At 36.7% G+C, this 72,089-nt stretch overlaps 2 protein-coding genes and 1 long non-coding RNA gene across 4 annotated transcripts; all 3 read right to left on the bottom strand.

Moving 5' to 3' along the window:
* Positions 1–15,944: 15,944 nt before the first annotated feature.
* LOC125471043 (uncharacterized protein At2g39920-like) lies at positions 15,945–16,435 on the bottom strand. Its single transcript, XM_048570911.1, has 2 exons — positions 16,235–16,435; positions 15,945–16,152 (listed from the first exon to the last, which is right to left on the bottom strand). Exons 1-2 carry the CDS (start codon positions 16,336–16,338, stop codon positions 15,960–15,962), a joined length of 297 nt encoding a protein of 98 aa, XP_048426868.1. The 5' UTR covers positions 16,339–16,435; the 3' UTR covers positions 15,945–15,959.
* A 14,034-nt stretch (positions 16,436–30,469) lies between these two features.
* On the bottom strand, positions 30,470–33,279 carry LOC125471039 (probable trehalose-phosphate phosphatase J). Of its 2 annotated transcripts, none has more exons than XM_048570898.1 (10): positions 33,080–33,279; positions 32,666–32,946; positions 32,424–32,528; positions 32,230–32,301; positions 32,009–32,101; positions 31,710–31,868; positions 31,537–31,614; positions 31,309–31,378; positions 30,935–31,098; positions 30,470–30,786 (listed from the first exon to the last, which is right to left on the bottom strand). In XM_048570898.1, exons 2-10 carry the CDS (start codon positions 32,942–32,944, stop codon positions 30,718–30,720), a joined length of 1,089 nt encoding a protein of 362 aa, XP_048426855.1. In that variant the 5' UTR covers positions 32,945–32,946; positions 33,080–33,279; the 3' UTR covers positions 30,470–30,717. The 2 variants fall into 2 exon arrangements, with proteins under 2 accessions (XP_048426855.1, XP_048426848.1); XM_048570891.1 differs by having other exon boundaries at positions 32,424–32,564; positions 33,080–33,277.
* Positions 33,280–37,176: 3,897 nt separating this feature from the next.
* Positions 37,177–38,123, bottom strand: LOC125471075. The gene is made up of 3 exons (XR_007253353.1): positions 37,971–38,123; positions 37,766–37,877; positions 37,177–37,237 (listed from the first exon to the last, which is right to left on the bottom strand). It is a non-coding gene; the product is annotated as an uncharacterized LOC125471075 (long non-coding RNA).
* Positions 38,124–72,089: the final 33,966 nt, after the last annotated feature.

Below are 72,089 nucleotides of genomic sequence, written 5' to 3'. Positions count from 1 at the left end.
CACTGCTGAGACTCAATTCTAAGCTAAGGTTCGATGGGTTAGCCATTTTTCAAAGGTGTTAAAAGAGATGGGTGGATGGAGTTAAAACTTAAAAGGCTGGAGATTATTTTCAGGAATGAGCAACCTTCAAAGTGTGCATGTTAGAGGTGATCAATACCTCTATAAAAAAAGGAAGAGGCGCTTGCTCAGAAATCGAACGGCCGCTTATTCAAAAGTGAAGAGACATCGCTCTGCAAATCTCAAAAGCTGGATTTTCCGGCGTAAGTTGGCGACGCTTTCTCTGCTTTTCAGAAAACGCGTGCAGCTTTGTCAAAAGAGGCGCTCATTCAGAAATCGAAGAGGCGTCGTTCAGAAATCAAAGAGGCGTATTCAAAGATCGAAGAGTCGTCACTATTTCAAAAAAACCGGATTTGCGGGATCAAAACGTTTGTCGACAAGGGTAAAAGAACAATACCACCACTTGCTATTGGGAAATCCCTATATATGTCGACCTTCATCTTTTATGGCAAGGCAGACCTGCAAACAAAAAAAAAAAAAAAAAAAAAATGCCCAACTCTTCCTCACCTCCGAGAGTACACTCCCAGCAAAACATCTCAAAATGCTCAGTTTTCTTCCTCTCCGGGAATGCCCTTGCAAACAAATGACACCAAGGCAAAAGTATCTCATATCATCAAGGGCGAAAGCAAAGGTATCTCATATCATGCTTTTCCCCTATCTTTTCCTTTGCCCTTGTTCTCACCTGCCAAGGCAAGGACAGAGAAAGCAATATGTCGGAACTTCCACTCAAACTTGCGCTGCCACTAAGAAGTGATGGTCCATTCAAATGCAAGGTTTGCATTCAACTCCTGCATCAGGAACAAATACTACAAGAGAAGATGCTAAACCTGCATAAGGAAATACTACTTCTGCAAAGGGGAGCAAGTAAGGCAAGTGAAAATGATACATTGAAGCATGTGGAGACAAGCTACAACTGCATATGCTGAGCTATCCTCTAACCCTCTTCAATACGAATTGGAGAGATTGAACAAAGAAACAGAAACAAAGGAATAAGCTCAGACCTTCGGGGGAGACCAAAAGAATCCTGCTGCCCAGTTTAAGAGTAGCACAAAGGAAAATCAACGATTGGAGGAAACCAGAAAATCTTCCAGTCGAACTTAAGATCAAGCCTCAATGGCCCTTGAAGAAATTTCCAGCCCAATTCAAGATCAAGCCTCGACGGCCTTTGGGTTGACATCAACATTAAGGGACTTCAAAACGCATCTTCTACACGTGACAAGCACATGTCTACGACGCGCCTTGAAGTGGGGGCATTTGTAGACATCGAAATTTCGGTGAAACAAATGTTCACCAACGCATTAAAGTTTTGACGTGTCAAGGCATACATGGCATACGCCACGTGTTGTACAAATTGTACACATGGCGTGTGACTCAACAAAATAGGAAGAAATACCCTTGAAGGATTAAACAAGTTTTTCTTCTCATTTTGGGCAATGACAAGGCAAGTACATTTCAATCCATTGAGGATCAAAACAAGTTTTTCTTCTCATGTTGGGCAATGACAAGGCAAGCACACTTCAATCCATTACGGATCAAAGTTTTTCTCATTTGGGCAATGACAAAGCATACACATTTCAAGTTTAAAATGGTGTTAAGTGGGAAATTAGGCCATAAGTTACACCACTTCAAGTTTAAAATGGTATTAAGTGGGAATTTAGGCCATAAGTTACACCACTTTAAGTTTAAAATGGTATTAAGTGGGAAAATTAGGCAATGGTGCTTGGAAAGGAAAAAAATATTTTGTGGTGGTGATTCATTCTCAAAGCCTATAAATAGGCTTCTCCATCAAGGTATCAAGCATCAAGGAATTCACAAATACATTTCTCTACTCCAAAATTAGAAGAGAATTCCCCAAATCCTTGAAGCTTTGAAACTCCAAAGCTTCCAACCATCCAAATTCCCAAGAATTCCGAAGGATCAAGAAAGCTCTCTTCGTTCTTCGTTAAATCCTTTTTCAAGATCAAGCCCCGACGGCCCTTGAAGAAAGTGTTCATCCGTTCATCCTAAGCTCAAGCCCCAACGGCCCTTTGGATCAACAACCTCAACAAATCCACACATCCAATCGTTCTTCAAGATTAAGCCCAAAAGCCCTTGAAGATCCACTAATCCATCAACTGTTCATCCTTAGATCAAGCCCCGACGACCCTTTGGATCAACAACTCATCCACAAACCCATACACCCATTCTTCAAGATCAAGCCCGACGGCCCTTGAAGAAAGTGTTCATCCGTTCATCCTAAGATCAAGCCCCAACGGCCCTTTGGATCAACAACCTCAACAAATCCACACATACAACTGTTCATCCAAGATCAAGCCCCGACGGCCCTTGGATCAACAAACAAATCCACACATCTATTTTTCAAGATCAAGCCCAAAATCCCCCCTTGAAGAAAACCAACTGTTCATTCAAGATCAAGCCTCAACGGCCCTTGAAGAAAACCAACCGTTCTTCAAGATCAAGCCCAAAAGCCCTTGAAGATCCGCTCATCCATCAACATTCAAGATCAAGCCCTGAAGGCCCTTGAAGAAACTTCCATCAACCTTCAAGATCAAAGCCACGAAGGCCCTTGAAGAAACTTACAACTGTTCATCCAAGATCAAGCCTCGACGGCCCTTGGATCAACAAATCTACATCTTACGAAGATAGAATCAAAGGACCAAATTTGAGAGAGATCGTAACCCCAAAATCATCAAACACAAAATATTATTTTGTACACGTTATTCTTGTTTCTTGTTTCAAGGAACTTTCGTCTTCACAATAACATCTATAGCCTTTTTGTTGAGGACTAAAGCCAAGGAACACACACTGCACCGCACAAGAATCAAGCTTGCTTCTTTGATTTTTGTGAAGATGAACATATGCCACATAAACCAAGAACTCGGGGTTTGAGATGAAGAGTGGAAGGAAGCGAAACATGATCAGCAAGCACGCCCAAAGGGGTTCACACATGATGACATTCAGTTCATGATATAAATAGCATATGTGATTGCATCAACCCAACATGTCTTAGGTGCACAACTACCAATAAAAGGAGCACGGGTAATCTCAAGGATGTGCCGATTTTTTTTCATTCAACAACTCCATTTTATTGTGGGGTTTGAGGACAAGTAGTTTCATGAAGAATGCCATTTTTCGTAAAAAATTAAGAAAGATTATGATTAAGATACTCACCACCGTTATCTAACTAAAGCACTTTAACAGGCAATGAATACTAAGTATAGACCACGTGATAAAACTTTTTGAAGATGCCACCCACATCACTTTTATTTTTCATGAGGTACAACCAAGTCATTCTAGTTCAGTCATCAACAAATGTTACAAACCAACGCATACCATGCTGAGTAGTAACTGAAGATGACCCCCAAACATCAAAATGAATTAACTCAAACGAAATTGTTCTTTTATTCAAACTTAGAGAATAAGAAACTCGATGACTTTTAGCTAATGTGAAAACGTCACATTTTAACAAGGACTCGGGAATATTTCCATTGTCACAACCTTGAACTTGATGAACACGACCCTGTGCAACATCATTAACATAATACAATCCTCTTCTCTGAGTACCACGCCTAATGATTTCCTAAGTCAGAATATCTTGAAGAAAACAGAAAGATGGAAATATTTGCACAACAGAATTTAATTGCTTGGTAACTTGTCCCGCAGATAATAAGTGGCTAGAGAGTGCGGGAACAAGCAAGCAGCTGTGTAAGGAGAGAGTATGAGCTAGTGCTATCGAACCTGCTCCTATAACCTGGGCCACACCGCCATTAGGAGTGACAGTACTATCTCGAGGTGGGGGCATTGTAGAGTTAAAAAGGGACTGATCATAAGTCATATGATCAGTGGCTCCAAAGTCAATAATTCAACCTGTGTCAAGATCAACTAATGCAATTATGGCTATCCATGTGTTACTTGGATCATTGGATTGCTCATGAGAATAATTGAATTTTATAAGCACAGCTCTTGGCCCAAACCGTCTGGGTCCAAAAACTGCACACGACTGCAGTCTGATGGTGGGCTCGGCAAGCCCATGATGTTCTCTCTGCTAGTGCCAGCGCTGATGTCAGCGCCTCCTGATGGCTACCCCACGTGAATTTGGGCCTTTAGATCAGTAAGCCCAAGCTGCTAAGGAGATCCGAAGAGAAGGCCTTGGGTTGAGTCGGCAAACACCAAAGTTTGATCCTACGAGAAGTTCTGCCATTAGTGCAGCAAGAACAAACAAAAAGAAAATAAAAATTTCTTACTAGTTTGGTTTTAGGGTTTAGGGTGAGTCTCTTGTTTCGAGACCATGCTTTGTTTAGAGGAAGAACCAGGTCGAAACTCGCTCTAATGCCAATATAAAATTAATTTTAGGGTTTCAATATTGATCTCTATTCTTCTCTCATAGGAGGCATACGTGTGTGTGTGTGTGTGTATACTCAATCCTTGTACTACAACGAATACTAAAGAAATGAAAAAATGAGAGTTATACCCAAACTAAGAAACAAAATTACATTGCTATTCCAATATCGTTGACTCACGTCAATAGAATGTTGATATATAAATAGATTTGTGTTGTAGGCATAGTTTATTGAACAATTTGGAGGCCAAAGAGAGAGGGGTGCGGCAATAGTAGAGAGAAAGAAATAGTTGTGTAATTGTGATGTGTGTTCTATTCCACCTCATTATGCCTTTATTTATAGTAGTAGGATATGTAAAATCCTTACCCTTTTAGAATTACAACTCTTAATAGGTAATTAAATCCTAATAGGAATATAAAGAGATATTCCTAGATCTACTAGGATTTACACAATCACATTCCTAATCTAATAGGATTGCAACACTCCCCCTTGAGTGTGTAAATACTTAAGTAAATGGCGCATCAGGTCTTCAGGGATGAAGTACAGTTGGCGAAGTCGTCGGCACAATGTGCGAATGCGAGTCTCAATTCAACGGAAGAATGCATAAAAACGTAAAACTCACAAAACCTCGCTATGGTAAAACCGAAGGTGGGAGAAAAACCCATAGACTAAAGAGAAAAGTGAGAAGTTGCATTAAGTCAAAACTATACATCTTTTGGACACAAGTAGAAGAACTCACAAGGGTATGATCAGCCCATGATGGGTGTTTCATCAAAACCGAGTTAGGTAGCAAAGACCCAGTGGGAAAAATGCTCCTAATCATAGGAAAAAATAGTACATTCAGATCAATTGAGTATACTTCTGGATACTCTCCTTGAGTTTGACAAAACTTCCAAATTAGAACTACAAGCATTGCATATGAATAGTTAGGCATACCAATTCATCGGACAAGCTTCTAGAAGGTTAGCTTCGGCAGTGGCGTCGTGTAGAGGTTGGCAAGGTTGTATGGGATGGGTTTGCAGGACTTTAATCTCCTGATGCTTTTTGATGTAGATGTAGACGCAATATGTCTTGGCATTAACTTCGTTGATATATTATGTCTTGGTCAGGTGGATACATGTGACATAGTCTTCATGGGTCGTCATTGGGACTCAACGATGGATGAAAACAACAAGTACTTCGAATATGCTCAACAAAAAACCTCATAACCATACCTCACTTGTGGTGTAGTGAAGTGAGGTGAATATTGGAACGATTCGAAGGTTCGGAACTAAGGTCATATCATGGACTTCTAAGATATTGTGATATCCCTAACGGTAAAAACATAACCATTTGGGGATTTTACCATGTACGGGTTTGATAAGTAATTAGCGTCAACATAACAAATAAGGCAAATATCATTCCGAGGATCAGGGAGGTTAGATCCGCTTGAGTTGCGATGGGATTTGCCCAAATTTGTAGTGCCTTCAGGTACATCTTTAATACTAATTCAGTGGTTGCGTGTAGGTGCGGTGTTGCATCTTTACCAATAAATTAACAACAAAGAAGATATCTTGTCTAATACAATGAGCTAAGTACAACAAATCGCAAAGTTGAACTTAGATATGGAATTTCGGATTCCATAACCTCTTCAAGGGTCTCATTGCATATAACGTATGAACGATCATAGGTATACTTTAAGATAACACATTCGGGGTGTAGTTTGACTGGTAGACCAAGGTATCGTCAGAACAACGCTTGAACTTCAGGTCAAGGCATAAATGAGTTTTCCTAAGATCCTTCATCTCAATTTCTACCTTCAGGTGCAAGGCAATTTTTTCAAGCTTTTCCGGAGTCTTAGTGAGATTCGTGTCAACGACATAAACTACAACTCTAGCAATTCGGAATAAGACTTCATAGTTTAACATGCAAGGTCATTCATTCATATCTCTTACTGATCAAATAATCACTTAGATAGGTATACCACATCCGTCGGATTGTTTCAATCCGTAAGTCAACGCCTCAAACAAGTTAAGAGAGTGTTCCGTGGTTTTGGAACTATTTGAACCAGTCCATGTAATTCTTCAGGAACTTACATGTAAACCTCCATATTACTATCCCCAAGGAAAAACACTAACCATATTTCATAATGCTGCTATCAATCACAGGACGTTTAAGAGAAACTTTGCATCGTAAGGCATGCATCATATCACACTATTTCATTCATCTCATAATGTTTCCTTTCCCACTTGTAACACAATAGGGTTACCTTGGGCAGTGCAGGAACAATAGGTCCAAAACACACTTTGGTAAGAAATTTGACCTAGATTGTAATTTCGGTTATCCAATCAGTCCTATGAACCGAGTGATCTATCGTGCTCTAAGCCAAGACAGATTGATTGGTTATCCGCTAGTGTATTGGACTGTTCAACAGAGGTGTCCAAACCATCCAACAGAGGCGGCATACCCTTCGGGGATGTTGACTCGACATCCGTTAAGTACGTCTATCTTTGTAGGAATGTTTGCAGCTGGTATATGATCTCGTCACTTTAGTTAGATCTCAGGAATGCGTTTGGAGCAACATTCAAAAAGCTAGAATTCATCACACTTGCTTATCACACTTGTGTGGTATGGAGATCGAGATGAGACATAGTGGGCAACATCCACGCAAATTTGAGTCGTTCTACAGGAACGTTGACGTTCTTATCTCCCTTAATGACAGGAAGACTATCTCATTAAACTGACAACCTGCAAATGAGCGGTAAAGAGATCGCATATAAGGGCTCTAAGAACGCTAGTGTGAATGGTAATCATAATCGACAAAGATTCACATCCTTCTTTATAGGACCTCTATTGGTACGTTGTGGCGGCGTAACTTAGCACATGGAATTCATACCTAAATGCGTAAATACGAAAAGCATGAGGTTCGTACCCAGTAACCAACTGTAACGTCAAATAGGTTGGGTGGCCATGGGACTCAAGGTGGACCAACATAGCTGCGTACAAGATTGCATAGCCCTTGGCATAAACTGAAAACTTGGTAAGTTTACCAAAATCCGGGCGATCATTTAAATTGCGCTTTATAATCACTAGGCGAGGCTATTTGGGGTAAACATGATAATTTAATGTTCAATTATAAACCCAAAATACATGCAATACTTTATTGAAAACTGTTGATACAAACTCTCCAGCATTATCTTATTTCCCAGACTTTGGATAAGTAGGGTGGTGAACCCTTAATCAGCCAGGGGTTTAGCAGCAATGTGTATGGACAAACATGTGACCAGTTTGTCGATTCATCAACCAAAACCATAAGTATTTATATGGTCTGTAATTTGGTTGAATTAGTCTATATATATTCCCTTGAATCCACTATGAAAATGGGGGTCGTTTCGTATCTTTGCTAGGAATGATTTAGAAAATCAATTTCCCACAATGAGCAAGCTTGGCAAAGTGTGCTTATAAACACATAATCCTTACTTCGGGTAAGCAAATGCGTTGGAGCATCATTGTTCAACCTAAGTATCCCAAATGGTCGTTCCAAAGCAAGTAAATTGCTCAAAACACCCGGCTCTAGGCCAGCCACATGTGGCGTGTTCTTAATTGGGAGATATCCTATTGGCCCCAAATCAAAGGTTCAGGCTCATTTTTGGAGGTGGTGCAAAGATATTCAACTCTATTGTCCATTAGTGGTTTCATTTATGATCATTGTTCTCTCAAATATCCTTAAGATTTAACGACGTTCTTCTAGAATGAGGAGAATATAAGGTCTTTGACATGGTAATGTGGTACCATACATACAACGAGGACTGTGCCAATCCTCTTAATCAGGCTGGCTATACCTGAAGTCGTTGCTAGAGATGTGATTTAGGTATAAAGTTAGTGTGCGTAGTATCCCATTCATCCAAACAACTAACTTTCCTACATTTGTACCTAGCACGTGGTTAATTAAATTCGGTCATAGGTATACAAGAAACATGATTCAATTAACTTGTATTCGAGGACAATATCAATAAAATTATCCATAACAAAAAACAAACACCAAACTTGAATCCAAGAACATGGGAAAATGTTCACAAAGTAAACCAAAGTTACTAAGGGGATTCGACCAACAAGGCCATTTATGTCAAAATTCTGCTCTTTCAACGGTGTTTGGTGGAGCAAAATTAGTCTCACATATTGACTACGAGAATGGTACTCCTCAACAACATTGGTAGGGGCACGAACAAGTGCATAAACAATGATCTATTCTATCGAGATAGAAGTAGATTCTGCAGGGTTGAGGTTTGGAAATATTATCCCTTTATTCTTGAATTTTTAGGTCTTAGATGCCAAGGATCACGCTTCGGGCATGATGCCACACCTTGGCAGGCCCTGATTTTAGCAAATGTTGTAAAAACAAACTCAAAATTGGATGGTGAGAGAAACAGACCCCGAATTGGGTTCGGTAGGCTCCAGCTGAAGCTGGAGGGGTCTGTTTGGCAAGTCTTTGCCAAAGCAGAGTGGTACCGTTCAGTGCATCTCTGTCTAAGCAGAGCATGCCTTTTGGTGCATCCCTGCTGAAGCAGGGCAACACCATTTAGTAGGCTTTGACTGAACTGGGTTGAGCTATTCGGTAGACTCCAGTCGAATTAGGTCCATACCGTTCACTAGACTCCAGCTGAAGCCGGGTCTATACCTTTCTCTCACGTTTGTGGTAGTAATCAGATCCGAGAATTCGATAAACTTCTGCTTTATACACTGCTGCTTTAGGAGTAAGTTAGAAATATGGACGTAATCATAGTGTGCTTCAGGCAATTTCTTTCATGATTAGACAGTCTGTAGGAGCGAGCCAAAAAGCCATGGAATCCTCGTTCAGGAGGTATTTCTGTTTGTAATGCTTCGAGCATAAGTCTTCAAATGAAGATCATGGCGGAGGCTTATTTTGCTCTTCCTTGCCATTGTTGGTTTCAATGGTTTCTCAGCTTCTTGATAGTCAAGTGGAGATTCACGTCTTGTACCCCATATAAAGTGGTTTTTATTAGAAACATCCAAATAAGGAAAATAGAACTTGTGATGGCTTGACAATCCATTGAATTTGAGGGAACAAGATTGTGATTTATGCTATGTGAATGAAACATCCCTATGCATCAAAGTTAGAACATTCGAGTTCTAAGATATGGTTTTCATAAAAAAGGTCGGGTTTTCATAGGTGTATTGTTTTATGGAAACTTCGGGTTTCAAAGGCACTCAATTTGAAACTACAGGTTCAATTTAGTTTATGAATGTTTAGTTCATAAAAGAGAGGTTCCTGCAAGAATACAAAATGCAATATACAACTAAGTGTAGTGGATTTGGGTTATTCAGGAACTCAAGTGTGAGTACTTTGGGACTACGAAAGAGAGTCAATTGTCCAAAGAAAAGAAATAATTTATGGAATCGTTAATACCAAAAAGTGTGCTTTAGGCCAATAATTTTAGATTAATTGTTAAATTAGTGGACTGCTGGTCACTTTAATTAATTCAATAGATTGAGACCATTCGAGGTAGATCGTACAAGAAAAAAAAAAATTGGGCTCGAGTTGACTACAATAGGCAGCCCAAAGGTAACAGCAAGTCACAAGCCGAGAAGGGAAAGCCCAGCCATGAAGGCTGGTGTGTTGGGCTGGGTCACACACGCAGGGCAAGCCCAAAGGTTTGCGATAGGGTGCGCAAAAATTGTCACATCCCAACCCGGGCCCCACCACATCTTGGGCTCGACTCCACCGTAGCACGATATTGTCTGCTTTGAGCCCCGACCACGCCCTCATGATTTTGTTTCTGGGAACTCACACAAGAACTTCCCAGTGGATCATTGTCACATCCTAGGCTTGACTCCACCGTGGCACGATATTGTCTGCTTTTGGCCCCTACCACACCCTCAAGATTTTGTTTCTGGGAACTCACACGAGAATTTCCCAGTGGGTCACCCATTATGGGAATGCTCTCGTCCAAACTCGTTTAACTTTAGAGTTCCAATAAACTCCGAAGCCAGTGAGCTCCCAAAATGTCTCGTGCTAGGTAGGAGATGGGAATATACATATAAGGCTCACATGATCCTCACCCCTGGGCGATGTAGGATCTTACAATCCAACCCCTTAGGGGCTCGACATTCTCGTCGGCACACTTCCAGCCAGGGATTTGCTCTGATACCAAATTGTCACATCCCGGCCCAAGCCCTAACCACATCCCGGGCTCAACTCCACTATAGCATGATATTGTTCGCTTTGGGCCCCTACCACATCCTCGCAGTTTTGTTTTTGGGAACTCACACGAGAACTTCCTAGTGGGTCACCCATCATAGGAATGCTTTCGCTCGAACTTGCTTAACTTCAGAGTTTCAATGAACTCCGAAGCCAGTGAGCTCCCAAAAGACCTCCTGCTAGGTAGGAGATGAGAATACACATAGAAGGCTTACAAGATCCTCACCCCTAGATGATGTGGGATTTTACAGAAACCTCAGCCAGGGCTGGGTTTCGGGACTTGGGCCTGGGGAGGTAAGCTCGACCATTTGGGCTGGTTATTTGATTGCGGGCCGTGGCATATATAAACCCAACAAGCCAAAGAGGTTGTTGTAGATGGGTTGGGGCTTCAGGCCCATGTTTGGGGTAAACCCATCATGCTTCTGGCATGCTAATTTGGGCTCGAGTGTACCAAGGCTTGCAGGCCCGTGTGATAGATGACCCAAGTCAAAGCTTGGTTGGGTCCTATAAGTGCAGCAAGCCAAGAGGGCTGCACAGGTGCTCCAGGTCATCGGGGCGACGCTATCCTACGGTGGTGCCGCAATGTTTCCTTTTTTTTTTTCTTTTTTATTTTTCGAAATTCTAGGGTTTAAAACCCTAATTGCTTCTAAATTAATTTCAATTCTTTGACTCACAATTCCACATAGCATATATGCGTAATGCATGAACAATTATATATATTGACAAAATATATGAACATATATAATATATATATCGGAAGGTAAATATGAATGTAGGGGGTTCATGCATGATGGGGAATGTTTTCATGCTTCATGGTCATTTCAAATATCTTTCTTTATTTTAAGCGTACTTGATTGGCAGAAAACAACAAAAGCCTTTGAATTTGTAGAAGATCATTCTCTGAAAGCCGGAATTTCATCTCCAATGCTTTGTATCACATTCAACACAGAAAAAATAAATTGAATCAATAGCATGCAGATAATTCAATAAAATAATAAATTAATCATAAAAAGAATGATTAAAACGTAGTTCTCCCCTAATTGAAGATCAAACTCTCTTTAGCACAGCGTCAAGAGCGTGCTAATAACGTATTGTAGGCATAATTTACTAAACAATTATGAAGGCCTGAGAGAGGGGTGCATCAATAGTAGAGAGAAAGAGAGAGATGTGTAATTGTGAGGTGTGTTCTATTTAACCCTATTGTACCTTTATTTATAATAGTAGGATAGGTAAATTTTTTACCCTTTTAGAATTACAATTCTTAATAGGTAATCAACTCCTAATAGGAATATAATGAGATATTCCTAGATCTACTAGGATTTACACAATCACATTCCTAATCTAATAGGACTGCAACAATTTGGATATATTATCTAAATTGTGAAGTTCATCCATAAATCTTTTACTTCAAAATTAAAAAAAAAAATATCGATGATATATATATACTGGGTTGGTGCATCACATATAGAGTAAATAAGCTTCTCCAAAAAATTGTAACCCCTTGGGAAGCGGATGAAAATCTTTCTCTATCTACTTTACGGATGAATAAATGAATAATGTATTATTTTATAAAAGTTGTTAAAGAATTAGGTACAAACTTTGAGGTATTGATTGAAAGGTGCTCGAAGAAAAACACAATATCAACTTACTAATCTCATAGTCACCATATTGGCAGACATGTGGGTGTGATAGTCTGGCTTTGGCAGAATAATACCATTTTATTTTAAGGAAAACTAATGGAAAAACCCTAGAAAATTTTCATTTAACCATAAGGACAAATAATTTCAAAAACGACAAGGTTACCCTTAAAAACCTTCTAACAGAAAAGGGCAAAAGTATCCTAATCTCCAACATCCATCAGAAGTCACATGCTCTTCATCAAAGCAAATACCCAAAAAAAAAAAAAAAAAAGGGGATAAATTTATGGGCTCCAGGAGACAAGCCATGCAACAAGTTGACATGCAAAAGGAGACAAGCAAGTTCACATGCATTCATCAAAACAAGACAAAATTAGTTAGACCACGTTTCAAAAACAGTGCCGACAATTTCAGCAACAGTAGAAGCAAAGTGACAAAAGACAAGTACCAAGGATACAGCTACACCATTCATTTGTAAAGAATTTTAATACCATAGTATTCTCATTCAATGTATATAAGAAGAGTTCCATTCATTGTAACCATACACCAGATACTCACACCATACACACACCATACTTCAATCCTCATACACTCAAGCATCTGAAACCTTCCTAATAGCCTTTGTAAACACTTCTCTTTGTAAACATTCTATATATCAATAAAAGTTCAAGTGTATAGATTTAAGCAATCTCCAAATCTTAAGTAAGTTTTCTTTTCTTTCTTTAGTGTGTTTGTTTAAATAGACTTCTAGTCCAAAATAAGGAAACACTATTGTAGTTATATTATTAACCTACTAAACTGACGATCATACTTTGTTCGAGCACTCTATTATATTTGAATATTTGTCATACAAATAATTGGACATTAACCAAGGTACCTCTAAGTTCTTTGTACCTCTGAGTTCAACCGTTAAGGCTTTATACATGCATTGTGAATGGTCGTCATGCCAAAACATGTCGAGTTCCATGTGCAAGGTTTTATATCTAGTTGTTATAATGGCCATCCGACTATTTAACCGGGCTTGCTTATCGAATTTGGTATCAAAGCCAAGTTTAGTATTTTAATAGTATAATAATAATAGTAAAGTACCTTGAGGACGGAAGTCATTAACACAACTGATATCACACTTGTTTAATTTTGTATGAATAATGCATATTATTGTCCTTGTAGACCTTGTCAACCACAACCACTAGGTATTTATTGTCCTAGACATCCAACTATAACTAGCATGAAGAGAAAATTAGCATATATATTCAAAAGAATTAGCATGACTTTGAAGAAGCAGAAGTTTTATCTTGGTTATCTTGAACATCCTTCATTTATTTGTAAATATAATAACACATAAGTGCAGCATAGAGTTTTAGAAGCAAAAAGAGCAACATATCAAACTTTAGAGATCCTGAGAGAAGAAAGAGAGATTCTAAGAAACCAGTTAGCCGTAACTTTAGATAAAGGTACACTGTAGTTTATGATAGATTACCTTAATTTGAAAATTTGTGAACCACAAAAAAGAAAAATAACCTAAGACCAAAATAGTTTAGTTTGTTATTTTCCATTGAGAAAGTATAACCATATTTTGCATAGTGCAGAAAATCCACAAGCCAAAAGTATTGTAGATCTTATTATTAGTCAAGCAGAAAATATAAAATTAGAAAATAATAAGCATAGTTATTTGTTAAACCAGTTGTTAGAGCATTTTCAGAAAAATTCCATAAAAACAATTAGACAAAATTTAGATTATATTCATCTTTGTTAGAAGATAATAATAAAAATATTCAAAGGTTTCCTAGCAAAAGAGAGATAAAAATAGAAATAATTGAGCAGTTAAAATTAAAAGTTCAAAAAATTCAATTAGTGCAAAAAGATTTGAGTGAACAAGTAGATAAGTTGCATAAGAAAATAGATAGATTATTAGTTTAATGACTGATTCTAGAACTAGCAGAAAATATATCCAAACTTTGAAAGAAATTAGTAAGTTAGATTAAAAACCAGTAGGTTTAACAAATTTTTCAACACAGGTAGCTAGTAGTAATATTCCCATTAGGCAAAATAATTTAATTATTCAATTAGTTTTAAGTTTGGCTGAAAAATTAAATCAAGTTGAAGAACAAATAGCATAAATAAACCAAGTTTTACATAACGCATCTTGATCACTTCTACCATCTTTGCCAAAAAAATTAGAAAATTTAAATTTAAGTGCAAATAATAATATTAGAAGACCTAAGATAAATCCTTTTGATAACAACAAATGGAACTCTTGGGAGAAAAGGAAAAGAAGTAGTAAGAGCTGAAGATATTTATCTAAATGAAGAAGAAGCACAAGAATTTATTAGAAGAGGATTTGAGAAAACACAAAAAAATAAATATAATTTGTACCGATTAGGTTTATTTGAAAATAGAAGTAGAATTGTAAGTAGTGTGAGTCAACATGAAATTAGCTATATTGATAAAGAAGTTACACTTAATTTACTTAGTAAGGAAGCAATTATGCATTTGAGAAAATTACATTTTAGTCAGATTTATATAGGAACAATATTAATTAGAATAGCAGGATTAACCAGAGTATAAGTAGGCACAAAAACTTTAGTATACATATATGATAATAGATGGGATAATCACCAACAAGCAGTAATAGCAACAGCTGAAGTAGACTTAAGTTCAAATTTAGCAATCATAGGATGTATTTCAAATTATGTTATGAGTAAGCATAAGAACAAAAAAAAATATAATATGAAAGGAGAGTATAAAATTTTTTGTATTAGTTTAATGTATATTGGAAAAGTGTTTGATAAATATAATCATAAGTTTAATTTAGAATTTCAAAATTTATTTCAAACATTTGGTAGTAAGCATATAAATATGATAGAAGAAAAACCGGTAGATAATAGCTTTTTAGAATAAACTCAGTGGACATTACTTAATTTACAAGTAGCAAAAAATAGACAATTAGATAGAATACAAATATATGAAACTAGTACAGGTAAAACAACAATTAGGTTTAGTAATTACAAGCAACTACAAAATATAGAAGAGCATGAGAGTGAGTTTGAAAATGAGAATATTCATATGGTTTTTGATAATTTAGATATTAAGTTAGTTGAGCAAAATTTTGATCATATTGTTAATAAGCTTATAGAAGATATTGATCATTTAGATGAAGAACAATACTTAGAAAAATATAAGACATATGATATAGGACTACATAAAATTTCAAATTAAGAGATGAAAAAATTAATTTTAGAAATAGGAGTAGAACATATTTTAGGATCAAAAGAATATAATAATTTATTAGAATTGAAAGTAGAATGTAATCCAGCAGAAGAAAGTAATATATCGAGAGTAGAAAATCTAGGATACACAGGTAAAATTGATCAAAATTTTTTTATACCAAAAATGAACAATACGAAGAACAAGCTAGAGTAGATTACATAGAAAAAAGTATGATGAAACCACCTAGAAAAAATAGTATTCCATATTTGAGAGGATTGAAACAAATTAATATAGCAGAAAATATATTAAATTTAGATAATGTAGATTAGGGCTGGGCACGGGCCGGGCCGGGCCCAAATTTGGAAGAATCGGACCTACCCGTTTTAAAATGTAACGGGCCTGGCCGGGCCGGGTGTAGGGATTTTAAGTTTGGGAACCGGACCTAACCCGGCCCGTATCAAACGGGCCGGTTCGGGACGGGTCCACGGGTCCAATAACTTTTTTTTTTTTTTGGACCTAGTCTTCGTTCGTGGTCTCTCTTGCAGATATAAGATCCTCTGTGGAAGAATTTCGCTCTGCCTCCGGTTTTCTTGAGAGCAGAATCAAAGGCCAACCACCAACATGAAGTTCCATATATAATCTCAGAATAAACATCTGCTTCAGATGCTTTGCCTCTTCCACAAAATCACTACCACCATACCGATCATATCTGTGCACAAGGAAATGGATAGCTCGAAAGACGGAACTATGTAAGAACAAATGCTTCAAGGACTAAAAGGAGATTAAATTACCGGTGCAGTCTACGATTTGAAGAAAGAATGTCATCTATGTCGATCAAGACCACGTCCAGACCATCGTGTGTTGGGGAAATGCCACTGAAATAATCCTGAATCATCGACACGGTAGAATTCAAGTCTCTTGCGTATTGACCTTCTTTAATGTACTGAAGGGCAACAACCCTGCACAATGAAGGGAAGCGATCTGCTTCAACAACGTTGAGTTCGTTCGTTCGTGGTCTTCTTCGTAACGGATTGCGACCTAGTCTTCGTCAACAAGAGAGACCACAAATGCTGAAGACCATTACCGTGGTGTCCTTGACTTGCAGCAGCATGCAAGGGATCAAACCCGGACCGGTTCTTCTTTGTAACGGTCTCCCGATTCGAATATTTCAACAGCTCCTTAACCACATCAAGGTGCCCTTTATCCGCCGCCGTGAACAAAGCCGTCTCTCCCAGCTCATTGACCTCATTCACTAATTAGGTTTTTTTTTAGCCAAAATAGTCCTTGAAATTTGCAACTCATCACTTTGGTCTTTAAGATTTGAAATCAATAAGAGTGGTCCTTGAGTTTGTCCATCATCAATCATTTTGGTCATTCCTTGAATAATTATGTTAATTAAAGACCAAATGACAAAAATACTCTCAATTTAATAAATAATGAGCCAAAATGATTTGACAAAAATTGAGGGTATTTTTGTCATTTCATCCTTATTTAATGGAGATTTTTCAACGAATGACCAAAATGAATGATGGTGGACAAACTCAGGGTTCTATTATTTCAAATCTCAAGGATCAAAGTGAGAAGTTATGCAAATCTCAATGACCATTTTGGCTAAAAAGTCGTCCTAATTATCTTAAGAATGTGATTATATAAATCCTAAGAAATCCTTATGAGATTCAACCATATCTTATACTTTAGATATTATCCTATTAGAGTTGTAATTCTGTTGGGGTTAAGAAATTAACCTTTCTAACTACTATAAATGAAGGCACGAGTAAGAAAACATAATTCAAAATTCACCCTATTTTCTCTATGCTTGCCACATCCTCTCTCTCAATCTCTCTACAATTCTTCAGTCAAATAGGCCAATGACATGTCACGTTATCAGGACGCTTTTTACATAGCACTAAAGAGAGTTTGCTCATCTTTCACAGGAGTATTACGTTCTAATCATTGAGTTATTTCTTTTATTTCGTTGAATTGATCTACATGCTATTCATTCAATTTAACCTTTTTTTTTTTGTTGAACGTGATACAACGCATGAGAGATGAAATTTCGGCTTTTTTAGAAAGATCTTTTACAAATTCAAAGGCTCAATTTCATTTCTGCCAATCAAGTTCTCCTCCATGTTTGATATTTTCAAGAACCACGATACATGAAAACATTCTTCATGATGCATAAACTCCGTACATATATATATTGTATATGTTCATATATTTGTTAATAATATAATTTTGTGCATAAAGCAATTATAAATTTGTTATGTTGAATTTGTGAGTCAAATAATCGGAAGAAAATATAAGCAATTAGGTTTTACCAAACCCTGGAAATTTCGAAAAAAAAGAAGGATAAACAGCGTCTAAGCTGCGCCTCGAAGCCTCGTTAGTCGCGCTGAATCGCACTAGATGTCATGCCGCTAAGTCGCACTGAGCATATGCCTGGGACAACGTCGTTTCGACGTTCAACAAAGGTAAACAGCCCTCGCATATAAAGCGCGAAGCTGTTCTGAGCTGTCTGTTGCTGGCCCTACAATGCCTTCAATCCATACCAGAACAGCCAGCAACATGCTAAGCTGTCTCCCGCGCCCTGGCCCATTTCCAGCAAGCTTGATGCTTGTTGGGTGCTCAGCCTGTTTTTAGCATGCATGAGGCTCACTGGGTTTTTACTAACCTCAGCTCGCTGCTTTACATCTACTGGGCTGCTGTACAGCCCGTGTTCCCGAGCCCAAGGCCTACAACTTTGCTGTAAGGCCGTGCCCCATTTTGTAGCCAACCATCACGTGTTTCGTTTCGTTGCGTTCTTTTTTTTTTTTTTTTTTTTTATTTTTTTTTACCTAATGCCATATTTTGGTATCCCCGGCTACTTAACTATACCCAAATATTTTTGGATGTTCTTCGTTAGAGCAATAGTAGGCCATATTTTCGTTATCGCTTGGTCTGAAGCCAACCAAAGCTAATATGACCCTGAACGTTATTATTATGCTTTCACGATCGATCCAGAATGGTCTCGATCTATTGAATTAATTTAAGTAACTAGCAATCCATTAATTAGACAAAAATCCAAAATAATTGGCCTGAAGCCCACTTTTGGACATTAACGATTCAATATTTTATTTCTTTTCTTTGAACCGCTGACATCCTTTTGTTTTTCCGAATTGACTCACACTTGAGTTCCTGAAGCAACCTAAATTCACTACAGTTTAGTTGTATATATTGTATTTCGTATTCTTACAGGTACCTCCATTTTATGAACTGGAAATTCATACTAAACTCGAATTTGTAGTTTGCCTTTGAAACCAGATGTTTTCATAAAACAATACACCCATGGAAACCCGAATTTTTTCATGTAAACCATGTCTTAGAACCTGAACATTCTAACTTTGATGCTTATAGATGCTTTATTTCCCATAGCACCAATCACAATCTTGGTCCCCCATTCAATGGATTGACGAACTATCACGAGTTCGATTCCCATAATTTGAAAGTTCCTAATATAAACGACTTTATATGGGTACAAGATGTGAATCTCCACTTGACTATCAAGAAGCTGAGAAACCATTGAAACCAATAATGGCATGGAATACCTGAATAAGCCACCACCATGATCTTCATTTGAAAACGTATGTCGAAGCATTACAAATGGAAGTACCTCCTTAACGAGTATTCCAGAACTCTTTGGCTCGCTCATATAGACCATTTAATCATGAAAGATGATTGCATGCGGCAAACCATGATTGAAACCCTTTTACGTCCATGAATTGGTATGATTCAGAAGTTTATAAAATCTGATCAAATTTTTATTCGAGAATATTTTTCTCGTCCTTCTATGTCTCTAACTTGCTCTTATAGCAGTAGTGTAGAAAGTAGAAGTTTACCAAATTCTATGATCTGATTACTACCACAAATGTGAGAGAGAGGTACCCCAATGATATGGCTGGAAGATACTGAACAGTATAGACCCAGCACGGTTAAAGTTTACCAAATGGCCCAACCTAGTTGCGATTAAAGCCTACCGAACGACAAGCCCTACTTCAACAAAGATTTACCGAACAAACTCACATGGTAATTAAAACCTTTCGAACCCAAGTTTGTCTTTCTTTCTCACCCACTTTATAGTCTGTTTTGACAATATATGGTAGAATCATGGTCTGCCAAGGGGTGGCATCACAGCCAGAAGCGTGATCCTTAGCACATAAGACCTAAAACTTTAAGAATAAAATACAGTATTCCTAAACCTCAACCCTACATAATCTACTTCCGTCTTGATGGAATTGATCATTGGTTATGCACCCGTTTGTGCCTTACCAATGTTGTTGAGAAATACCATTCTCGTAGTCAATTTGTGAGACTAATTTTGCTCCACCTAACACATTTGGATGACCAAAATTTGGACATGGATGGCCTTGTTGGGCGAATCCCCTTAGTAACTTTTGGTTTACTTGTTAACAGTTTTCTATGTTCTTGGATTCAAGTTTGGTGTTTGTTTTAATTCCGGATTATGTTATTGATATTTTATTGAATATGAGTTAATTGAATCACGTATTGTAAGTGTGACTGAATTCAGTGAAACACGTGATTATGTCAGAATAAGGGAAAGTTAGTTGTATGGATGCATGTTCTACTATGCACACTAACATTATATGTAAATCACCTTCCCAACAACGATTCCAAGTCTATCCAACCTGATTACAAGCATTGGCACACTCCTCATTGTATGAACAATACTGAATTACCATTCAAGAAAACTTATATTCTCCCTATTCTGGAAAAACGTCATTGAGTCTTAAGGACATTTGAGAAAACAATGATTATGAATGAAACCATTGAAGGATATAGAGTGGAATATCTTTGCACCACCTCTAACATATGAAGCCTGAAGCTGTTATGAGGTTAATAGGTTGTATCCCAATTGGGACACGAAACGACCCTTTTTCACAGTGGATTCAAGGGAATAATTGTGGATTGGTCACATGTTTATCCACACACATTGGTGCAAAACCTCATGGCCGATTTTCAGGGCTTACCACCCTAATTATCCTATAAAGTCTGGAAAACTGGATAATGCCGAAGAGTTTATATCAACGATGCTTCGATAAGTGTTGCATGTGTTTTGGGTTTATGATTGAACATTGAATTCCCAATGTTCACCTTAAAAACAATCTCATAAAGGGATCATAAAGCGCAATTAAATTGATCGTCTGAACCTTGGTGAATCCACCAAGCTTTTGGTTCCTGCATAGGGCAATGCAATCTTGTACGTAGCTATGTTGTTGCACCTTGAGGCCCAACACCACCCAATCATTTTTGGCATTACAATTGGTTACTAGGTATGAACTTTTCGTTTCATACTTACATTTTTTTGGTGTGCAATTTCTATGCCAAGTTGTGACCTCGCAACGTACCAATATAGGTCCTCATAGAGGTTAAGAATCTTTGTCTATTACAATTCTCCTTTGCACTAGCCCTTTAGAGCAAGCGATATCTTTACTGCTTATTTTGCGAATTTTCACTTCAATGAGACAATCTTCCCACCGCTAGGGGAAGATATGAACGTCAACGTTCTTGAAGAAAGGCGCAAATTTTCGTGGACATTACCCACTATGTCTCATATTGATCCCTATACTACACGATTATGATAACCGAGTATGATACATTCTAGCTTTCAAAATGTTACTCTAGACGTATTCCTCTAATCTAGCTAAAGTGATAATATCATATACTAGTTGCAAACATGCTTGTAAGGATAGACGTACTTAACGAACGTTGAGTTAACATCCGCAAAGGATGTGTCGCCTCTGTTGGACAGTTTGGCTATCCCTGTTCAATGGTTTCGCCGCCCCTGCTGAACGGTTCGGTACACCAGTGAATAGTCAATTAATATGTCTTGGCCTGCAACATGATAAATCACTCAATTGTAGGATTCACTTTCGTAGAAGAGGAACGTCAAGTCACAAATGAATCCAAACTTGATCGTTGTCTCAATTTATTTCTATCTCATGAGATTAATCATGATTACTCTTGATACTTGAAGTTCTTGGTCCAGTATACTAGTTTGGATAAGATATGAAATAGGAATGAGATTATTATTGGTGATGTTTTCACTTATATAGTACATACCGACATAAATGAAAAGCAAAGATACCACACTGCGTTCTGTTGATTAATGACAATGTAAAACTGGTTGGACAAATGAAATCACAATCTAGGTTAAATTCCTTAACAATGTGTGTTTGTACCTGTCGTTCCTACACTACCCAAGGCAAGTCGGTCGTGTTACAAGTGAGAACGGAAGTGTAATGAGATGAATGAAATAATGCAACGTAATGCACACCATATGGTGCAATGTTCTCTCAAAAGCCCTATGATTGATTGCAACATTATGAATATGGTTAGTGTATCTCCATGGGGACATAGATTTACATGTAAGTTCTCAAAGAATTACATGGATTGGTTCAAATAGTTCTGAACCACAAAACACCCTCTCAACTCGTTTAAGGGGTCTACTTTACGGATTTAAGCAATCAAACAAATTTGGTATACATGTCTAAGTGATTATTTGATCTATCAGAGATATGAATGAATGCCCTTGTGTGTGAAATTATGAAGTCATTTTCTAAATTGCTAGATTCCAGTTTACGTCGTTGACATGAATCTTACTAAGGCTCTAGAAAAGCTTAAGAAAACTGTATTGCACCTGAAAATGGAATTTGAGATAAAGGATCTTGAGAAAACTAGTTTATGCCTTAACCCGAAGTTCAAGTGTTATTCTAACGATATTTTGGTCAACCAGTCGAGTTACACCTTGAAAGTATTACATTTGATTATACCTATCTGAAATTCCATATCTAAGTTCAACTTTGCCCTTTATTATACTTAGCTTATTTCATTAGACAAGACATTTCCTTCGTTGTTGATCTATTGGTAAAGATGCAGCATTACGTCTACACGCAGTCATTGAATCAGTACTAAAGACATTTTTGCGCTACCCTAAAGGTATTATGGATTTGGGCTTATCCCAATTCATCTTAAGGGATCCAACTCCCTAATCCTTGGAATGATGTTTACCTTGTTTGTTATGCTGACGTAGGTTACTTATCAAACCTGCACAAGGCACATCCCTAATGGTTATGTCTTTACCCTTAGGGTTACTATAATATCTTGGAGGTCCACGATATGACCTTAGTTTCGAAATTTTTGAATCGTTCCAAAACTCACCACAATTCACTACATCACATGTGAGACATGGTTAAGAGCTCTTGTTGAGCATATGTAAAGTACTTCTTGTTTTCATCCATCGTTGAGTTCCAACGACGATTCATGAAGACTATGCCCCATGTATCCACCCGACCAAGATCTGATACAACAACGAAGTCAACGCCAAGACATATTTCATCTACATCACATTAGCAAAGCATCACGAAATTGAAGTCAAGCAATCTGATCCCAGACAACCTTGCCGACCTCTTCATGACATCAGTGCCGAAGTCTATTCTATAAGTTTGTCTAAGGAATTGATATGCCTAACTATACACATGCAATGCTCGTAGTTCTCATTTGGAAGTTTGGTCAAACTCAAGGGAAGTATCCAGAAGTATACTCACTTGATCTTAATGTACTCTTTTTCCCTACGTTTAGGAGCTTTTTCCGTCTAGGTCTTTGCTATCTAATAGGATTTAACGAGCCACTTATCAGGGCTGGTCACACCCTTGTGAGCTTGCTACTTGCATCGAGAAGACATATAGTTTTGAATTAATGCAACTTCTCACGTTTCTCCTTAGTCTATGGGTTCTTATCCCACCTTGGGTTTTACCATATCAATGTTTTGTAAGTTTTACCTTTTATACTTTCTTTTGTTGATTTGAGACTCGTATTCGACGACTTCATCAACTGAACTTACTTCATCGCTGACAACTTGATGTGCTATTTACTTGAGCATTTACACACTTAAGGGGAAGTGTTGCAGTCCTAATTATCTTAGGAATGTGATTGTGTAAATCTTAGGAAATCTTTATGGGATTCTACCATTTCTTATACTTTAGATACTATCCTCTTAGAGTTGTAATCCTATTGGGGTAAGGAATTAACCTTTCATACTACTATAAATAAAGGAATAATGGCGTGAGAAAACACACCTCAGAATTCACCCAATTCTCTCTCTGCTTGCCGAACCCTCTCTTAACCTCTCTATAATTCTTCAGTCAAATAGGCGTACAACAAATATGATGTATACAAAAGTCAATGGACCTCGATCAAAATTTTACAATTCATAGGGTATCATTCAAACAACATTGAAAGTTAAAGATTGAAGCTAATTTATTCTTAAATAAATTAAATGAAAATAATGAGTAAGATTAAATAGGAGTACGAGAGACTAAAAAGAACGTGTCTTTTATTATTTCTTAGTTGAAAATGGAACACACTCCTTGTCCCACATTGGGGAGCATATGTTCCCCAACTTGCTTTAACTATATTAGTTTTTTCCCTTTTATTAGTGATTAGGACTTGGCCCATTTGGAATGAGAATTGGGGCTTGGGCCTTTGGTTGTGTGATTAGGCTTGTGTTAATTATATCATAATATAATTAATATTAATTAGGGTGGACTGCTAATTTAGCCCTGAATTATCACCTTAGTGAAAATTAGGTTCCTAAACTATTTTTTTTTCAAAAAAATCAATCCTTGAATTATGAAAATCTACCAATTACATCCCCAATATTATATTCAAAGCTACTATATTCAATTTTCCATCAATTTAAGTCATGTTACTTGTATGTGATACACATTAGAGAGTAGATTGATAGTTTTTCATAAATAAATAGTGTATGGTTTTAACTTTAGAGGGAAAATTGATGGCTTTTCATAAGAAATAATGTAAGTTAACTTCGGAGGTTAAATTAGACGTTAGATTTGCGACCTATATGAAATGTTAAGGGCTTATAGACGAGAAAATGACGGCATTACACTCTAAAGTGTGTCAAGTGAATTAAGTTGACAAAAAAAAATTGGAGAAAATAGCTTTGAATATAATAGTAGGGATGAAATTAGCAATTTTAATGAATTTAGAGACTTATTTTACTGAGAAAATAATTCAGGAACCTAATTTTCACAAAGATGATAGTTCAGGGACTAAATCGGCACTTCACCCTATTAATTAATTAAGAAAAGGGCCTTGGGCTTGGGGCTTAGAAGTTAAAATTAATCAAACTCAATGAATTTTAATTTCGGATTAAGTTTTTAATTAATATATTAATTAAAAATATTTTGATTAAGAGACACAACTTTTGGAAAGAGTTGTGTATTTTTCAATACAATCAACAGGTATTTGGAAGGGTATGAAACAACTTATATATTTGCATTCTTAGTTTTCAACATAATGGTCTTTGTTCTCTTTTTCTTCCGTACAAAAATTTCAAAGAGTAAACGCACAAAACAATTTGCCAAAATTCTATAATCCGGTGCGGATTGTAGAATTAGATAATTGTACTCTGGTTGAACAAACATCGTAGAACCACAAACACAAGAGTGGGACGAAAATACTATTCGAATGACAGCGTCGCTAGCCTCTATCTGTCAATCAAGTTAGTTTCACTTTACTTTCTGTATGTAATTGGTTTATTGTTTCATTCTGTATTGCAAGTATATTTCATAAATAAAGAATCAATTATTTCAAATTCAATTATTATTTTAGTTTATGAATTGTTCTCCAAGGGTCTTAATTTTCTTTTCCATGACCAATAATTGAAGGCTTGACAAAGAGTTCATATTTTTAATCAATCAAGTGGACTTCATCTTTCCACGTACGAAAGAGACGGAACCGAGGTTGTTAAAGGCCCTTGGAACCATGTTAGTGTCCCTATTCCAAAATCCATGTTTCTTTTCTTCACATCAAACCCTACTTTTAAGTGGATTCCAACTCCTCATCCAACCATATATACAATAGATTCCCTTACAAAATGTGAGTGGTGGGTTTCACTTTCACATGCATAACCGAAAAGTTTTACTTCTTCAGTCAACCTGCAAGTAAAAAGACAAAAAAATTAAAAAAATAACAGTAGGTCGCCCTGAAAAATGAGACAGGTTCCATCCATTCATCTGTATATGCATGGTGGGGTTTCTTCAAATCCAAGTATCCAATAGGTAGACTTGTTCTTCTGTTTGTTAGCAATGGCCATGCTTCCAACTCTGGCCATATATATAGGGTCTAATCACACCATGAGCTGATCGGCTTTCATTGTGTGTGTGTGTGTGGTGGAAGGAGGAGGAGGAGGAGGAGGAGGGTGTTTGTTATTAGGATCGTGTATGTACCTCCTTCAAGGAGTTTTGATTTGAATATGATTGTTGTTTCAAGAACATTGGTACAGCTTTTGGCATGTGTAAAATATCCAGTCAATTCATATGATTAGTGCCTCAAACTTTCATCTTAATAATTCACCTGTATTTGCCAACTCATCATGTTTAATTTGTACTTTATAAAAAAAAGGATTTAATTTGTTTCGTTTATTTATATAAATTGTAGAGCTAAGAGCATCTTAAGTATAATTATCAATTTATCAGATATCTTCTCTCTTGTCTGGGAAAAGTTGCGTGTAGATAGGCCTATTTTTGGTATGCGAAAATGAAAGTATGGAATGACACAATCCTAGCAATTATTAATGGCATTGAAAATCATTACTACTTCACAACAATTATTTGATTTGCTGGCATATTTATCTCTACAAACTACTATAAAATCAACTACCTGCATTATACTTTATACGGTAAAATTTCTATAAATGAAAAATGTTGGTGTTGTGACATGGGAATTTTTTTTTTCTTCACCTTCTTGTATAATATTAGGATGTCCCCTTAGAAAGGGTTGACCGAGAAGGCGACCCCTTTTGTTTGGAATGAAGATGGATGAGCAGGCACTTGAGCCTGGAACTGATGAAATTCGGGGGGAATTCAAGTTCGTGGTAGGCGTAGGGGCTGGGCGAAGCGGTAACAAAGAATTGGATTTCCCATGAATTTTAAAAATTAATTAAAAGCCAAATACGTATTGTGATTCTGTAATTCCTAAGTAGCTGTATATTAGGAATCCTTTGGGATCTAGAAGATCTTTCCTATAAGACTTTGTATTACTTGTAGAGCAAGTTTCTCTCCTTCTTATTACTATAAATAAAGACACAAAGACTGAGGATCAATTAGGTCTGACAATTTCTAACACGACTGGTTAACATGACACAAAATGACAAGAAATTAACAAGTTATCGAGTCAACACGGTAACAACCCGGGTCGTTATCGGGTAACTCGATAAGATCTGTTAAGATAATGTGTTGGTCTGAGTATACATATGAGTAACCCGATACACGATAAGCAAAATATTAATTTAATATTTTTATACCCCTAAAAGTACTATAATAATTACATATATAATCATATATATATATATATAATATTATATATATATATATATATCATATTAAATTTAGAAAATGAGGTAATACATTTATAGTACTATTGTTTTATTTATTTTGATAATTATTTTGGTAAACTTCTCATAATTTGAATGGTTTATAACGTTTGGTTTTTCTATACTTAATTTAAGCAGAAGGCAATTCTGATGTGGAAAACATTACTAAAAACATCATCAACATAACACATGTAAGCTTTGCGTTTCATTGGCATAGACTAGTAGTGTATTAGTGCTTTTTTATTAGGCTCTCATTTTGGTGTGTAGAAGTAGTACATAACTACAAATGTGTTTTTATGTTTTCAAGTAATATTTATGTGGCAATGTGGTATGTGCAAATTTAAGAAAAAAATATATTTTTCTTAATGGGTCATAATGGGTCAGGTCATTTTAACTGTTGGGTAAAGAGACCCGACCTGTTAAGATAAAGGGTGTGACACAACACAACCCGTTAAGATAATAGGTGCTATACGAAAACAATACAAAACACGACAAACACGACCCGTTTGCCAGGCCTAGAATCAATACACAAAATTCCTCAAGCCTATTCTCCATCTCTCTTCCTTTGTCGCACCTCCAAGTTAATTTTAGACCACAACACGTTATTAGCACGCTTTTGACGCTATACTATATAAATTTGTTCTTCTTCAATCAGGGAAGTATTACGCTTCAATTATTATTCTTTGATTCAATTTTAATTTCATTGCATTCATATACTTTTATTGATTTAATTTATTTTTCTTGTGTTGAACGTGACATAAGCTTTGCAGATGAAAAGCTGAAATTTGAAGGAAGAACTCCTACAAACCCATTCACAATATTCATCACGCAATGAGGTTCTTCCAAAACAATGGTTTTTATCTCGATATTTTTTCAGCCTTGATTGCATGAACCTTCACCATAATGCATGACCCAACTTTATGTTTTACGAATTTTAGATTCTACATAAATCGTTTATGCATTATACTCAGAATACTGCAATTATGTGAATTGATATTTTGATTTAAAATTAAATTGCATTGATATTGTGAATTGAAAAAAAAAATTGGGATTTCAAAATCCCAACGAGCAGTGGCACTAAGCCACCAGAACCCAGGCTAGCAGCTTGAGCTGCTGGAGTTGAGCTATAAAGCCAACCGACCCTACCTCGTGAGTCATGGAGCTTTGCTGCCCGAGTTGCAGAACCCAGAATGCATGAAGCCATTTTTGTGTCATCGTCACCACCCTCGCTTGAAGTCGAGGTATGCTATGAAAAACCATCATCCCTAACGAGTTTTGGTTGAGATTTTCGTCGAATCTCAATGGTTTTCTCTCGATTTCGATTTCAAATTCTAGTGTTTTGATTTCCTTAGACATTGATGACCTCCACCCTTCGTTGAAACTATTGGTTCTTCATTAAACCACGACTCACCAGACTAACCTTGATTTAAGAATACGGCCACCAGCAGTGGTGGCGCTGGTTTTTTCTAACACCATTCCAATCATGAAAAGATTCTTGCTCGAAGCAATACATGATTGAAACCCTTTACGTCTATTAATAAGTACAATTTTGAAGTTTATATCTGATCAAAATTTAACTGGAGAAAAAATTTTCTTGTCCTTCCATGTCCTTAAATTGCTCCTGAAGTCGCAGTGTAGAGAAGCGGAAGTTTTTCAAATTCACATATCTGATTACTACAAGACATGTGAGATAAATGTATGCCAGTGATCAACTGGGAAGTACCAATCGGTATAGACTCAGCTCGGACTGGAGTCTACCAAATGGTAATACCTAGTTTTGGCTCGGGCCTACTGACATGTATGCTGTACTTCGACAAAGGCGTACTGAACAGACCCTTCCAGCTTTGGCTGGAACCTTTATAACCCAAGTCTGGGTCTGTCTCTCTCACACCCCAATTTTGAGTTTGTTTTGCAACATATGGTAGAATGATAGTCTGTCAAGAGGTGGCATCAAAACCAGAAGTGTGATCCTTGGTACCTAAGATCTAATACTTCAAGAACAAGGGATAGTATTCTCGATCTTCATCCCTGCATTATTTATTTATGTCTTTACAGGAAAATATTATTGGTTATGCACCTGTCTGTGCCCTACCAATTTTGTTGAGGAGTACCATTCCCGTAGTCAATCAATGAGACTAATTTTGTAACACCTAACGCATTTGGAAGAGCGAAATTTTGACATAGAATGCCACATTGCTCGAACCCCTTTAGTAGATTTGGTTTACTTTGTTAACAATTTCTTTTGTTGTCAGATTTAAGTTTGGTGTTTGGATAACATCGTTATTCTCAAATACGAGTTAATTGACGAAATTTAATACATGTCACGAATCCAATTAACTCATGTTTAGGTATGGTTTGTGGGGAAGTTAGCTGTCTGGTTATATATGCTAACTTCATACCTAGTCACCCTCCTAACAAACCTTTCAGGCTTATCCAACTTGATTGCAAGTCATGGCACTGCCCTATGTTGTCCAATGGTACTAATTTTACCATAAAGGGAATCCTTATATTGACTTCGTTTCGAAAGAATGCTTTTTGAGCCTTAAGGATATTCGAGAAAACTATTAATAAATTGAACCCACTATAGAAAATGGGGTAAAATTCCTTAGCACTTCCTACGAATATAGCCAGAAGTGTATTCTAGAGAGGATGGAACGCCTACTGAATGGATTACAACCATTCAGGACCACTATATTTTGTATCTTGTACGTAATTTCCTGCACGCCGTACATTCATGTGTCATGTGTCAATCCTTGACATGTGTCAAGATCATGGCGTGATTGGATAGATAGGGCTAGTGCTATAGAGTCAGTCTGTCTTAAAAGTCTCGATTGACTGGATAGACAAGGTTTCTCTCTAAGCTTATGACTGGCTATTTATCCTAAGTCCCAAACGGCAATGAATCTTTGATTCTTTCACTGAAAGAGGCCACTTCATCAGCCTTCTCGATGAAGTAAGGTATTTTACAATTGGTTACTCTTAAATCATATTTAGAGTTCGGCAGACAGATAGACGAACCATTTTTACGATTATGACACTTATCTTCTTTGAGTATATTTGTCCATACAATTTGATACTAATTCGGTGGGTTTATATTTCACCAATATAGTTGGGGTTGCTGAATGGTGCACAAGATCTAGAATATCGCAATGATTTGCATAACCTTATCCTCAGGTTTTAGAACACAAGGTCAAGAGTGTTCATTTCTCGGCCTAAATTGCTCGATTCATAAGTTAGCAACGTGCTCCATTGCATCAACCCATTCAAGTTATTCAGCCGGCCGAACTCGGCGGCGAATTGGCATGCCCGCATCAGCACTCAAGCCACCGAAGAACATAGTTAGCTCCTAATTACTTTACCTACATGCCATGTAAATTTTATGATTTAAGATCAATACTATCTCAGAACCTTAGGTAACTCCAAGGACTTTGCTAGTTTGCTATCTGAATGCCGGTTAGTCGAATTACATAACATTAAAAGATCAAACAGATACTGTAAGGTATTGGCGTCATTAAGCTTCTTTTTGTCACAGTAAAGAGATAAATTAACTATGGATAGAAAAAGAAACAGAGAGATATAAGATAACACCATTTATAAACTTGCCAGATTACATATATTTAATTTCCTTGTACAGTATAGTTACAAAATGTACAAGGCATTGAAGCCAAGAAAATGTTACAGTTCTTTTTCTTTTTCCTTTCCTTTTTCTTGTGCTTTTCCAAAACTCAACCTCAAAAAGAAAATTACATTATCTGACTAAATTAACCACCCCTTTGAACAATTCCTGGAAGGGTGCAGACGAATATATTTATATCTTCAAACTCTTTACAGATTAGCATGGGCCCGTACCGATTGTCGTTTCCACTCAACCAATCTCTGAAGAAAGTCCATAACCTTTGAAAATAATTAAACAAATAAAGTGAATTCGAAAGCCAAAATATGCTAAATTCATAAAATTAGAATGAAAAAAGTAAATCATTGAAATCCAATGAATATATACAAACAAGTTAAAAGTTACAAGTACAACATATTGGACCCTCACCTCAGCTGGTTCTTGTAAAGAATAAGTTGCGTTGGTTTCCTTAGGAACTTTTGACACCAAAATGCCAAAACCTTGTCCTCTTTCTCTTAATACCTTGAATGCATCCTCATCCGTTCGATCATCTCCAATATATACAGGAAATACATCGGTGCAATTGGCATATCCTACATATCCAAAATGAATTGTTCTTCAATTAGAGAAGAAAAAGAGCATCGCACATAATTATAATATTAATTTTTTAATAGTATTACTTTAAGAAAATAAAATAATCAGAGCGGTAGTTTTCTTGTAAGACTGCATATATTCTAACTACCGAGGTAAAAATACAGTAATATGAAACAATTAGAATACAGTCCAATGCAAAATATACTCACCGAGTGACTCTAGTATAAATTCAAGAGCCTTCCCTTTGTCCCATTTGATGGTTGGACGGATTTCTAAGACCTGCATTAGACAAGTAGCAATATTGAAAGTGAGATACAAATCCCAGAAACACCACATATATCACAAAAAAAAAAAGTTAAATTGATAAACCTAAACGAAACATCAAGATTTAAGATTGTCTAGGTTGCAAGTAAGTAGATACCATAACATAAACTCACCTTTCTTCCTTGGGTAAGTTTGAGCATTGAATACTCCTTCAGAATTGATCTAACTTGCATGAACAGTTCGTTCCATTTCTGTCATGTCATGCGTTTGAATATTTGAATAAAGTGAATTAAAACAATACGTGTATATTTCTCAAGAACGACAGTTGTTAAAATCAAGTGCATACCTTTTCATCAACACATCGAAAGTGCACAGATAGGCAGAACTTGTTGTTCTCCACTTTGGCTCCAGGAGTCGATTTGGTCTTGTCAACAAGCAGTCTGTAAACCTCATCAATCATTGGAAGGAACTCACATGCTGGTTGGCAAAGAACACCTTGACAAACCTGAAGAGTAATTAAAATAAATAAATTATTTGAAAAAAAAAATGAATAAAAAAGAAATAGTGATATTTATTATTTTTATTTATTTTTTGTGGGAAGGAGATTAGGGTGACACAGATAATACAGTACAATTACACACTCACTTTCATGTATTTGGAACCTTTCGGTGGACCTTTAATATCCATTCCATGGCTACCAGCATAGTACAGCTCTGCCAACCTTACAAATTTGTAAACCTACAGTTCACAATTTCCCGAAACAAAATATACAGTTAATAAAAGCAAAAACGGAAAAAATTAGTTAAAAAATGCATGAAAAGATATGTATGCAGTGACTAAAAGGAGCTTGAAAATAAATGTAGTACCTTTTCTCTGCATCTTCCACTCACTATGGCAGTGGGAAAACATCGAGCAACTTTCTTCACTGTCTTTCTCATCTGTGTTGTTACAGAAAAGTTAAGAAATATGGACCGGATAGAAAGCAAGAAAGAAAAGAAGGACAAGATTGAAAGATGATATATATATATATATATATGTATGTATGTATGTATTTACTTACTGCATCAGACATGAAAGCTCGATCTGGGTCTTCAACTATGGGTGACAGTGTGCCGTCATAGTCCAAAAACATAACTATTTGCTTCCCTTTCGAAGCATCGATAATCTGCTCAAACATGTCCAAGGCTGATGGGTGATGAAGCTGTTTTGTATTTTATCAGTATTACAAAATTAGAACCCAATGTTTTACATTAATCTGTTGTTAAACTGGTTAAGAATACAGATTTTGCAAATGGTACTCACAATCCAGTATTCTTTCAGAAAAGATGAGGACTTTATATGAGTGGGAGAAGAAGCTCTCATTGAGTCCACCCAAGAGTTCATTCTTTCAGCTCCATTGAAACTGTCTAGGTTCTTCAAGTTCATGAACCTCTTTCTCGAAATGGAGATGTACCCTGGAGGTCCCACCGGAGGCTTTTCCGCCACCGCCGTGAAAAGGGAAGAGTTGGCGACGGCCACCGATATCGCCATATTCATGATTTCGGCATCGGCTTCGGAAACTACCACATTCTGCTTCGTCATATCTACTCAAATAACCCAAAAAACATATTTGTCAGTTTCAAGTGGGCAGGTGGTATTTGATGTCTGAAATATTTACCAAATCCAAAAATTAAAACGAACCCATTCGAGAAAATTAAGGTATTATAGAAGCAATACCTTAGAAAACAGGATTTGAGGAGTGAGAATATAAAGATTTGGGCGGTGTTGCAGTAGAACTTAGTCTCTGCTTAAAAAACAGGATTTGAGGAGTGAGAATATAAAGATTTGGGCGGTGTTGCAGTAGAACTTAGTCTCTGCTTATATAAACCAGAAAGTTCTTCAGGGGGGGAGGGGGGGCGGGAGGGGGGGAGAGAGAGAGTGTGTGTGTAGACGTCTTCTGTGTAAGTGTATGTATGGATGTGAGAGAGGCATAACCCCGAATGGTCCATTTATACTGGCAGTAACAGGATGCTTCCAAACCAGAGCCAATGCCTCCAAAAAAAACTCCAAATTCCGGGGCCCACATGTTTTCGGGTGGGACCCACAACCCCCCGATGTCCCAATGTGTGAGCCACCAGCACCATTGCACCACACCACCAGCCGGTCCCCACCATCTCCACACCCACACCCACTCCCACTCCCTCATCCCCCACCCCCACGCCCACCCCATCTCTCCCCCTCTCTCTCTCTCTGTCTTTCCGTCACTCTCTCTCTCTCCCTCTCTGTGTCTGTGTGTATAAGTGTATTGCACCAGAGGAGGGCACGTATAAACGTAGAATACACCTTTTTTTCCCAGTGGCGCCGTCTTCAGCCGTCACCATAACAGCAAGCTACAGTGGTAACGACGTGGGCCACATTCCTTGGCCGACGCACCCCTTGTCGGCATCGCATCCGAGACGACCCATGGATTTGTAACGAATATTTGTTTGGAGCTATTTAAATTTCCTTAAATGAACTTGAATATTGGGGACATCATTGGACGCTCCGCCCCTTCAAAACGGAGTAGGATCCGATCCCATATGTAGGGATCTGGAAGATCAATTAATCATGTCTATTTATCGTATATCGTGCGATTAGAAATTATTTTAAAATTTTAATTTAAAATTGAATATAAATAGTATCTAACGAAAACTGATCCACGATATACGATAAACGAACACGATTGATTGATCTTTGAATTCCCACAAAGAAGATCCTTGTCCCTTCAAAACCGGCTTCAAGCTAATGAAACCTTCTCGATTGGGTAAAGGATCCGTTTGTCATGAGGGTTTTGAGCGCCCCTTGTAATGTGGAATCTCCAAGAGAATGCTAGCAACTCAGACCTACCTGGCTATGCAGTTCATGAAAACCACCACCTGTTCTGCTTTCTTTCTTTTCCCAAACTGACTTAAAAAGTGGGAGTCAACTGTATCATTTTATTTTCCGTTAGATGTTTTACATAGAACTTATCTCTACTAATTAATAAAGAGAGCTACTAGACCCATCCCACAATCCTATTTCCCCACCCCACCTTATTTTCCCACCTCACTTAAAAGGTAAAAATGAAAAACACTTTTTTCCCACCCACTGATATTTCTAAACTATCCTTACAAAGAAAATTAGTCACCGCCACACATCCACACACTCGACGGCAAGCAACCCCCTTCTCACCATCAACCAACTGTCTCTAATTTAATCAAGACTATGAGGATGAGCAATATCCTCGGTTGACCTCGTAGTTGCTCTATGCAATTACAACTCAAGTAGAGGACTAATTGTAAAATAGGGGTATCAAAACCACGTCAAATGGGTATGAGAGAATCCAATTATCAAGGTTTCTTAAGGTAATTGTAATGGGTCTATGGTGTTTGATGAAGATTTCGAATGGATGGGAAGGAATTGACATAAGAGATGAGGAAAATGGTGGATTCAACTTGGTTGGTGTTGTGTGTGGTGGTTTCAACTTGTTGGGCTCATGTTTTTGTTCCTTCTATTTTCATAATTTAATACAAAAACAAAATAATAAAATAGTTAAAGATGGTCTTATAATTCATTTTGCAAAAGGTTAGAGTTGTCATTTAAAGTATCATTAAAAAGTGGGTGGAGAAATAATGTTGATGGGTAGGTATATCATCTCCCCTTAATAAAACACTCATTATTAACCAAAATCGTATGAAATTACCAGTTTAACCATTTAATTAAAACAGAACATGAATAAAAAATATGAGGCAAAAATGTAATTTCACACAACCAAATTTTACTGTTTTTTTTTTTCCAAGGCCTCACCTACATGAAATCCTAACATATCTCTAATTAAATAAAAAAAAAAAAAAAAAAATTCTTACTCCCACATTCTGTATCACTCTCTTCCTCTCTCGTTCTATTTCAAAAGTAAAAAATAAAAAAATTTCTGACACACTTTGTGTGTGACCATATGCTAGTCTAAATTATCTAAAAGAGATTCAAATTCACATACAGAAAAATAGAGCACAATTAGAATAAAGAAAAAAAAATGAATATACAATAAACTTGACTAAATTTAGACCTGGTAACTTTTTACACAACCTGTTAATTCGATCCAAAACGACTCGAAAAAGTGGATTTTGGGTCAAACACGTTAACTAATCAAATGAACGGGTTCTTAACAAGTTTACCCACATGTAACCCATTTAAACCTGTTAAGAAAAAAAATTAGTTTGATAATTTAAACTACTATAAAAAAAAATTCCAAAGCACATTAGTGACATAGTATTTAATCTCAGATAAATGAGATTAGAAATTCCAATGCACGTTAAAAATACCAAAGCAATTTAAAAATATCAAAGAGCATTAAAAATTTCTTGTTATTTAATTTACAAGTGCAAAAAATTTGAAAAAAAAAAAAATGCAAACACTCATGATCACTTCCTCTGAGCTTTGACAATGGGTACATTGTCATTTGAATTTTTAAAACCCTACAAACCCTCATGAATAGTGTTTTTAGGGGAGTTCAAAATAAATAAATTTTTCTAATAATTAATTACAAATAACGCTTGTAATTGCATCATCTACGCTTAGGCAATGGTTACATTGTCATTTAGATTTTTAAAACACTCTAAACCATCACAAATAGTATTTTTTTGTTTGAGTGCAAAATTAATAATAATTCATAATACTTAAACAACATGAACTGACACACCCCAACCAAGATCAGGGCATGCTGGCCGTCACGTGGAAGTGACGTAGCCATGTGCACAGTGCAGAAGCTAAAAACAGTAATATAAAAGTACAAATAATTTAAAACTAGCAAATATAATGTGATAAGTATGTGCTAGCAAAAGTAAGACGCTTAATTCAGAGCTTTAAGCCTACAGCAGTCCAAAAGAAACAATACAACAAAAGTGCACCCGAAGGTGACCCTACGTAGGTGAGTGTCTGTCAGAATGCCGGGACGTCCTCCGGGAAAACCACCAAACCCGCTAAGCTACTAGAACCTGGAGGGGCGCAAAACAAAAGCGTGAGTGGGCAAAAACCAAATCTTTAAAAATCATTTCATAAAATGCATTCTAACCCCTCGCCGTAAAACCGGTATACTTCTCAGTAAATGAACATATATACGTATGTATAAACATGCCAATCATGCTCGCTAATATGCCATGTCAAACCTCATCATGAAATGCAGGTGCTCAAGTATAAATCACATCAATACCATAACATCTGACAGCCGGAGTCCTCTAAGTGACCTGTACAGCTGAATCTAGAGCTTAAATCTCAATTTCCATAACTAAACCTGCCCACGAGTCGGAACCACCTAAAGTGGTCTGTACGACAGGCCTGGGTGTAAAACATATAAACGCTCTAGTGCTACGATCACGTGAAGGCTGTGCGAATAATCGCGGGTCACCTACGAGTCGGAACCACCTATAGTGGTCTGTACGACAGGATTGTGCACCTAACTTGGATTCAAGCTGAGTGTGTGGTGCGGGAGGTGAACGACACGTGAAGGACTGTGCCGTACTCTGGGCGGGAGCACTAACACCGGGGTACAGGTTATGAGCTCTCTAAGCACCTCGAATCACTATTTAATGCGAATGCCAAACAACGCTTACCTAGCACTTACCTATGCCTCCACAGCACCAACAATTATATATGTGACATATGCATAATCGAATGTATAATTAAACGTATATGCCACTAATCATGCATAACCATCAATCATATAAAAATAATGGCGTAAAACGAAGCATTTATACTAATTTCTGGGAAATAACATGTATATAGGTATATACGGAAAACAAAAGCCCACTCACTGATATGTGGAAGGGTCATAGCCCCCCTGCCTCGAATGTGCACGCTCGTCCTCGGGATACGTGTCACCTATATGCGAATTAACTATAAAAACGTTAACTTTAGAGCACATAACCGTCCGTTCAAAATAACTTCTCATACATTGCTCAAAATGGACAAATGAATATACCAACGTGATCTACACAACCTCACGATCACACCCATATTTTTAAAATAATTTTTGGACTTCCCACGTGCCCCCACGCGCCAGCACAGACACGGACCCACGCGCCCCCACGCGCGGCCACGTGCCATGCACACTGACGGCGTCAAGTGACGCCGTCAGGAATATTCCATTGAACTGACGGGATATTTCGTTAACCCTGACTGACGCCGTCAACGTCCGTTAGGAATATTCCGTTAAACTCAACGGAATATTCCCCTTTCTTCTCCGGCCTACCCCCTCGCCGGCGTCGTCGCCGTCGCCAGAAAACCTGCAACTCGCCATATCTTGCTCGTTTTTCCACCTTTTTTCACGTTTCTTGCACCAAAATGACGCTTAGACCTAGGAGAATCACGATAGACTAGTTTTAAGGGCTAAAAACTATGCAATCATACCTGTCCACGAAATCAAAAACCGACCAACATCGTACAGGACGATCCCGACGTCCAAATTAGCCCAACGAGCTACTCCCAAGCTCCTGGGAACCTCACAAAGACATCTACGAGCCTAAAAAGTCCAAAAACCAGCTAGATTAAACTTGCATGAATAGTAACCAAAACTGAGCTCGTGAAATCGACGTGAAAACGTCAGAGTTCCTACCTGAAAATGGTACCACTGGACTCCCCTCGGCCTCACGAGTTCAATGGTGCAGTTGGTTCCCTCGATCTGTGCTGATTTGGGTGAGTTTGGTGTTTGTCCGTACGTTTATGGTGATAGGAAGGGAGAGAGAGAAACACGGGAGAGAGAGAGGAAGTGACAGAGGGTGAGGGATAGAGATAGGATGTGTGTGTGTGGTCCAACTTTGGCCAACACCACACAAAACAACCAAAGACATAATAAAAACAACTAGGGGTAAAATGGTCATTTCACCTATGCGTTCGATAGTTTCGAGACGGGGTGTCACATGAACGCTTTGAGTCTCATTGGCAAAATTCTGACTTTTGAGAAAGACTTCACAACCTTAAAACAAAAACTCCCTTCATTATGCAATCTTTGAACATTTGATATTTTGTAGTAATTTACTAATGTTTCCCATTAGGCTCTTATTTTGTGGTATGAAATACTTGAAACACAAATGTATTTTTATGTCTTAAAGTAATATTTATGTGACAATATGTATGTAGATATGAATTTAGTATCACATTTTTTATTTGATTATTTATTGATTTAAAATATTTTTTTTAACGAGTAACGTGTCAAGTCATATTATTCGTTAATATTAATGGGTTGAGTTCAGGTCGGGGCATATTACATGTTCATTTTAACGGATGTTATATGGCACGACCCGTTAAAATATCAAATATGTCACAAAAACAAAACAAACACAATAAACAAAAGAAAACAAACTCTACATGTTTTCTCTTATCATTTGTCGTCTTAATGAAATGCACTATTGGCAAAAGAAAACAAACCCTACATGTTTTCTTGGAATATGAAAAATCATAACTTATGCAAAACAGAGGAAAGAGAATGAATATGACGTTTTCAACTATCCCCACAAAATCAAATTATTAATAATTTTTTTAGGTATTGTATTATGAAGTGTAATGAAAGAGACATGTATGTATGTATACGTTCAAATATTTTTGTAACTTGAATTAGGGCATGTTTCCATAATTACTTATGAATGTGTATTCAGAAGCCAAAAATAATTAGAACATTCTAGAGCTAACTTGCGGACTTTTACTTGCAAGAGAAGAGAATGCCATCATTAAATTGGCGAGTCCCACATTTGTTCCACTCACAGTTCAACCATCAAAACGACCTAAGCTGCTAACTACAACTTCTCCAAACTCCTCTACTCATGGCAAGGAGATCAACCAAGGGAGTTAAAAGTGGAATTAATAACTAATACCAATCTTTAAACTTTCCTAACTTAAGACAGGTTCCTTTACACAAGGAAGCCCAACTACATTCTATCAAGGATTCTCTAAGATAATTCTTATAATTGTTAATTCTTTAATAATATCTTCAAGGATTATCTGCTGTAGTGTCATTGCATAAGTACAACTCCATCTATTGGATGACACACTTTGATCAACCGGACGTCGACACATGGCATGAAAAACCCTACACATGTTGTCGACCTAGCTCCTATAAATACCCTGATTCTACACTTCTCAAGTAAGTTGAAGTTTCTCTGTACAACTCAACCCTCAATTTCACAATCTTTTCAGAGTTACTAACTTAGGCATCAAGATGTTCATTGGCCAAACCTCTTCCCCCTTTCATGGCGTATGGTTCTTGGCCTTAACCAAATGTGTTTAATTTGTTTCATAGATACAAATTTGTCAAGACTAAAGACACAGATTTAGGTATCAGAGGCGAAGTAAAACAGGAAAAAAGGGAGTTAGGCTAACAATGTTTCATATTTTGTAGGTGAAATTTCGTCAATTCAACCACATACGGAATTTGGATTCACAAATTGATGCTTTCATTGAGAGAAACTGAGTTAGATCAACGCATGCTTAGATATCTAAGTGAAAAAAAATAGAAGTAAAAATCTTTCTTCAGTGTTCTTCATTCATTATTCATCATCATCCTCATTCATCACAAAGTCAACTCGTAGATCTTTCATTTGAAGTCTACAATCAGGTTTTCATGCAACTCAATCCAAGTCCATCAACACTCTAACTGGGGCAAGTGCTCACAAAGTTCTAAGGCAATGTAATCTTGCCTTACACCTATTATGTGCACTTAAATGAGTGAAGAGTTTAAATATGAAATGATGAGATGAGATGACTGATCTTGGTCATTGCAACACTTTCTTAGAATTAGGGTAATTCAACAAGAAGCAAGCATTTTCGTACATCAGGATAAGTATGCACAAACTATACTTGAAAATTTTGGTTTGAAAAAGTGCAAACCCTTGTCTATACCTCTAGCGGCTATAGATAAACTAATATTGGATGATGGTAGTGAAGCAACTGATGAGGAATAATACAGGACAATTGTTGGCAGTCTTTTGTACTTGACTGCAACAAGACCTGACATCATGGTCTTTACAAGTCTCCTTGGAAGATTCCTGCATTGTCCTTCAACCAAACATCTGGGCACTATCAAGAAGGTACTGAGGTACATTCAAGGAACTATTGATTATGGAATCAGATATAAGAAGGTTGATTCTGCCCTTCTCATTTGATTATGTGATAGTGACTGGAGTGGAGATGAAGATGATATGAAATCCACCTCTGGTTATGCATTTACCTTTGACATTGGAGCATTCTTTTGGGCTTTTGTGAAGCAACAGTGTGTGTTGTTGGAAATTTTGAGTACAAATTTCATTGTCCCACATTGGTCACTACCAAAAGATTCCCTCACTTTATAAGGCTTTGTCCCTTATGAAAAGTGATTGGGTGTACTAATATAAATTCTTTAATTAATAATTTTTAATTAATTTTGGTTTTAATTAATTAATTATTTTTTATATCAATAGACTCATCTTTTCATATGAAGTCTAAAGTGATAAAAGAACGCCAGAGAGCAAAGCACCTCTCTGAGAAAAGGTCTCTCAATAGACGCATCTCATTCTCATACTTGTTGTGAACATGCATAAACCTATTATATATACATCCATCTGCATGGCATTTAGAATACAGAAAAATAAAATTTTTCTTCCACAATCCCAAGCAATCTTACTAAGAGAACCACAAAGAAATTCGCCAAAAGTCAAGTTTTCCAGTGCTGGAATTTTGACTTAGATCGTGGAATCCTGGTGAAGCTGACATTCGTAGAACTACAAGTACTGAGTAGGGGTGAAATTTTTGTTTCAAGGACATTGCGGTACACATCTTCAATTTATCTGTTTAATATTATTTTGTTTTGTTCATACTCTGTTGAATTATTCGCATTTATTATTTATTAGCATAAATAAATTTATCATTGATTGTTGATATTTATCCAACAATCTTGAAACAGAAAGTATGGATCAACAATCTGTGAATGTGAATGGCACTGTACTGAAATACTTTGAAAAGCCTAAGAAATTCAAAGGGCTGGATTTCAAGAGATGGCAATAGAAGATGTTTTTCCTGACAACCATGAATCTCACTCATGTTGTCAAGGAAGAAGCTCCGAAGTCTAATGAGAATCCAATGACAAAAGAGACTGTTATAACAATTGAAGCTTGGAATCATTCTGAGTTTTGTTGTAGATCTGAATAGTTTGGATGACAATCTCTATGACATTCATTCTCTGTGCAAGATTGCAAAGGAGTTGTGGGAATTCCTGGAGAAAAAGTATAAGATTGATGATGCCGGTTCGGAGAAATTTGCTATCGGTATATTTCTCAAATATACTATGGTGGATTCGAAATACGTTGTCTCTCAGGTTGAAGAAATCCAGAAATTGATCTATGAACTGCACTCCGAGGGATGCGAGACCAATGAGGTTTCCAAGTTGTGGTGATAATCAAGAAATTACCAACTTCCTTGAATGACTTCAAGATTTATCTCAAGCAAAAGCGTCGTGAGATGAATATGGAGGATTTGATTCTGAGGCTACGAGTGAAAAAAAAAAACACAGAAAGGCAGATCGTTCTGGTAAGCTTGCTGCCATTGAAGCCAACGTCAATTATGTTGAGAGAGGACACTTCAAGGCCAAGCCGGAAAAGAATAAGGCTCTGAAAACCAAGCAGTTTGTACAATCTGCTCTTGCTAATAAAGGCAAGAATCTGAAGAAGATTAAGGGTGCCATCTATGTGTGTGACAAATCTAGTCATAAGGCACAAGATTGTTATCATCGCAAGGATGGAAATCATGTCAACGGAAACAACAACAACCATGCTAATATGGCAATCACTGATGAAGAGTTGGCTGCTGTTATGTCCGAGGTCAACATGGTCTCGAATGTGAGTGAATGGTTAATAGATACTAGTGCTACGAAGCACATCTGCATTGACAGAAATCTATTCATTGAATATCGTACTGTTGCCCCTGGAGAAAAGATGTATATGGGCAAATCTGCTTTATCTACGGTGGAGGGCAAATGCAAAGTGGTACTCAAATTCACATCTAGGAAGAGTTTAGCCTTGCTGAATGTGCTGCATGTTCCTGAAATAAGGAGGAACTTGGTTTCTGGACCTATTTTGATAGCTAAGGGCTTTAAACTTGTACTTGAATCCAACAAATTTGTACTTACCAAGGGTGGGATGTTTGTAGGAAAGGGATATGTGGCTGATGGCCTTGTGAAACTCAATGTAATTGCCATTGATGATGCTAATAAAATAAATGATTCTACTTATATTGTTAAGTCTTCTAATATTTGGCATGCTAGATTAGGCAATGTTAATTTTGCTTTCCATGCAAAGAATTGTTAAGTTAGAATTATTACCTAAATTCGAAATTGATTTTAATCTTAAGTGTGAGACATGTATTGAATCCAAATTTGCTAGGCAAACTAGAAAGTCAATTCTGGAAATATCAAATGAATTACTTGGATTAATTCATAGTGATCTTTGTGACTTTAAATCCACACCAACTCGTGGAGGAAAGAATTATTATGTCATTTTTATTGATTATTGTAGTAAGTATTGCTATGTTTATTTGATTACGAAGCTTTGAATATGTTTAAGACATATAAAGCTAAAGTTGAAAATCAACTTGAGAGAAAAATCAAAGCACTTAGATCCGACAAAGGAGGAGAGTATGAGTCTACTGCCTTCTCATATTTTTGTGCACAACATGGAATTATAAATCAAACAAAGGCTTCATACACACCACAACAAAATGGTGTTGCCGAAAGAAAAAATAGAACATTCAAGGATATGATTAATTCCATGTTAAATAGTTTTGGGCTTCCACACAGTTTGTGGTGTAAAGCTTTACTTACTGCAAATACCATATAGAATAAGGTTCCTCAAAAGAAGATTGACGAGTCACCTTATGAACTATGGAAAGACATAAACCCACTTATAAAACCCTCAAAGTGTGGGGTTGCTTAGCAAAAGTGCAAGTTCTGTTACCAAAAAGAATGAAACTAGGACGTAAAACTATTGATTGTGTATTCATTGGATATGCAAACAATAGTGCTGCTTATAGGTTCCTTGTTGTAAAATCTCCAATTTCTAACATACATGTTAACACTATATTAGAATCGACAGATGCAGAATTCTTTGAGAATATATTTTGCTACAAAGAAAAGGAATATGGTTCTAATACAAAGAGGATTCATGATCATAGTCATGATGAGGCCTCTTCTTTAGGTGTCCAAGAAAATGATGTGGAACCAAGAGGAGGAAAAAGAATCAAAGTTTCTAAAAACTTTGGACCAGATTTCATTGCTTACTTGTCTGAGAATAAACCTAGAACTTTTAAAGAAGCAATGTCTTCTTCCGAGGCTCCTTTATGGAAGGAAGCAATTGAAAGTGAAATGGAATCCATTATGGAAAATAAGACATGGGAATTGGTTGATTTACCTCCCGATGGTAAACCAATTGTTCATAAATGGATTTTCAAGAAGAAACTTAAGGCGGATGGAACCATTGACAAGTTCAAGGCATGTTTAGTAGCCAAAGGTTATCACCAAAATGAAGGGTTGGATTATTTTGACACTTATTCTCTAGTTTCTCGCATAACATCAATTAGGACGTTAATACTGATTGTGGCTGTGTACAACTTTGATATACATCAAATGGATGTAAAAACAACATTTTTAAATGGAGAACTGGATGAAGAAATATACATGGAACAACCTGAAGGGTTCGTGCTCAAAGGACAAGAAAGCAAAATGTGCAAATTAGTTAAGTCATTGTATAGACTTAAACAAGCACCAAAACAATGGCATGAGAAATTTGATCATACTTTGTTGGCGCATGGGTTCAAAATAAACGAATATGATAAATGTGTCTACATTAAGAGTAATGATAAAACTTGTGTTATTGTTTGCTTGTATGTGGATGGTATGCTCATAATGGGAATTGATAAAGATGTAATAAACAAAACAAAGATTGTTGAATTCAAGTTTTGACATGAAAGACTTAGGTAAAGCCAATGTCATCCTAGGAATTCAAATTAAGAGAAATGGTGAAGGGTATGTCCTTACGCAATCCCATTATGCAAAAAAAAATATTACGAAGGTTTGGTCAATTTGATTGCAAACCTGTTGCAACTCCTTTGGTTGCTTAATGCAAGTTGGAGGAAAATAAAGGTAATGCCATATCTCAACTTGAATATTCTCAAGTAATTGGAAGTCTAATGTACTTGATGAATTTGACTAGGCCTGACTTAGCTTATGCAGTAAGTAGGCTTAGTAGATATACTAGTAATCTGGCACAAAAGCATTGGGATGCTTTAGCAAGAGTGTTAAGGTATTTGAAAAATACACTTGACTACTAATTATAATACACAAAGTATCCACCTGTTGTAGAAGGCTTTAGTGATGCTAATTGGATTTCTGACACTACAGAATCCAAGTTGACAAGTGGATATGTTTTTACCTTGGGAGGTGCAGCAATATTTTGAAAATCCTCTAAACAAAAATGTATAGCTCTTTCCACCATGAAGTCAGAGTTTATAGCTTTAGATTTGGCTAGAGAAGAAGCCGAGTGGCTCAAACATTTATAGGAGGATATTCCAGTGTGGCCAAAGCCTGTAACTGCTATATGTATACATTGTGATAGTATGGCCACGCAATCAAGGGCCAAAAGTCATGTATACAATGGAAAGTCGCGACACATCAAGCGTCCGCGTAATACTCTTAAGAAGTTGCTCTCCAATGGAATAATATCCATTTATTATGTAAGGTCAAAGGAAAATATAGCTGATCCTTTGACAAAAGGCCTACCAAGAGAGCAAATATTATTTACATCAAGGAGAATAGGTCTTAAGCCAATTCAATGAATCGGACTGAGCAGAAACCTAACCTAGTTGATTAGAGATCCCATGGTCTAGGTTCAATAGGCAAACTGGTTGAGTTTGATTCAAAAGTTGAACACACAACTTCCCCATTCTTATGATAAAATGTGTGTTGTCTGTTGAAGTTCGAGAGGTTATGTTTTATACATTTAATGACATTAATATCTTGTTATCAAGAGGAATATGGAAGACCATTCATAATTAATGTCACCTATATTGGAGTAAATGGGGCCTCATTTATGAGAATTGAAATGGCTAAATTCTCTAAAGCTCCTATGAAATCTGGGTTCTATTTAGGGCCAAAATAAACACAACCGTATGAATTGAAGTGTGGCAAACATAATATGTGTGTAGCATATTTTCTCGGTTTACTACTGTGGTGAACAGTTCAAGATCTTCCGCATCCACTATGTCACCAAGTAAACCCGATATGTTTTCACTAGGGTAAGTTCAAGTCCAAAAGACACTTCACTCAATGCATATCATGTCTATTCTCTCTCAATTTTAGGCAGCCTAGTCATACATTTGTATTTACATTTGTATTCAAATGTGGGGTGTTATAAGTAAATTGATGGTGTTTGAATGAAATTTCAAACACGTGCCACTCTCCACAACCGAAGTTGAGGACATGAGTTCTTCTGAAGCTACAACTCAAGCCATCTAATGCTGTGACAATACACCCTTAATTGCTATGTCAAAGAACCCAGTGGTCCATCAAAGATCCAAACACATCAAAATGAAATTTCACTTCATTCGCGTTGAATAGCTATTAGGTCAGATGTGAGCAAGCGGCCTTGTCTTATAAGACATTGCTTTTGAATAGCCTGAGATGAGCTCATAGGCGCTCTCTCTCTCTCTTCTCTCTCGTGCAAAGGCCTAGCGGCTATTTTTGTACTGTTGTGAGATGAATATACCAGCAACAAGAGCATGACTTATGCTCTGTGATTTACAGATCCAATATCATCGATCTTCATGATGTTTCCTTCAGTAAAAGTCTAAAAATACAGTCAGAATTTACAGGACCTAACATAAACGGCCTCGGAACCGACGTGTCTGAATGCGGTCTATACTCTATATAGAGAGAATAGCGATGCACTCTGTTGTGTTCCAACCCAGACACCTCTCGTGTGCCCAAGTAACCCTGAACCTATTATCGTCACCTTAATTGGCTTGGTTTTCTCATAGTCACAGACAAATATCAGATGTTTCCACGTGGAAACCAGCAAAGATTGTGTCGTGATACGTGGGGCTACATCAAGAGCCACATGTTAAGTAGCAAAGCCATTCACGATGGTACTTGGAGGAATCCAGAATAAAAGTGTACAAGAGAATATAGGTCACATATATACTCTATCCATATATGTCATACGCATATAGGTTAGGGGGTGTGTGTGTGTTTATATATATATATGGGCCCTTTATCAAAGGGATTTTCATTTTTTGAAAAAAATAGGGATTAGGTGTATGGTTCATTTCACATCAAATTTCAACAATCCGAATCGTTTATTTTGTAAGTCTCAATTCATAGATTATCCGTACAAAAATTCAATTCAATCCAAAACCATTTGTCTATTTAATTATCAATATCAAATTTCATTGTTTTCTTATATAACAAAGTATTCGTTCATTTCTTTGAACTTAATTAGATGTGTTAAATATTTCCGATTTAGGTAATATTTTGCAAGGATGATCTATGAGGTACAACTTGAAAAATAGACAATTCAGATCGTTAAAGTTCGATGTGATGTGAACTCGACAACTAATCCCCATTTAAAAAATAAAATGAAAATCACTTCCCTTAAAAGTTTCCTCTATATATGTGTGTGTGTGTATACGTATGTATATATATCACATTCACGCACATAGTTTAAGTTTTGAATTATTGGTCTATAGTTTGTCGTATGAACTCATGTTGTGCAAGGTCACGAGCTGAATATTTGCTTGATATATATATATATATATATATGTGTGTGTGTGTGTGTGTGTGTATATATATATGTATGTATGTATGTTTGTATATCACATTCGCGCACATAGTTTGAGTTTTGAATTATTGGTCTATAGTTTGTCGTATGAACTCATGTTGTGCAAGGTCACGAGCTGAATATTTGCTTGACTAGAAAAGCTATTTTTGGGAATATGAAATGAATTGAGGTGAATTTAATCAACTAGTTGTTGATGAAACATTTTTTTATTCTTTATACTTTATATAGCACACGGTTTGCAAATGCTTGAGGTCAACAGAACATGCAATGTGCCTTGTCTAACTTGAGTACTGTTTTCCTATAATAAAATGTTATTGGAATAAGGGGGAGAAGCACAAAGATCAATGCGTCTACTCATACATGGAGTTCTTTGAGCCTAACAAATAATTGATTTATATCAAATGACATAGAAGCATGCGTAATTGTTGAACTTAATATATCTAATAGCTTAGATGCAATCCAAAATATGATATTCTCAGATACATATGAATTAGTAGCTAAATGTAACATCCCGATTCGGGCTTCCTCACATTTCGGGTTCGACTCCGTCGTAGTACGATATTGTCTATTTTGGGTCCCGACCACGCTTTCACGGTTTTGTTTCTGGGAACTCACACGAGAACTTCCTAGTGGGTCATCCATCTTGGGAATGCTCTCGACCGAACTCACTTAAATTTGGAGTTCAGATAGAACTCGAAGCCAGTGGGCTCCCAAACGACCTCATGCTATATGGAGGTGGGCATGTACATGTAAGGCATAGAGGATCCTCTTCCCTGGGCGATGTGGGATCTAACAATCCACCCCCTTTAGGGACCTGACGCCCTCGTCGGCACACTTCCGGCCAGGGATTGGCTTTAATACCAAATTGTCACATCCCGACCCGAGCTCTACCACATCCCGAGCTCGACTCCGCCGTACCACGATATTGTCTGCTTTAGGCCTCGACCACGCCCTCACGATTTTGTTTTTGGGAACTCACACGAGAACTTTCCAGTGGATCACCCATTCTGGGAATGCTCTCGCCCGAACTCGCTTAACTTCGGAGTTCCGATGGAACTCGAAGTCATTGAGCTCCCAAAATGTCTCATGCTATATGGAGGTGGGCATGTACATATAAGGCATAGAGGATCTTCACGCTTGGGCGATATGGGATCTAACAATCCACCCCCCTTAGGAGCTCGACACCCTTGTCAGCACTGTGAACACGAAAGTTCCTTGAAACAAGAAACAAGAATAACGTGTACAAAATAATATTTTTTGTGTTTAATGATTTTGGGGTTACGATCCCTTTGTAATTTGGTCCTCTGATTCTATCTTCGTAGGGTGTAGGTTTGTGGATGAGTTGTTAATCCAAAGGGCCGTCGGGGCTTGATCTAAGGATGAACAGTTGATGAACGGATGAACACTTTCTTTAAGGGCCGTCGGGGCTTGATCTTGAATAATGGTTGTGTGGATTTCTTCAAGGGCTTTTGGGCTTGATCTTGAAGGTTGATGGATGAGCGGATCTTCAAGGGCTTTTGGGCTTAATCTTGAAGAACGATTGGATGTGTGGATTTGTTGAGGTTGTTGATCCAAACGGCCGTTGGGGCTTGAGCTTAGGATGAACAGTTGATGAACGGATGAACACTTTCTTCAAGGGCCGTCGAAGCTTGATCTTGAATAATGGTTGTGTGGATTTCTTCAAGGGCTTTTGGGCTTGATCTTGAAGGTTGATGGATGAGCGGATCTTCAAGGGCTTTTGCGCTTAATCTTGAAGAACGATTGGATGTGTGGATTTGTTGAGGTTGTTGATCCAAAGGGCCGTTGGGGGCTTATGCTTAGGATGAACGGATGAACACTTTCTTCAAGGGTCGTCGGGGCTTGATCTTGAAAGAGGATTTAACGAAGAACGAAGAGAGCTTTCTTGATCCTTCGGAATTCTTGGGAATTTGGATGGTTGGAAGCTTTGGAGTTTCAAAGCTTCAAGGATTTGGGGAATTCCTCTTCTAATTTTGGAGTAGAGAAATGTATTTGTGAATTCCTTGATGCTTGATACCTTGATGGAGAAGCCTATTTATAGGCTTTGAGAATGAATCACCACCACAAAAATATTTTTTTCCTTTCCAAGCACCATTGCCTAATTTTCCCACTTAATGCAATATTGAAATTGAAGTGGTGTAACTTATGGCCTAATTTCCCACTTAATACCATTTTAAACTTGAAGTGGTGTAACTTATGGCCTAATTTCCCACTTAACACCATTTTAAACTTGAAATGTGTATGCTTTGTCATTGCCCAAATGAGAAAAACTTGCTTTGATCCGTAATGGATTGAAGTGTGCTTGCCTTGTCATTGCCCAACATGAGAAGAAAAACTTGTTTTGATCCTCAATGGATTGAAATGTACTTGCCTTGTCATTGCCCAAAATGAGAAGAAAAACTTGTTTAATCCTTCAAGGGTATTTCTTCCTATTTTGTTGAGTCACACGCCATGTGTACAATTTGTACAACACGTGGCGTATGCCATGTATGCCTTGACACGTCAAAACTTTAATGCATTGGTGAACATTTGTTTTACTGAAATTTCGATGTCTACAGGCACACTTTCGGCCAAGGATTGGCTCTAATACCAAATTGTCACATCCCGACCCGGGCTCCATCACATCTCAGGCCCGACTCTACTGTAGCATGATATGCCCTCGCGATTTTGTTTATCGGAACTGACACGAGAACTCCTAGTAGATCACCCATCCTCGGAATGTTCTCGCCCGAACTCGTTTAACTTCGGAGTTCTGAAGGAACCCGTAGCCAGTGAGCTCCCAAAAGGCCTCGTGATATATGGAGGTGGGCATGTACATATAAGGCATATAAGATCCTTTCCCCTGGGCGATGTGGGATCTAACAATCCACTACCCTTAGGGGCCCGACGCCTTCGTCAGCACACTTCTGGCCAGGGATTGGCTCTGATATCAAATTGTCACATCCCAACTCGAGCTCCACCACATCTTGGGCTTGACTCCTCCGTAGCATGATATTGTCTGCTTTGGGCCCCGACCACGCCCTCACAGTTTTGTTTCTGGGAACTCACACGAGAACTTCCCAGTGGGTCACCCATCCTAGGAATGCGATCGTCCGAACTCGCTTAACTTCGAAGTTCCGATGGAACTTGAAACTAGTGAGCTCTCAAAAGGCCTTATGCTATATGGAGGTGGGCATGTACATATAAGGCTTAGAGGATCCTCTCCTCTAGGCAATGTGGAATCTAACATACATGATACAAATAAGTTAATGAAAATTAATTTGAGTACATGATATTCAAATCATGATAGAGGACATAATCTTTTAAGTATTAATGCAAATTCATGTGAAATTCACATATCTCACATTTTACAATTACCCTATCTTCATTGTATAAATTTTATAATAGGAACTTTTCAATTTTTTATCTTCATTTGAAGACCATTCCTAAAAGAAGCTTATTTGAATTGGCGGTCGTTTATGCATTTAAATGTATGAAATAAATTGACAATGTGAATACTAAATAACATATTCAAGATAAACTATCTATTTATTTGACACATTTTGATTATCAAATGATCTCCAATTCAAATAATTTTTTAGTAAGAATAATCATCAAATGAATATTAAAAAATTAAACGTTCCGATTATAATACAGTAAAATATGTTTTTTACAAAGGATGAAATAAGTGCATTCCCCGCAAGAATTCAAGTATTATCCTCAATATATTTATTCATTTGTTGTTTCAAATTTCTACTACTTGTGCATCATGATTCTTAGTTAAGGTCGACTAGACCAACAAACTTGGTCTTTGTTTCATATTTTTCGAGATCTTGTATTACTTTTACTATTTTTTTTATCCGTTAGTTTTATTGTTTTGATGACAACAGGTTCGATACCGACTGGCCCGATCTCGTTATCAATGGGATCAAGGATACTTCCAACAAGAAATATATCGAAGAATTGGTGCTGGGTTGGCTGAAAATCAAAGTTTATCTGAAGCTTGGTCTAAAATTCCCGAAAAACTAGCTTTTTATGATTACATTGGGAATAATCTGGCATATGGGGGGTTATTCAGATCGGGCTCAATGGACAACGGGGATGGAATAGCTGTTGGGTGGTTAGGACATCCTATCTTTAGAGATAAAGAGGGGCGCGAACTTTTTGTACGTCGTATGCCTACTTTTTTTGAAACATTTCCAGTTGTTTTGGTAGACGGTGATGGAATTGTTAGAGTCAATGTTTCTTTAGAAGGGCAGAATCTAAGTATAGTGTCAAACAAGTAGGTCTAACTGTCAAGTTCTGTGGCAGCGAACTCAACGGAGTTAGTTATAATATATTCCAAACATATATGCCATGCTTCCTTACTTCAACAGGATGTAAATATCTAAATTTGATATTTTTAGATACTTTTTTTTAGACCTATTGGTGATATTAAGCAGCAGGCAAAATTTTTTTATCCATTTTTCATGATATTATGTATGGATCAGACATATCATGGAAAACACAGACAACACGGCACATCCATACACTTAGGTTGATGACAAGAAGCAAGAAAGGATGACAAAGAAGTGCGAAGTATTCTGTTAAACTGGGTGATATTAACAAGGTTTAGAAAATGTGGCCGTTTTACGTTGATAGTATCCCACTGTAAATGAAAGCCGTCAATCTATTTATGTTTATAACTATGCTTGGGTTAGAGTAGAGATTCTCAAATTATTAAGAAATAGATTACCAAATATTAGATGAAGGGGGTTATATATAAAAATTTTCCCTGAGCATTGCAAATGAATGTAAAAGATATTCGAAAATAATTACTATTGGACTGAGGCCTTTACAAATCCCTGCTTACATACCTTTAAAATGCTCCAAATATAGCAGAAATGTTTTTCATGAGCATTGCAAAGGCATCTTAGAGGGGTAAATGACTGTTCCCAAGTAGGAATTTTCAAATCCCTATCACATCTTTTGAGAGCTTTGAAAATTTCTCACCCAACCATAGAAAAGATTTTTGAGTCAAACTATTAATTGTTCATTGTAGGGGTGGATGTGGGTTGGTTTAGGTCAGTTTTGGCCCAAAATCGAACCAAACCGACCTAGTCAGTTGGATCAAAATTGCAAACTGAAACGGACTAAGCTGGATCTAAAATTGAAGTTAACCGACATTGACGGGTTGGTTTGGGTCGGTTCTCGGTTTGTGTGAAGATGAAAATATATAAAAAATTTCTCTCCCAAAAGCTACTAAGTGTAGCACCAATATAAGTGATTGCTCAAACGAAAACACAAACGAAGCAACCCAAGGAAGGCACCTCCCCCTGTTCTTCTCCAAATGGACTCTTAAACTAATCAGGTTTTGTTTTCATGTGGTGGAAACACAGTAACTCGTAAATAACTAACTATTTATATTATTACATGTATTAATTATGATTAAAAAATAAAATTAAATATATGCAGCCAGTTCGGTTAACCAAATTTTGAGAACCGATTAAGATCGGTGCATTCAGTTTAACCATTGAATTTAAAAAAAAAAAAAAAAAAAAAAAAACAAACCAAACTAAGCCACCAGTGCGGTTTGCGCGGTTCAGTCGGTTTTCTTTTTTAAATGCGCAGCCCTAGTTCATTGATTTGAATTGAATAATCACATTCTAATTAAGCTATGACTTATAGGTATGTCACAATTTAAGCAGGTAACTTTGAACATTTTGGTTTATAATGAGGCAAATTGCACATGTATCTTTTTATATTCATATTTGTGTGCTATTTGATGGATGATGTCACTTATTTGATACCATTATATTATTAGAGCATCTGATCAGAACCAATCGACCTCTTTTTGGTGTGGAGGCCCAGAAAATCGCTCTTAAAAATGTAAGGCTTCATTTTTTTTATGAGTGATTTATATTCCATGTTTATTGTTGATGGTTCCCGTATCGGCACCTGTCATTCAGCTTCCTAACTACAAGTTGAAAACGTCGAACTTCTGATGATTTTGAAATGAATTTTGGTCGACAATTCTGGCTTACAAATCATATTAGACATACAAATTGGACAAAATGAGAATTAATATAAGAACTTTCTCAGACTACTAAACCTTGATTTGAATTCAAAATTCGATCTAAAGTGATATTAACATTTGATTCTCGAAATCTTTATTTGAATTCGAAGACATGTATTTGTCATCAACGTATTCGAAACTACAAATGGCAGTCGACAGGTAAATGGAAAATAACTGCCACCTGTCCCAAACCATATCTTGAAACTTTCGGTTAGGTTATGGACCCTACGCGTGAACTTTTCGACTTTGTTATATATGCCTAGTTGATGAAAAATGGCTGGATGAGATAACACGTCTTTGTGCCACAGATCCCTTTCCCGGAGAGGCCAAAATTTTTAAAGCATAAACCCAAACGAATATTGCATGAATTTTGCATGCACTTAGCTTCTACGTCTGCAATTCTCATGTCGGCTCTAAGCTAGCTGCTGTTGAATGTCACACCGTAACAGCCGAGGATGAATGTATACATACATATAATATATATTTGAAGTCGTTCATGCCTTAATTTGGTTGATGCACCTGATATTAGTAAAACGTTAAGCACTGTTTAAAGAATACGTGTATTTTGCTTCTATCCGCCTTCATTAATTTGTATTACAAATTATAGTCTTCAACCCTTTGTATATATTCCTTTCAGTGAAGAACTATTCATGCAAATTGCACGTGTAATTATTATATAGTTCTATCAGTTTTATATTACTCGACCACTCTCAATCCTCAAGCTTTACTGTAATGGTATGAAAAGATACAAAATAATGTTTTCCTTTCCAACAATAAAATAAGGTCAGAATATTCATGGATACCCAAATAATGAAAAAAGAAGAATAAAGAATTTGTTTTGCCTCCAGATTTGGGGTCGGTTCATGGGCCCTAGCGAAAACAATAAAAATGTCCCCATTGTACATCCGGTTAAAAAAATAGTGCAAAAAACTGAAGAAGAGTAACAAACTCACTACAAATGGAAAAACAAATCGACATTGAATAATAAACTGACTAAACAATACCAATACAATTTAATTGTAAAAAAGATAGTCACGACAACTGCATACTAGACGACTACAGTGACTTAATTATAAAACTGAGTTAGAAGCAAGATAAATAATAGCCAAACCCACAAAAACCCTAATATACAAAATACCAAAAATATTCAAACAAATAGAATAAACCTAAACACTAGCTCACTTGGTTAAGATCGAGCATTCGCTCGTACAACCGAGGTACCATGTTCAAATATCTCTCCTTGTAGTTTAGATGATGATATCGTTTGTAAACAAACCAAATTTTTTCATCACATCCTACTTAGAGATATTTTGGCTCAATTTATGCTCTTCATCAAGTAGAATTATTTAATTAAGAGCGTACATGGTTTATCATATAATTATTAAAAAAAAGTATTAATTTTCGTGATGCATAACCTTTTTAATTTGAAAATCTCATTTTCAGCCACCATTCATATATTATCACCTTCAAGTGATTTTGCTTTTCCAATTAGATAAAGCAGAATCAGAATGATAGAAAGGGTCCATTCAAATCATACTTCTATTCATAAGCAAAATGATAGAAATCAATGCTTCAATACTAAAATACGAATATCAAAAGTTACATATATAAGTGGAGACTGTTAATAAGAATATAAAAAACGCACGTTATATTCTATTGCGTCTCTATGTATTATCACGAGCCTCCCCGCCAATTATAACTAAGTTTTGAACCTAATAGCTAAGTTTTGAACCTATTACCTAAACACAAACGATGAATAAAGTAAAGAATCGCTTGAGAAAATTTTGAGATATGAACTTTTTAAATATGTATTATTTAGTTTTAGAGAAGCTCAGCAAACAAAACCCTAAAACTTTGATGGCGTTGAAAGGATCATGGCAGGCATCATGCACCGGCGCCATGATATGATTTGTTTGTTTGTTTGTTTGTTTTTTCCACTTTTTACTTCTCATATATCCTTCTAATTTTCGGCCGTCGGATTCGATGAATTGAAGAAAATCAAATGATATAAATTAATAAGGGGTGTGTGAGAAGTAAAAAGAGATATGTAGATAGCACACCCATTTCCCTAACACCTATTTTGATTATACTTTTTATCTTTCCAACCTTTTCTAATGCTTTAATGATTGGGAAAATCGTCGAAGCAAACCAAAATGTAAAGAAATGACTTTGAATATGATCAGCATCACACCAACTTGAAGTTCTATATAGATTATAGTACTTTTTGCTCGCAATTTTCTCTATTGAGGCTCGAAGGTGGTTGGATTTAGTACGTATATGTTTGAACAGAATCCTTAAAGAAAGTATTAATTGTTTATAGTAAGGACCAGGCAAAACTGTTTGTTTAGAGCAACTCCACCCCTAAAGACTTTGTGCCAACACTCAATCCATTTATCCACTTCAGTGAACAGTAATAGACCCTAATGAACAGTAATAGGCCAAAGCATCTCCACCCCTAAAAAACTGTGCTGGCACCCAGTCTAAAAATGCGCTGGCACAAATGATCTCCACTCCTACAAAATGCGTTAGCACCCAATCCATTTAAAATATTAATAATATTTTTATAAAATAATAAATTAAAAAACTAGTTTTAATTTCGAATAAGATTTTTAACCAATCTTGTCATGTCACGCCACGTGTCATTATTCGAACATACTATTTTGTGAATAGATTTCCGCTGAGATTTTCAACCAATCCTGACAAGCCACGTATCACTTCCTGTTTACAATAATTTAGGCAAGATTTCGATAAGATTTTCAACCAATCTTGTCACGCCACATGTCATTATCCAAACGTACTATTTTGTAGATAGATTTCTGATAAGATTTTCAACTAATCCCGATGCACCACGTGTTACTTCCTGTTTACAATAATTTAGCCAAGATTTAGATAAGATTTTCAACTAATCACGTAGTGCCACATGGCATTGTCCAAAACCTCATATTTTCTTTTTTCGTCCATATAAACCCTACATCCCTACATCAATCCTCACACTAAACTCAAACCTTTTTTTTAGCTCAGAATCCTTCTTTATCGTTTTCAAATCTTGAGTTCTTACAATGTCTTCTTCAAGGAAAGTGTATAAACAATTGCAAGAGCAGCAGAAAAGGTTGTTGGCACAACAGGAAGAATTGGTCAATCTTGACGAAGGTGGAGGTGGAGATGAGGCCTTCGCAATGGAGGAGGATGAGGATGATAACCATAGAAGGCGGAGGGCCTCACATTCCCGCCGTATCATGGAAGCTATGGGTCATATAGCCAAACCCAGACGTGCGGCAAACATCGATAGAAGAAGGGAAAGACGAGGTAAATATCTCTTGGAAGATTATTTTATTCCCAACAGCATTTTCCCTGATCATGTTTTTAGAGGTCGTTTTAGAATGCAACAAAGTTTGTTCGATAAAATCATGAGTGCTGTTTGCAACCATGATCCATATTTTGTGCAAAAAGAGGATGCTTTTCATGTTCTAGGTCTTCTTCCTGAGCAAAAAATTATGGCTGCCTTGCGAATGCTTGAATATGGAGCATATGCAGATCAAGTGGATGAGATCGCAAGGATGGGAAAAACAACTGTTCTGGAGTCCCTAATGCGGTTTTGCTCTGCAATTGAAGCCCTCTACACCAATGAGTACCTTCGGAAACCCTCACCAAAGGACATGCGAAGGCTTCCCTGACATGATTGGAAGCATCGACTGCATGCACTGGACTTGGAAAAACTGTCCAAGTGCGTGGCAAGGAGCTTATGGCGATAGAAAAGGAACCAAAAGCATCATTTTGGAAACGGTGGCTTCATTTGATACATGGATTTGGCATGCTTTTTTTGGTGTTCCAGGAGCTCAGAATGACCTAAATGTGCTTACCCAATCTCCAGTGTTTGACGAACTGCTACAAGGAAATGGGCCGAGATGCACATATTGAGTTAATGGTAATAAATACGAGGTACCATACTTCCTTGCAGATGGCATTTACCCAAGGTGGTCAACATTTGTCAAAACAATGCCACATCCACAGAGTGAAAAAGAAAAACACTTCGCAAAGTGTCAAGAGGAGTGTAGGAAGGATGTCGAGCGTTGTTTTGGTATCCTGCAAGCTTGTTGGGCAATTGTCAGGGCTGCAACTAGAATGTTTGATGTCGAGGCTCTTCGATCCATCATGATGACGTGTATTATTCTCCACAACATGATTGTTGAAGACGAGTATGATTATGATGTCGTCGATAAATATGAGCCGGATCCGATGAACAACTCAAGAACACAAATCTACTATGCTCATGACCGGACCAAAGATCCCGTGCAACACGAGCCGTTGGAACGAGATGGACGTTACAATGAATTGATCGTTCTGCGGTACACTTCATTGCAAGAGCCATACTGGCACATAACCCGCCAGAATGACTTGATTGACCACCAGTGGGGATTGCACGAAGGCCAAGATAATTAAAATAAGGCTTGTGGTTGAAGAATAAAGTGTATTGTTTTTTAAGTAATCTTATTTAGTGTGTTTTTTTTTTTTTTTAAGTTTATATGGTGAGGTTATGTAATTTTATTTGGTGTTTTTTTTTTAAAGTTTATTTGGTGAGTTTATGTAATCTTATTCAAATGTTTAAATAAAGTACAAAAATTACATAAGAAATTAAATAAAGTTCTAAAAATAAATAAGAAATTACATAAGAAATTAAATAAAGTTCTAAAAATGTTAAGAAATTACATAACAAATTAAATAAAGTAGTACAAATAAATACAAAATTCTACAAAGTCTGTGGAGTTAGGATATGTGGTGCTAGGATTTCTGTAGCTAGAACCCCCTTGACTTGTTTCGGCATCTCTTGCACGCCTCCTTCGCACAACATCTCTTTTTTCTAATGTCCAAAAATATTTTGAATTCGGAGACAGTCCTACTAAAGACTTGTTCATAGTGTCACGATCTGCTTGAACCATCCTTTCTTCTCTAATCATCTCGTTCTCTAAATTAACTATTTCTCTTCGTCTCTCAGCCGCCGCATCACGAGCCTCAGTAGCTGCTATTATTGCTGCCATAGCAGTAGCTTTTTCCTCATCTCTAGCCTTTTCCCATGCCATGTTCAGTTCACCTTGGCGAGCAAGTTCCTCCATATATTTAGTGTAGTCATTTTTGGAAGAACTACCTTTTTTCTTTGATACCTTTTTACCTTGAGGCCTGAGGGACTGACGAATCGGTTGGGTCTCCGGCACTTCTTCAGCCGTCCCTTCCGTGTCTTCAAATGTGTTGGCTTCTTGTTCGGCCGTGTCTGCTTCTGGCGAACTGTGTAGACCCATACCGTGCATGACAACTTCTGGACCGATTGCCACAATTTTGTATCTAGGGCAATCTTTGACAATTTGCCAACATTCCCATTTGTTGAATGATTTGTTACGGATCTTTGCATTGTAGAATGCTTGTGCTTGTAGTGTCTATAAAAAGTGGGATAAGATAGTATTAAAAAATACGGGTGTAACACAAAAATTACATAAGAAATTAAAATATTGATGCACGTGGAATGCATATAAATTACATAAAAATTACATAAGAAATTACATAAAAATTGCATAAGAAATTACATAAAAATTACATAAGAAATTAAATAAATTAAAATATTGATGTGGGTAGAATGCATATAAATAAATAAAAATATTGTTACCTGATCCGCTAAACTTGTCCCACTACGCAGATTACCGGAAGCATGAGAGATGGCATTTTTCCAACAAGTAAAGGATGCGTTGAGTTTTTTCCAACGACCTTGAAGACCTTGACTAGATCTGGCATATTTTCCATGTACATCGCAAAACGCTTTCGTAATTTTACTCCAGATTTCTTGCTTATCCATCTCATTACCCATAATCGGGTCATGAGTAGTGTGAACCCAACATTCACACAACGTAACATTTTCAATGAGCTTCCACGAAGTCATTTTTTTCTAGTGTACAAAATATTCAAATGTAGAAAGTGTAGAAAATATTGAAATGTGGTGTAAGGTGGAAGATGAGGGTTAGGTATTTATAGAAAAAAAAAATTAATTTTTAAAATTTTTCTGTATTTTTAAAAAAATTTCATAATTTTTAATTAATTTTTAATAAATTTTAATGTTGTTAATTAATCTAGACCGTTGGATTTGAAAAATATGCAAATCCAACAACTAACAAGCTGCCACGTGGCCAACGGTCAAAATTCTGACCGTTGGGCCTTTTTTTTTTTTGTTTTATTGTTTTTTTGGTGAAAAAAACGTGGACCATTGATTTGTGATCGGACGGTCCATTTTAAAAGTCAAATTTAAATTTTTTTTACCGTTGGAAATCAAACGGCCTACAAAAACTAGCCGTTGGAAATCCAACGACTCTTAGGAAGGCCACATAGCCCTCATCCGGGTAAACACAAGTGGGTTGACAAGTGGGCCCCGCTGCCTGCACCCTTGTCTCTTACTTGCACCCAGTCGCGAGTGCGATGCACGCACCAGCCAAATAGACCAGCTTCTGGGTCTGTCTGAAATGGGCTGGTCTATTGCCTGGCGTGGGCTGGGTGCCAAGCTGTTTTGCAGGCTGAAGCACTTGGACAGGTGCTGGCCTCACTTTTGGACAGGGTGCTGGGCTATTCCACCTCTGGTGGAACTGCTCTTATAGATATCACTAATTAGCAAGTACTAGACATGCATTCAAATGTTTTAATAAAAAACTTGTATTGCCATTTATACTCCAAACCGGTGTTACGTACAAATCTAGCTAGTCGACCACAAATAAAAACTTAAAAGCATGATGATATACTTCTTTATTAACCATTGAATATCATGCAATAGTTAGTAATAGGATTTTTTGTACTTGTGCAAAAATGGTTAAAATCACACAAAATACTTGTAACAATACAAGGTAGTTGTAGTAAGAGTTCTCATGCAACTAAAAGAAAACCGCTTTGAAAATCATTTTAAAAGGCACTAGAGTTCCGCCGTCACCATAACAATGTTATGTAGTTTTACGAATTATATGAATTACACTTGCAACTTTGAAGGTTAGGTTTTTCTAATGCATGTTCTACTTGTGGCATTCAAGGTAGAATGTATATCAAATAGGTAATCCGTATGTGATATTCAAATCAAATGTAAACATGCATGAGTCATTACACTTTTCGGGTGGCATTCCAAGAAATTGCATCCAATTACTTATATAAACATTCTAATGTGATCAAGCATCAAGGCATAAAGACAATTTAAACACAATGATTAATAATTCAAAGTACTCCTGCATAATGTCATAAACAATTAAATAAAACTACATATTCATGCTAAGGCTCATGGCCACCCTAGTAAAAGAAAGTTAATTACACATAATCATAATTAATATCAAATGAAATATTATTAAGAAAAATGATAGAAAACACATTGAAAGAAGAATACGAATTGGCAAAGCCTAGCCAAGTTCTCCAAATTGATGTGTAGAGAACACTAGTAGCTGAATAAGCCTTATTTATACTACTACAAACCTTTTCCCAGAAAAAGCCTTCTTAAAACTAGAAAACAAAATAAATTAAAGTAAACTAGGAAACAATCTTCTATATTAATTAATGTGGAGAACCTGCTTAGCCACGAATTGGCCACGTTCAGAGTCCAAAATCTATCTTGTATAACAGTATTGCCTAATAACATTCAATGCATGAGCCATGATGAGTATAAGTGAAATCCAATTTTCATCATTTCAGGATTCCCATATCTAGATATTTGAAAACAAAACCCTAATCTATGCTTCAATCCTTACCGTTGGATTCATCTCCACATCTACTTTATAAACACCCTTTCTTCCTCCATTTTTTAGCTCACTCACATCCATTGTTCTAGTTTAAGATTTCTCTTCTTTTCTTACTTCTTTTTGTAATGGATTCCAAAGCTCTAAACCCTATGGCTAAGCCTTTTTTCTTAAACTGCTTTCAGACACCATGGAAGGTGGGGAGGGCTGGACTTTAGAAATTTTTGAGAGAGAGGGGGAAAGAGAGAGATATTTTGGCAAAAGGTTGAGAGATTTAGAAGCACACTTTCCTTTTTGCTAATGTGAGGGTTTGCCCCTTTAATTTACCAACATATTACTCTCACGCCCTATAAGACATAGCGTTTCTTTTTTTCTTTTATTTCCAAAGGAGCATGATAGAGGTGGATGATTTTCGCTTTTTTTTTACATTTTCAATCCAACTGTTTTTATATACTTCGGGATCCAACTGTCAAACATATTTGTATATACTTCAAGATCTCATATGTCAAAAATTACCAAAAATAAACGGTCGTAGATTAGATAATGGGGCGAAAACATTCAACGGTTAGAAATGAAAAATCACGATTTAACGGTTGTTTTAACTCCGATTTTGATGCATTTTTACAAGTACCATCCTTGACCCTAGAAAAATATAATGAAGTATCTCGATCATCAATTTAAAATATTTACACTAGTGAATACAACAAAATCTTACGTTCTACTTAATGGAAGTATAGAATAAATTCTAAATGTTTTGAAATCTATTGTTTTTGGCGGGACTTGCATTCTACAAAGCTGGTTTTCACAATCCAGCCGCCAAACATTTTTGTATATACTTCGGTATCTCATATGCAAAAATCCACCAAAAACAAAAGTTAAGAGATTAGGTAACATGATGAAATCATTTGATAGTAAGGAATGAAAACTAATGATCTAACAGTCATTTTAGCTTCTATTTTGATGATTTTTTTTACAAGGTTCCAAATTGAGAATAAAATCATACACTAAATTGACATGATCATCAAATTCAATGATTTTTGAACCGCTTGAATTTAATGTTAAAATTTTGGGAAATTTGATTATTTTTTCAATTTGCCCGATGAATTCTAAGTATCTGTCAGGTCAACTTACCACAATTCTTCGGGAAAAGCCTAAAAAATTTTGCCAAATTTTTCTCAAAAATTCACATTTGCGCCCCCCCCCCCCCCAAAAAAAAAAAGGTTACTCGACGAAATATTTCGTCGGGCAAGCTTTAATTCCCACCAATTATTTCAACAAATTAAATATTTTAGATGATCTTGCCCGACGAAATTTTAGGTATTTTTAACACGTGTCATAATTTTAAACACCTTTGCTTGAAGAACCTTCTGTCGAGCTAAGGTCTAACATTTTATAACCCCCCCAACCCTTCTTCTTTCCTTCTTCTCGCGCCATTTTGTGCAATCTTTCACCCTTAAACCTCTCTCTGTCTCTCAAACTTGTCTCTCTCTCAAACTTCACTCCATGAACCACCACCACCCATGAGCCACCACCAACACTTTGTGCTCTCTCTCAAATCTCTCATTGTAAGTTATTTCCTCTCTTTGTATTATAATTTTTTTTTAAATTTAATGTTAGGATTTTTTTTGTATTATTTTTCTAGGATTTGTGCGTGTGATTTTTTTAGTATTTTGGTGGTGATTTAGGGGTGGATACAGGGGTGGGTGGTGGTTTTAGGTGGGATGCACGATGTAGGGTGGGTGGTGTGGTGATCGGGGGTGGGTTTATATGAAATTTGAATATTGTGAAGGGATTTTGCATAAAATCAATAACAAGTCACAATATTAACAATGTATCAACAATATTTTTTTTAACTATAAATAGACCGATAGTTATGTTAATTATAAACAGACATTGCATTGCAGTGTCTGTTTCCTGATTCTGTTTTTTACATTTGGATTTAGACGCTGCATTGCAGTGTCCAGTTCCCAGTTTCATTTTTTTTTCATCAGTCGCACACCTCTTATGTGTCCATTTTACATTTGGATTCAAACACTTAATGCATTGTCTGTTTCCTATTTATGTTTTTTACTTTTGGATTCAGATGTTGCATTGCAGTGTTCATTTCCTAGTACCCTTTTTATTTCATTACCTCCTACGCTTCACATATCCCGCAACTCCTAATTTTTACATTTGAATTTAGACACTGCAAAACATTGTATGTTTCTTGTTTCTGTATTTTGCATTACTTTTACATTTTAAATTCAGACACTGCAATGCAGTATCCATTTTCTGGTTTTATTTTTTTATTTGGATTCAGAGACTACATTGCAGTGTCCCTTTCCTTAACGACCAGCTCGAGCACTCTCACTTCATGGAAGTCCTTCTCTTCTCTCTCTGGGTGCAAGCTTTCTCACAGGTAAGATTTTATTTTCTCTTCACTTCTTCATTAACTATGACCTATAATTGAAATCCAGGTGGGAATCGATGGTCTGTTTACAAATTGATGACGATGGGGTTTCTATGTCCGCAATGCTACTAAAGCATTGAATCAGGTTAAGTTTTTTGGCCAGGCCAGACTAGATGCCTGGGACCGATTTTGTGGGAAAGTAAAGACCTACCATTTTTGAGGTCATGCTTGACTTAAAGGGCGACATTGTGAGTTTTGGCAATCCAGAAACCCTAATTGCAACGGGATGGGATCAAATTGATAAGAGATGGAAACCCCCAAAACGGCTGGAAAGTTTGAGATGGAAAAGCTTTGAGATCTGAAATCAGATTGGGGCCTAGGGATTTATGTGAGATAATGAAGGAATAAAGTCAGGAGAGAAAGGTATACTAGTTATTTTCTCACTAGCCTAAACTCATATAGTATGGTTCATTGACCTATACATAATTATTATAAATATTTCATTCATTATTCCCAAAAATAAAAATTACCATTGATATAAGATTAATTAGTAAACAATTTATTTGGCCTTTGGCCAAATAACAGTATCGTGAATTTGTGAAATTGTTGGAAAAATTTGAAATTATAGGAAGTACGTTTAAATTTGATAAAATTTTAGAAATATGTGAAATTGTAGGAAATATGTGAAAATTTGTGAAATTGTAGGAAATGTGTGAACATTTGGAAAATTTGAAGGGAAATTATGAAAATTTGATAAAATTGTAGAAATATGTGAAATTGTAGGAAATGTGTGAACATTTGGAAAATTTGAAGGGAAATTATGAAAATTTGATAAAATTGTAGAAATATGTGAAATTGTAAGAAATATATTTAAATTTGGTAAAATTGTAGAAATATGTGAAATTGTTGGAAATATGAGAACATTTGTGAAATTTGTAGGAAAATGTGAAAATTTGGTAAAATACTAGAAATAGGCGAAATTGTAGGGAATATGTTTAAATTTGGTAAAATTGTAGAAATATGTAAATTTGTAGGATATATGTGAAAATTTGTGAAATTTGTAGAAAATGTGAAATTTTGGTAAAATTCTAGAAATAGGTTTAATTGTATGAAATATGTTTAATTTGGTAAAATGTGAAAATTTGAGAAATTTATAGGAAAATGAAAATTTGGTAAAAATCTTGAAATATGTGAAAGTGTAGGAAATATGTTTAAATATGGTTGAATTGTAGGAATATGTGAACTTGTAGAATTTTATGAAATTATGAATTTTTTTTTATTTTTTTTATTTTTTTTTATTTTTTTGCACAAATGCCTTTGCGCCAGACTACCAGTGGCAGATGCTTTGCCTTTGCCTCTAGTCAAACTAAGCGGTCAACCTTAGCACCAGCCAGGCAGCCACTGCTGAGCTGGTGGCCTATGCCAGTATTAATGTGCCATTGGGGTGAGTGGCCCGATCTGCCAGGCGCCCTCACAACCGCAAATGACATAATCCTGTACTTAAGAGATATAACACAGATATAGCAATTGAGGGAGAAAGAGCTCCTCACCGAAAAGAAGAAGAAAGCTCGGCAGATCTATAAAGGGTTGGCGAGCAACCAGGTCACTTGGGCCACACAGAAATAGATCCAGGTTGTTTACCTTGCAAGTCATCGGCGAGCAAGTGTCAAAGCAAACAATTTGTTGACTGATGACATAAGTGCCATCATTTGCACCAAATGCCCCATGTTGGCCGATTCTCAGCAAATCCACAACCCCTAAGTCCATGCCAAGAAGGACATACATCTTTCGGCAAGTGTACAACTTTCTTAATTTAGTAATTTTTTTTTCCTTTACTCTTTTTATGTGGTTATAAACTAATAAATTTGATTTTTTTTTTCAGACCAGCTTCGAGTGGGATAAGGAGGACAAGGCAACTACCAAGTGCATAGACCAGGCGTGGAGTAGCAGTATATGAAGTAGAAGTACGAGCTGCACTGCTACTACCAGACTTGTGTGTCTCTTGATGCAGCTCTTACTAATCCACTCAAGGAGTTTTTAAAGAGGATGGGCGAGTGGCAGTAGTTGTGCACTAATTTTCAAAGTTAAAAATTTAAGGTAAGTTTTATTTATATTTTAATTTTACTTCAATTCTGATGGTTTCTTAGTTAATTTTTATTAATATTGTTTAAGTTACAAAAAAAAATGGCGGCAAATAAAGGTAACCGAGAGAATAAGCCCTAGTTTGGTACTAAGGTGATTCTGAAAAAAGTGGCTATCAAAAAAAGCTGGGAGCTTTTTTTTGTTTGGTAAACATTCAGCTTCAGCTTTTTTTCACAGTTTTGAATGAAAAAAAGCCAAAAACACAAAGCTGCAAAACCCAGCTTTGAAAAACTAGTTTTTTTTTCACATCTGTTTTACATAAAAGTTTATCAAACACTGTAATATTGTTTTTTTTTTTCAAAAGCACTTTTACAAAAAAGTTTACCTAACACTTTGCTACTTTATTTCACATCTGCTTATTCTCACAACACAGCAGAAGTAATTTTTTTTTTCAAAGCACAGCAATACCAAACCAGCCCTAAGTCGTACATTCATCACTCTGGTTCTTGACCCCTAATATCGGGTAGAGTAACGGCAAGCGACTGGTTTGCATTTTTCGAAGGTGGAGGTTTGGGGGGAAACGCAAGTCGATAATGGCAATCAAATCACGGATGACATTTTTGTTAGTATTCCTTTCAATGTTTAAATTAATTTTCATTACAATAAAAAAAAAAAGTTTTATTTATGATCGATAATCTCAATTGGTTTCTTGCTTTCTTCTTCTTCTTCTTCTTTTTTTTTTTTTTTTTTGTAGGATTTTATGACGCAAAAGAAAGACGAGTATCTCGCCAACATCTCCCAACAACAACTAGACATGCCTATAGAGGAGCTGACAACTAATCCAGAGGTGTCTTTATAGTTATTGATGGACATGGTTGGGCGACGGAAAGGCAAAGAATTCTGCAACCTAGGAGTGGGTCGAATTTGGTACCTTAGGGGGTCTTCTTCTTCATCAAGCTCTCATCCTGCAGTCGAGACGTCTTCCAAACTTCAGTAGGTGCAGATAAAGCTAGCATGCCAAAGAGAAGAATCTGAGCACTTGAAAGAAGAAGCTGCAGCTGGTGACTGAGAAACAATGCACCTCTACATTGCTGGGATAGCCTAATCCTTGTCAGCTTTTGGCATTCGCCTTCTCAAGCCCTCGAGCGACCTTTTGCCGCCTTTCCCCCAACCACCTTAGCACCCATTCAACTAGTTTATGTAACATCCCACATCGACCAATGGAGAAAGGGTGATGTGCTTTATATGTACATGCCCACCTCCATATAGCTCGAGGTTTTTTGGGAAGTCACTGGCTTCGGGTTCCATCGGAACTCCGAAGTTAAGCGAGTTCGGGCGAGAACATTCCTAGGATGGGTGACCCACTGGGAAGTTCTCGTGTGAGTTCTCAGAAACAATACCGTGAGGGCATGACTGGGGCCCAAAGCGGACAATATCATGCTACAACAAAATCAAGGCTGGGATGTGATAGTTTAGGTTTATTAGCTTAGTTTTTTTAACTCAATTGTACGAACAATTTTATTTTGAATCTCATTAAATACATTTTTTAAAGCTTTCATTAAGTATACATTTTTAAATTCATATTATTTTTTAATTTTTGTTTTAGACAGTTGGACTAACAACATTTGCGTCGAGTAAAGACTTTAACATTATTTAACTCGATGTTGAGCGACAAAACCTGGTAGTCGAGCAATAACTTTTTGTTAGGTCAAGTCAGTCAACGCATGTTTAACCGATGCCTTTGTTCAGCGGACAAATCCTATTTCACTAGACGAGTTTGTGTTTTCATTGAGAATGGCTTGAGGCGACGAGTTTTATGGGATCAATCTTCCTCGACAAACTTCCATTGGCTAAAGTGTATGGCGACGAAAACCACTTTGATCCGACAAAACTTTTCATCTGGTAAGGTTTTTTTTTTTTTTTTTTTTTTTTTTTTGTAGTGACAATGTATAAATTAAAAGATACGTGAGTAATGCTCCACTTATCACATTTTTTATACTATATTTATATCACCTCTTCAATAAGGGTAGGATCCATCAACACATATAAGTTCCATCTTTATCAGAGAGGTAAGAAAAATGATGTAAGAGTAGTATTTTCATAGACATTAATTGAGTATTTTTAAGCTGAAGTGATTGGGGAAAAGAAAGCACACTTATTCATCAATTGGGTCTGTGGTTGAGAAACTCCAATGGCTAGCTTTGGGAAATACGCGTGCGAAAAAGTTTGGCATATATCAAGATGCATATCTGATATGGCCATACCAAGAAAGATCAAAAGAGTTTGATCAACTGATTTGAATATTGTACCTTTTTCTCAAGACGGATTATTTAGAAAAGATATGGCAGTTCCTTTCTAATAAAACGATAAATTTTTATATTGTATTTTATAAAGAGGGAAAGGAGATTTGAAACCACTTGCCTATATTAGTTCATTACTCTGCCAAAGATGTTGCAAGTATGATGCATCATTCGTGCATGTAACATTACTCTTATACTGATTTAGATTTAGTTTATTTCATATCGAAGTTCAAGTGAGAAAGGTAAAAGGGATATGCTAGAGGGTATAATTAAGGGATCAATATCTTCACTTGGTAAGGTGATATATGGGATCGAAATGGGGATCTTGGTGGCACAAAATCTGATACGAAAATATAGAGGCCCCTCTCAAGGGTTATATATACAAGGTCCTAAATAATGCTAACTGTTAGTCGAGCGGCGGATTAGGGTATAGTACCTAGGTGGATTTAATTAAATTATTATATAACATATAACTAAATGTCTACTTACACTCTAAAGAACAAAAACTATGCTTGTATTGAGAATTTGCGAAAGTTAAAACTGAAATCTTAAGCTATCATGACATTGTCATCATCACAAACTAATGCAGCAAAAATAAGAAAGACCCAAAACCAAAAACAAAATTAAAAAATTTACTAATTCATGTATGGGTTATTTTTTAGTAGGTTACCCATAAAACCCTTTAACTTAATTATAAAAAATTAAAAACAATGGAACCACCTAGCCACTGCCCAGCCCGCCTAACAACTGCCTAGCCCACCTAGCCACCGTCTAGCCCGCCTAGCCACCTAGCTCACCTAAGTTGCCTAAGTGGCCACCTAGCCCCTACCAGATTTTTCTCCATGTTTTGGCCTTAATCGTATCGGTCCTCCACCGCCTAGGAAATGCCTAGGCTGATTTTAGAACAATGATATATATATGGAAAATGTTAGGAATACCATATTTTTGTACCATTTGATGTGGCAATTGATGTTTACATGACACGTCAGTTAATAAACATACATCATGTTGATTGTATACATCACTTGTCTTATTAGATAATTAATACACCAATTTGGTATATATATGATCGCCCTCACGTTACTCTCTCTCTCTCTCTCTCTCTCTCTCTCTCTCTCTCTATATACATATGCTTAATTATTCTGATATGTAGAGATCTGTAGTTCTTGATCAAATGCCCAACTTGTGTAATATGCTGGAACCGCATCGATACTATAGTGATATATAATTCAAGGGATGCATCATGCATGATATGACGACGATGCTTTAACATGCACGTTTAAAATATAGATCAGCCAAGAAAACCTGATTCTTATCATTGGTTTTTTAGGTCCCAGTTGATTACATAAAACTTGAACCAACGAATGATCATGCTTAAAGGTCAAAAGGTAAAGATACTCAATGCGTCAACAAGCATCAAGTCCTAGGGAATATAATATTAGTAATTTTCAAAGGGATGGAAATTGAAAAATAAAATGGAGATCGAATCATAGAATATTGAAGGAGATATGAGATTATGTGGAGGTAGGGATGCTTTTTTATTAGGAGAAGGGCTACAAATGAATAACACCTGTTTGAACGACCTTATTATTGTGTCACGCCACCAATAAGCCATGGAAAAATGATTTGAGAAACATATCGGTTTAGGTATGAAGATGGTGGTGGTGACTTTTCAAGAGTGTGAACACATTATATTTTATAAAATATTGCACGCTTTGACTATAAGCTTTTGACTCTCTTTGCACCAAACTAGAAATAGTAAAAAAAATATATATATAAATAAGGAAACAAACCAATTAGTATTTGAATTGCACTGCACTATTTTTAATACTTGAAAATGCACTAAACTGCAACCTATTCATTTTATTTTTAATACGTTCGATATTAATTATTTCTACTAAGAGATGGAGAAGTAAGTTAAACTTTATAATGGGATAGCCGTAATAACATGGTTCAAATTATTATTTTTGACGGTAATCTAACTTAAAATTTCTTATTTACAAGTAAAGATAAATAATCAGATTGTAGTACTAGTGGCATTCTTTTCAATATATTTTCCATTGAGTTTAATCATAGTTGTAAACTTTGATACGGTAATATCATAATTTATGGCTAATTTGATAACTATTTAGCTTTATTTTTTAGAACATTAAAAATTTGATTGATTACTATTTTCGGTTTTTAGTTTTTAATAAGGGACACTTTGGATGTGGTCCCTAATTACTAATGTTCTTTGACTGAAACCTTGGTGATTTTTAGTTTTTGATCAAAGTCTCTGACATTAATGTAATAGTGTATTTCTATGTTATTATATTTGTAAATTAAAAATGAAATTTGTAGTTATTTATATTAATGAGATTTTAAATAAAACCCATAATTTAAGGAATTAAAAATATTAAAGATAAATTATACTCTCCAATATATTTTGTGTGTGTGTGCGCGGTACGTTCACCAAAACTAACCAAAGCATACATTTTTCAGAAGCACAAAAAAAAAAAGAAGAAGAAGAAGAAGAAGAAGAAGAAGAAGATATTAGGCTTAATAACATTATTAAAAAAAATTCTATTAAACTCGACATGTGACACACCCCGAACGAGATCAGGGCGTGCTGGCCGTCACGTGAAGGTGACGTAACCATGTGCACAGTGCGGAAGCTAATAAAGTAGTAACATGAAAGTACGAATAAATAAAAACTAGCATACATAAGGTAGAAGTAATAAGTGCTAGCGTAAGTGAGACACAAGTTCAGAGCAGAAAGCCTAAAGCAGTCCAAACTAAAATGACACTACAACAGTACACCCGCAGGTGGCCCTACGCTGGTGATCGTCTGTCAGAAATGCCGGAAAAGCCCTCTGGGAAACCACCAAACCAACTGAACAGCTAGAACCTGGAGGGGCGCAAAACAAAAGCGTGAGTGGGCAAAAATAAAGCTTTTTGAAAACCATTTCAAAATCAAGATTCTAACCCCTCGCCGTAAAACCTGTATACGTCCCAGAAAATAGACATATGTACGTATATATAGATATGCCAATCATGCTCAAGAATATGCCATGTCGGAAACTCAGCATGAAATGCAAGTGCTCAGGTATAAATCATATCAATAACATATAATCTGGCAGCTGGAGTCACCTAACGTGACCTGCACGACTGTATCTAGAGCTCAGATCTCAATCACAATAACTAAACCTGCCCACCAGTTGGAACCACCTAAAGTGGTCTGTACGACAGGCCTGGGTGTAATACATATAAACGCTCTAGTGCTACGATCACGTGAAGGCTGTGCGAATAATCGCGGGTCACCTATGAGTCGGAACCACCTAAAGTGGTCTGTACGACAGGACTGTGCACCTAACTTGGATCCAAGCTGAGCGTGTGGTGCGGGAGGTGAACAACACGTGAAGGACTGTGCCCTACTCTGGGCCGGAGCACTAACACCGGGGGTGCAGGTTATGAGCTCTCTAAGCATCTCGAATCACTACTAAATATAAACGTGAATAACACTTACCTGGCACTTACCTGTGCATCCACAGCACCAAATATGCATATGTATATAAATATATATACGCCCAATAATGCAACTAATGATGCATAAATGACGATAATATAATGCATGGCATATAACAAATAAACATTTAATTCAATTTCTGGGAAAATATAAGTATATAGGTATATACGGAAAACCAAAAGCCCACTCACTGATAAGTGGAAGGGTCGTAGCCCCCCTGCCTCGAGTGACCACGCTCGTCCTCGGGATATGTCTCACCTATATGCGAAATAACTATAAAAACGTTAATTTTAAAGCACATAACCAAACTTTCGAAATAACTTCTCATACATTGCTCAAATGGGGTGTATGAATACACCAATGTGATCTACTCAACCTCACGAACATCCCCAAATTTTTAAAATAATTTTTCACCGCCGCACGCGCCCTCACGCGCCGGCCACGCACAGGCACGTGCCTGGCACGCTGACGGCGTCAACTGACGCCGTAGGGAATATTCTGTCAGTTTTGACAGATTCCGTCAACGGCTTCAGGAATATTCCATCAGACTTGACGGAATATTCCGTCTTCTTCCCCGGCGAACCTCCGGCGCCGTCGCTGGCGCCGGAAAATCGCGAAAACTTTAAACTTCGATATCTTCTTCGTTTTTCAACCAATTTTCATAATTTTGGTACCAAAATGAAGCCTAGGACTAGAGGAACACAATCATACCACTTTCAAGGGTTAAAAACCACGAAATCTCACCTGAAAAATCGATCCAACTCCAGCCAACTTCGAAACCAACGATCCCGACGTCCAATTCCTTCAA

Source organism: the organism of the source record quoted next, unplaced genomic scaffold (genome assembly GCF_019419815.1).
Source record: "Pyrus x bretschneideri cultivar Hongxiangsu unplaced genomic scaffold, Pyrus_bretschneideri_v1 Contig104, whole genome shotgun sequence".
Classification (NCBI taxonomy): domain Eukaryota; kingdom Viridiplantae; phylum Streptophyta; class Magnoliopsida; order Rosales; family Rosaceae; genus Pyrus; species Pyrus x bretschneideri.
Note: the sequence above shows the minus strand (reverse complement) of the source record. Positions and strands in the feature narration are given on the sequence as shown.

What these genes read in the sequence shown, in the direction of transcription:
- LOC125471039 (XM_048570891.1), bottom strand. Translation starts at nt 32,944, where the DNA reads ATGACGAAGCAGAATGTGGTAGTTTCCGAAGCCGATGCCGAAATCATG. An exon ending in GAGCTTTCATGTCTGATGCA is followed by an intron (nt 32,302 to 32,423) that starts GTAAGTAAATAC and finishes GTAACAACACAG; the next exon opens with ATGAGAAAGACAGTGAAGAA. An exon ending in CTTTACAAGAACCAGCTGAG is followed by an intron (nt 30,787 to 30,934) that starts GTGAGGGTCCAA and finishes TTATTTTCAAAG; the next exon opens with GTTATGGACTTTCTTCAGAG.
- LOC125471043 (XM_048570911.1), bottom strand. Translation starts at nt 16,338, where the DNA reads ATGATTCAGGATTATTTCAGTGGCATTTCCCCAACACACGATGGTCTG. An exon ending in TCAAATCGTAGACTGCACCG is followed by an intron (nt 16,153 to 16,234) that starts GTAATTTAATCT and finishes CCTTGTGCACAG; the next exon opens with ATATGATCGGTATGGTGGTA.